Source organism: Amblyraja radiata, chromosome 29 (assembly GCF_010909765.2).
Source record: "Amblyraja radiata isolate CabotCenter1 chromosome 29, sAmbRad1.1.pri, whole genome shotgun sequence".
NCBI classification, from domain to species: domain Eukaryota; kingdom Metazoa; phylum Chordata; class Chondrichthyes; order Rajiformes; family Rajidae; genus Amblyraja; species Amblyraja radiata.
In genome coordinates, this window is record NC_045984.1 from 4190100 (window position 1) to 4262188 (window position 72089).

A 72089-nucleotide genomic window follows, 5' to 3' on the forward strand; every position below is an offset into this window, starting at 1 on the left:
ACCCGAGAACCGGGTTCGATCCTGACTACGGAGCAGGTGGAACTTGTGTAGACGGAACAAGTTGGTCAGTATGAGCAATTTGGGCCGAAGGGCCTGTTTCCATGCTGTAGGACTCTATGAATTTGAAGATTAGGAAGAACATTTAGGGACATATAACAAGACAAAGGAATAGATGGTGGCGCAGCAGTAGAGCTATTGCCTTACAGCGCCAGAGACCCGGGTTCAACTCTGCACAGAGTTTGTACATTCTTCCCATGAACTGTGTGGATTTCTCCAAGATCTTTGGGTTCCTCCCCACAAAGACATACAGGTCTCTAGGTTAATTGACTTGGTATAAATGTAAAATTGTCCCTAGTGTGTGTAGGTTGGTGTTAATGTGTGGAGATCGCTGGTCGGCACAGATTGGGTGGGCTGAAGGGCCTGTATCTGCGCTGCATCTCTAAACTAAACTAAATCAAGGTGAGTTCATTGCACATTCTAATGCACCGCCCGGCTTACAGGCTTTGCTACTGAAAGCGCTCTTGACTGCAAAATCCCCTTCAGTGTGTGGCTTGGACCGCTGCACACGAGAGCAGCTCTACCGCTGAAATTAATGGCTGGAGCAATAGGTCGTCCAATTTGTACTTAGTCTTGGCGCGGATGAAAGCATAACATTTATCTCTGTGTTGATTTCTGTTTGAAAGACAGTATGACAGGAACGGGGGCGTGGGCGTTTTACAGCCTGCGCTTTCGTGTTACATTTTACATGGTCTGACTTGACTTCAAAGACCTGCGAGAGCAGACTGATTTATAACAGGGGGGTTTTTCCGCCTTTTCTTTATCAGCCGGGAGAGAAGGACTGGCATTTACATGAGCACCTTTCATGACCACAGGATCATTCCCGCTGGGGTTGCTGCATTGGAAACGTGCAAACAATCAGACCTGGGTGGACCCTCGACAAAGTCTCCACACCCTTCCTGTAATGGGACCATCAGAAACGGGCTGGCATGGTGGAGCTGCTGCCTTACAGCGCCAGAGACACAAATTTGCCCTGACCATGGGTGCTGTCTGTGCGGAGTTTGCACGTTCTCCCCGTGACTGCGTGGGATTTCACCGGGAGCTCTGTTTTCCTAATGCACTGCAGAGACGTACAGGTTTATAGGTTAATTGGTTTGGTATCATTGTAAATTGTCCCTAGTGTGTGTCGTCTAGAGTTAGTGTACAGGGATTGCTCAGTGGGCCGAAGGGCCTGTTTCCGTGCTGTTTCTCTAACCTTAAACTAAACTTAACTACATGCAATACTCCAAATGCTGCCAAACCAAAGTCCTTAATGGCAGCTTACAGCCCAGTGGTATGATTATGGATTTCTCTAACTTCAGGTAACCCCGGCATTCCCTCTCATACCATCCCTCCCCACCCAAGTCACACCATCTTCTCGTTTTCACAGCTGACAATGGCCTGTTTCCTTTATCACCGTCACTTCTCTTTCATTCATTGTTCTATATCTCTCCACATTATCATCTATTTTTTCCAATGTTCTATAGATTCAGGATCAGTTCCTGTGGATTGGAGGGTAGCTAATGTTATCCTGTTAATTCTGGTCAAATTGGAGATGCCAGGACACTCAAATTGAGTAAAGGCTTCTGGGATGCTAGGTCATTTGGTCATTTAAATGTGCCTTCTGCAGAAATGGGACAAGCTGCAGAATGGTGCCAGTTTGTCTAGAGCCCAGATAAGAGTTGCAGGGAAAGAATGGGACATCTGCAGGTTCTTACAATTAGGTGTAAATTGCATGAAACGGATTGGTTGAATGCAAACCAAACATACACATTGTAAATATTGTTGCAAAGCTTTACTTTGCTAGATGTTGATTGGGTTAAGTGTTGAGCCTTGTCTGGGTTTCTTGAACATCTAGGCACATGTTGCATAATTCATCTCTGTTAACATGTCTCTAGAAACTTCGTCAGATACATTGTATTAGTCACTGTATTATTGGGTTAGGGAAATGTCTATCATATACTGTGTTGATCGATATCTGTTATTGGACTGTAAAGAGAGCACCCCCATATGGTTCGGCCCCTCAAGGTTCGGGGACCTATAAAAGGTAGCTCCAACGAGGTCCTGTGTCGATCTTCTGGGAGAACACTTAGGACTGCGTGACCTTTTCGAGTGTCTCTGCTTGCACGAGGCTAGAGGGGCTTGGCCAGGCAGATGCAAGAATCGAGCCCGTGGTGGGTAGGTATAGTAGTGGGGAACTTTGATTGTGTTTTCACAAAATAAAGTTTAGATGCGCAAGTGCTTGACTCAGTATTTTATTGACTGAAACTAGACTGGGCGGAAGCTTAGAACGAGCTATTTACAATCCCACTTTTAAAGAAAGTCGGGAGATGGAAAACAGGGAATTATAGACCAGTTAGCCTGTGGGGGGGAAGATGCTGGAGTCAACTATAAAAGATGAAATAGCCGCACATTTGGATAGCAGTAGCAGGATCGGTCCGAGCCAGCATGGATTTATGAAGGAGAAATAATGCTTGACTAATCTTTTTGCGGATGTAACTAGGGAAATGGACAAGGGAGACCCCGTGGATGTAGTGTACCAGGACTTTCAGAAAGCCTTGGATAAGGTCCCATATGGAAGATTAGTGGGCAAAATTAGAGCACATGGTACTGGGGGTAGGGTGCTGATATGGATAGAGAAGTGGTTGGCATAGGAAAGAAAGAGTAGGGATTAACGGGTCCCTTTCAGAATGGCAGGCAGTGACTAGTGGGGTACCGCAAGGCTCAATGCTGGGACCGCAGCTATTTACAATATACATTAATGATTTAGATGAAGGAATTAAAAGTAACATTAGCAAATTTGCAGATGACAGAAAGCTGGGTGGCAGTATGAACGGTTATGAGGATGCAGGGTGATTTGGACAGGTTGGGTGAATGGGCAGATGCATGGCAGATGCAGTCTAATGTGGAAAAATGTGAGGTTATCCACTTTGGTGGCAAAAACAGCAAGGCAGATTACTATCTAAATATAGTCAGGTTGGGAAAAAGTGGAAGTACAACGGGATCTGGGAGTCCTTGTTCATCAGTCACTGAATGTAAGCATGCAGGTACAGCAGGCAGTGAAGATAGCGAATGGCGTGTTGGCCTTCATAACAAGAGGAGTTGAGTGTAGGAGCAAAGCAGTCCTTCCGCAGTTGTACAGGGCCCTAGTGAGACCACACCTGGAGTATTGTGTGCAGTTTTGGTCTCCAAATTTGAGGATGGACATTCTTGCTATTGAGGGTGTGTAGCGTTGGTTCACCAGGTTAATTCCCAGGATGGCGGGACTGTCATATGTTGATAGAATGGAGTGGCTGGGTTTGTACACTCTGGATGAGAGGGATGAGAGGGTATCTTATTGAAACATGTAAGAGTAATCAGGGTTTGGACACGCTAGAGGCAGGAAACATGTTCCCGATGTTGGGGGAGTCCAGAACCAAGGACCACAGTTAAAGAATAAGGGGTAAACCATTTGGAACGGAGATGGGGACAAACTTTTTCACACAGAGAGTTGTGAGTCTGTGGAATTCTCTGCCTCTGAAGGTGGTGGAGGCCGTTTCTCTGGATGCTTTCTAGAGAGAGTTAGATAGAGCTCTTAAAGATAGCAGAGTCAGGGGATATGGGGAGAAGGCATGAACGGGGTACTGATTGTGGATGAACAGCCATGATCACATTGAATGGCGATGCTGGCTCGAAGGGCTGAATGGCCTATTCCTGCACCTATTGTCTATCTATATCTATATCTCTCCTTTTCCTTTCCCATGACTTTCAGTCTGAAGAAGGGTCTCGACCCCGAAACGTCACCCATTCCTTCTCTCCACAGATGCTGCCTGTCCCGTTGAGATACTCCAGCTTTCTGTATCTATCGTTAGCCATAGTACACCGAGAGAGTATGCAGAGTCGACAGATTTGGCACCAATTTCAAGTTCCAGTTGTAAACACTGCCCAGTCCATCACCGGCTCTGACCTCCCCACCATCGAAGGGATCTATTGTAGTCGCTGCCTCAAAAGGGCAGCCAACATCATCAAAAACCCACACCATCCTGGCCACACACTCATACACCACTGTCATTGGGAAGAAGGTACAGGAGCCTGAAAATTGTAACGTCCAGGTTCAGGAACAGCTTCTTCCCTGCAGCCATCAAGCTATTTTACTTTGGAGTCACGTGAGTGACTACGTGAAGACCCCGCCAGCAGGCATGCGCGATATATCGTCTCACGCATTGCAACAGCGATGGGCGGGGGAAGTGCTCTCCCGCGGTAACGTTTAAAAACGGGGCCTTACAGGTAAGTTCTCTTATTCTGAGGTCGTTTTTCTTGCCCTTGTGATTTGTGTTACAGCAACTATGGACAAGGGGAAGAAGACAAAGAGGGTCGCGTCCCGTGTGACTGCGGTGGACCGTGAAAGTTCCGGCAGTGGGGGGCGACCAACGGCACCTGGACCGCAGTCTCTGCGGTCCACAGTCACCGACTTCAATCCTGCTCAGCTGAGTCCAGCGCCGCGATCTGCACAGCCCGAACCAGCGCAGCGGGTTGGAGGCAAGGCGAAGCAGTTGTCAGTCCGGCCGATAGACTCGGATGAGATGCCCGAGAGCAGTGGAGGTGACCGTCTATCCCGCATGGAGCGGTTGATGGAGCAAATGCTCCAACGTGACTTGCTCCGGGAGATGGAGCAAGCTCACTATGGGAGTCGCACTCCCACAACAGCACCGTATCCGGCGCTGTCCAATGCATCTCCCTCGACAGAGGGGAGTATTGGGGGCCAGGGCTGGGCTGTTCTTGAAGAGGGGATCATGGCTGAAGATACCGGCAGTGTGCTGGGGGTGGTACTGAAATGACGGACAATCAGCAGGACACACTGGCATCACTTTGTAATACCATGTACGAAATAAATTGCTTAAGAAAAAACGCAATCAAACCTGCTCTCAACCCCTAATTCGCAGGGTTGTGTAAAACAGCTACAACACAACCGCAGATACTACTGTTTGGGGGAAACTTGTCTAAACAAGTAAAATAACTTGATGAAGAATCTAAAGCCGTTGGGCTCATGAGGGCGTCCGCAGGAACGAACAAGACCACACACCCCAGTCGGCAGCACCCCTATGCATCCACCAGCAGGCATCGACACCACGATGCTGGTGAAAGCATGAGGGCCGCGCAGCAACCACAAAGATCTTTTTTAGGCCAAGGCCCAGAGCGGCCCTCATGAAAAATGCGCCAACCCCACACTCCGGCACCTCGACCGCTGAAGAGGCAGAAGCCGAAGAAATGAACGTACCACCGGTAACCATGGAGGTAGGTGGGTCTGGTTCCTTCCAGAACATAAAAGGTGTAGGTCCTGTACTAACAGGGGGAACGTTACACTTGTTTTGGGAAGCATGGAGGACTATTACATCTGATAAATATATACTACAAAGTATTCAGGGATATCAAATTGATTTCATCCAAAAAGGTATGCCACCAGTTCAACATGTACCTAACCGGGAGTTTGTACTCTCACAACAAGAAAAGTTGGAAGGACATGCAGAACTGGTGAGGTTACATGCTAAAGGAGTTATAGAGAGGTCGGCACATGACTCTCTGGAATTTGTATCCAACATTTTTACGAAAACCAAGAAAGATGGTAGATGTTGCATCATCATTGACTTAACTAGACTGAATACTTTTGTAAATTATATTCATTTCAAAATGGAAACATTTGTTACTGCCAAACAATTAGTTTCCGAGGGATACTTCATGGCATGCATCGATCTAAAAAATGCATACTATTCAGTAACCATACATAAGGATCATCGTCGATACCTAAAATTTAACTGGATGGGGCAACAATGGCAGTATAAAGCATTGCCTAATGAGTTAACATCAGCCCCAAGACTATTTACCGAGATATTGAAACCGGCCTTGGCAATACTTAGGAAACAAAAACATATTGTTATGGCATATCTTGATGATATTTTGATTGTGGGGAAAACCCTGGAATTAGCTAAATCAGCGGTTTTAGCTACCAAACATTTGTTTGAAACACTGGGGTTTATCATCCATCCCGATAAATCTAAGTTGACACCATCCACAACTATGGACTATCTGGGATTCACAATTAACTCTATCCACATGTCTGTAACATTGCCAAAGAACAAAGCAGCAGACTTGGTGGAAGCCTGCAACAAATTGATTGTTGCTAATCAACCATCTATTCGACAGGTGGCAAGAGTAATTGGGAAACTAATAGCAGCATTTCCAGCTACTCAGTTTGGACCTTTGCATTACCAAAATCTACAAAGGGCAAAAGTGCAAGCGCTAAAACAACATGCAGGTCATTTTGATCGACCTATGCAATTACCAGCCAAAGCAATTTTGGAGTTACAATGGTGGAAGGAAAATATTTGGCATAGTTCCAGCCCCATCGTTATCAGTAACCCATCATTCACATTACAAACGGATGCCAGCACTCATGGCTGGGGAGCAACTAACACTATGTCCAGTACTGGTGGTAGATGGAACATACAAGAATCATCATTACTACAAACACTGGGTATAAATTATTTAGAAATGTTGGGTGCGTTTTAGAAACATAGAAACATAGAAATTAGGTGCAGGAGTAGGCCATTCGGCCCTTCGAGCCTGCACCGCCATTCAATATGATCATGGCTGATCATCCAACTCAGTATCCCGTACCTGCCTTCTCTCCATACCCTCTGATCCCCTTAGCCACAAGGGCCACATCTAACTCCCTCTTAAATATAGCCAATGAACTGGCCTCGACTACCCTCTGTGGCAGGGAGTTCCAGAGATTCACCACTCTCTGTGTGAAAAAAGTTCTTCTCATCTCAGTTTTAAAGGATTTCCCCCTTATCCTTAAGCTGTGACCCCTTGTCCTGGACTTCCCCAACATCGGGAGCAATCTTCCTGCATCTAGCCTGTCCAACCTCTTAAGAATTTTGTAAGTTTCTATAAGATCCCCTCTCAATCTCCTAAATTCTAGAGAGTATAAACCAAGTCTATCCAGTCTTTCTTCATAAGACAGTCCTGACATCCCAGGAATCAGTCTGGTGAACCTTCTCTGCACTCCCTCTATGGCAATAATGTCCTTCCTCAGATTTGGAGACCAAAACTGTATGCAATACTCCAGGTGTGGTCTCACCAAGACCCTGTACAACTGCAGTAGAACCTCCCTGCTCCTATACTCAAATCCTTTTGCTATGAAAGCTAACATACCATTCGCTTTCTTCACTGCCTGCTGCACCTGCATGCCCACTTTCAATGACTGGTGTACCATGACACCCAGGTCTCGCTGCATCTCCCCTTTTCCTAGTCGGCCACCATTTAGATAATAGTCTGCTTTCCTGTTTTTGCCACCAAAATGGATAACCTCACATTTATCCACATTATACTGCATCTGCCAAACATTTGCCCACTCACCCAGCCTATCCAAGTCACCTTGCAGTCTCCTAGCATCCTCCTCACAGCTAACACTGCCCCCCAGCTTAGTGTCATCCGCAAACTTGGAGATATTGCCTTCAATTCCCTCATCCAGATCATTAATATATATTGTAAATAGCTGGGGTCCCAGCACTGAGCCTTGCGGTACCCCACTAGTCACTGCCTGCCATTGTGAAAAGGACCCGTTTACTCCTACTCTTTGCTTCCTGTTTGCCAGCCAGTTCTCTATCCACATCAATACTGAACCCCCAATGCCGTGTGCTTTAAGTTTGTAAACTAATCTCTTATGTGGGACCTTGTCGAAAGCCTTCTGGAAGTCCAGATACACCACATCCACTGGTTCTCCCCTATCCACGCTACTAGTTACATCCTCGAAAAATTCTATAAGATTCGTCAGACATGATTTACCTTTTGTAAATCCATGCTGACTTTGTCCAATGATTTCACCACTTTCCAAATGTGCAGCTATCCCATCTTTAATAACTGATTCTAGCAGTTTCCCCACTACCGATGTTAGACTAACTGGTCTGTAATTCCCCGTTTTCTCTCTCCCTCCCTTCTTAAAAAGTGGGGTTACGTTTGCTACCCGCCAATCCTCAGGAACTACTCCAGAATCTAAAGAGTTTTGAAAGATTATTACTAATGCATCCACTATTTCTGGAGCTACTTCCTTAAGTACTCTGGGATGCAGCCTATCTGGCCCTGGGGATTTATCGGCCTTTAATCCATTTAATTTACCCAACACCACTTCCCAGCTAACCTGGATTTCACTCAATTCCTCCAACTCCTTTGACCCGCGATCCCCTGCTATTTCCGGCAGATTATTTATGTCTTCCTTAGTGAAGACGGAACCAAAGTAGTTATTCAATTGGTCCGCCATATCCTTGTTCCCCATGATCAACTCACCTGTTTCTGACTGCAAGGGACCTACATTTGTTTTAACTAATCTCTTTCTTTTCACATATCTATAAAAACTTTTGCAGTCAGTTTTTATGTTCCCTGCTAGTTTTCTTTCATAATCTATTTTTCCTTTCCTAATTAAGCCCTTTGTCCTCCTCTGCTGGTCTCTGAATTTCTCCCAGTCCTCCGGTATGCTGCTTTTTCTGGCTAATTTGTACGCATCATCCTTCGCTTTGATACTATCCCTGATTTCCCTTGTTATCCACGGATGCACTACCTTCCCTGATTTATTCTTTTGCCAAACTGGGATGAACAATTTTTGTAGTTCATCCATGCAGTCTTTAAATGTCTTCCATTGCATATCCACCGTCAACCCTTTTAGAATTAATTGCCAGTCAATCTTGGCCAATTCACGTCTCATACCCTCAAAGTTACCTTTCTTTAAGTTCAGAACCATTGTTTCTGAATTAACAATGTCACTCTCCATCCTAATGAAGAACTCAACCATATTATGGTCACTCTTGCCCAAGGGGGCACGTACAACAAGACTGCTAACTAACCCTTCCTCATTACTCAATACCCAGTCTAAAATAGCCTGCTCTCTCGTTGGTTCCTCTACATGTTGATTTAGATAACTATCCCGCATACATTCCAAAAAATCCTCTTCCTCAGCACCCCTGCCAATTTGATTCACCCAATCTATATGTAGAATGGGCTAAAAGCTTACTGTTCAGCTATGCACCATCTGCATGTCCGTCTACAAATTGATAATACCACGGTGGTGGCATATATTAATCATATGGGTGGAATAAAATCGATATTGTGTGACAATCTGCCCAATACAATCTGGCAATGGTGTGTCGACAGACATATTTGGCTATCAGCAACATACCTACCAGGTAAGCTCAATACAGTGGCAGACACCAGGTCACGGAAATTTAATGACAACACCGAATGGATGTTGAACCACAAAGTATTTTTGTATTGTATTGTATTGTATTCAAATTTATTGTCATTGTCTCAATTAGAGACAACAAAATGAATTTCCCTTTACAGTCAGTATCATAAAAATAAATAAATAATAAATAATAAAACATATTAAAAATAAAATAGAATTTAAAAAAAAGCACAAACACAGAAAGTCCACGACACAACATAACACAATGGCACCAAGGTGAGGAAGGCACCATAGTCCAGCCAGCCTCCCCTCCGATCTTCCCAGATGTTCACCCGTGGTCGGGGCCTTCCGAGCACCCGCAGTCGCCACCCCGGGCGGCCCGATGCTCAGGCCCTCTCGCCGGGCTGATGGAACGCCGACGCCGAACCCCGACGGTGAAAATCCTCCTCAGCGGCCCGGACTTCCCGATCAGCCACCTCCCACCGGAGTCCGCAGCTCCCGAGTCCGCAGGCCGAGCCGGGCAGAGTCGCAGGACCCCACGATGTTTGTCAGCGCCGCCCGCGTTGGGAGCTCCGCGAACCACAGCTCCAGGATGTCGGTGCCGCAGGCCCAGCACTCCGGGCTCCAGACGGCGATCCCCGGTAAGACATCGCCAGCCCCGCGATGTATCAGCGCTGTCCCGCCGCTGCTGGAGCTCTGGTCGGTCCAGGCAGGAAAGGCCGCGCCAATCCAGTAGGTAGGCCGCTGGGGGGGGGGGGGGGGGGGGCGAGGACGCGACTCGAATAATAGTCGCATCCTCTCCAGGAAGCGACTGAAGGACGGTATCCCCCGCACCGTACCCTCTTCCCCCACATTAAAACATTAAAAAAAACATAAAAAACACACTTCAACATAAAAAAAACACGAAAAAACAAAAAGATACTGGGCTGAAGGTGGAGGCAGCTGGCACCAGCGCCACCGGAAGTACAACATTTGCTGATATTAGTATGCGATATGGTACACCTGATATCGATCTCTTAGCATCTAGACTCAATCACCAGTTGCCAACATATGTCGCTTGGGAACCAGACCCTGGGGCAGCAGCGATGGACGCTTTTTCGTTAAATTGGGGAAAATTGTTTTTCTATGCTTTTCCCCCATTCTGCCTCATCAGTCGGGTCGTACGCAAAATACAAATGGACTTAGCTTCAGGTATTTTGGTAGTACCCGATTGGCCTACTCAGCCATGGTTCCCCTGTGGTCCTCGACATGGTCTCTGAACCGTATATGACCATCACTAAAAGACCAGATCTTTTGATCCATCCTGTTACGGGCGAGAGTCATCCGTGCCATGACAGGATCAATCTGTTGGCTTGCAGAATCTGAAAAGACCTTTGCTGGATCTGGGACTGACGGACAGGACCATGAACATGATCACGGCGGCCTATCGAGAGTCAACTAAGAAGCAGTACCTCTCCAGCATTAGGAAATGGGAATTGTACTGCTCAAGGACTGGTGTAGCATACAATACAGCTACAGTCACCGATGTCCTGGAATTCCTATCCAGACTTCATTTTGATGAAGGACTGAGCTACAGTGCTATCAATAGTGCTAGGAGCGCTCTGTCAGCATTCCTGTGGCAGGCCCCAGGACAGCATTCCATGGGATCCCACCCTCTAGTTGCCAAACTCGTAGTGTTATTAACTTATGTTGAGTAACCTCCAAGTAATATTACTTGAGGGGTATTAACAACACCAACCCTCCAAGACCGAGGTACTCCCAGATCTGGGACGTCAGTGTTGTACTCACATTGCTAAGGGGTTGGTCACCAGCAATGTCTCTGTCCCGGGAACAGCTCACATTAAAAACAGTAATGCTGATGGCATTGGTCTCAGCTCAAAGGGTCCAGTCCCTACACAAACTAAGACTAGACAATATGAAGGTATCAACAGACAAGATAATCTTCTGGATCCTGGAGTTGGTCAAACAAAGTAGACCAGAAACATCGGGACTGAATTTGGAATTCCGGGCATACCCATCTGACACCCGTCTGTGTGTTATGACACACCTACTGCTGTACCTTAAGACTACAAAAACCTTAAGAGGAAGTGAATTGGCGCTATGGGTCAGCTTTAAACAGCCTCATGGCCGGGTGTCAGCACAGACCATCTCTAGATGGCTCAGACAGGTTCTGGGAGCTGCTGAGGTGGACACTGACATTTTAATATCTCATTCCACCAGGGCAGCAGCAACATCAACATAAGGTGCCAATGGACCATATCCTGGCAACAGCAGGATGGTCTAGGGAGAAGACCTTCCAACTATTTTATAACAAGCCGATCGCCAAACCTGCGGTGTTTGCAGAAAGTATTTTAAGTTCTGCAATATAATTTAGCTCGAGGAAGCATTATTTTCTTTATTAAAATAAATCGTTATTGTTTCAAATTTTGATTCATGTCTGAATACGATAACATACTTCCTCCCTTGGATGACTTCGGCAATGAGTGAAGCATGGATTTGTTCCACGGCATGAAATCACAGATCTTTAAAATCTTCACGTAGTCACTCACGTGACTCCGAAGTAAAATAGTAAGATTAAACGAGAATTTACCAGTTTGATCTTTATTTTATGAGGAGTTACGTCGAGGGAATACGTGCCCTCCACGCCCACCCATCATAAAGGTCAACTGGTATCCTAGTTCTTTTTATCTCACTATGTTTATTTCACTTACTATTACTGTGATTTCACACCGCTGCTTTGAAGAATGTTGTGCATGCGTGCTGGCGGGGTCTTCACGTAATCCCTCGCCGTAACTCCTCATAAAATAAAGATCAAACTTCAAACTGGTAAGTTCTCGTTTAATCTTACTATTAAACACGACAGCCTCCGTATGAACTAAAATAGACATTATTATTATTATTATTATTATTATTATTGCACTGTTATTGTTTGTTCTTTTTATCCTGAGTTTTTGTTTTATTATTTATTATGTTTACATATTCCGTCGTGCTGCAGCAAGTAAGAATTTCATATGACAATAAAACACTCTTGACTCTTGTCTCTTGTTAAGTCCTCCATCACTCCGTGCCGCTGTGGGCCGCGTACGGTCCATGTGCTCAGCCTCTTGGAGCAGCGCCTGTTCTAGCCGAACCCCAGGCTGCTGCTAGGCCTTCAGTGGCACTGCACTCCCTCCCCTACCAACCCTCCATCCCAACTCTGACTCCCTCATCTCCGGTTCAGGGGCCGTAGGTCGGCGGGTTCCCTCTTATTTAATATTCTGAATTTAAAAATATTTGTTTCAATTTGTATTATGGTGGTGGGTTTGTTTGTATTGTTTTGTATTGTATATATCATTTTTATAAATAATTGAAATAACATCTGGCTTTCATTGCAATGCTAATTTTGGGAGGTTGCTCAACATAAATTTGCCACTGTATCTCCAATGTACCAACTGTGACAACACCTCTGAAATAGATTCAAGATTCAAGATTCAAGAGAGTTTATTGTCATGTGTCCCAGATAGGACAATGAAATTCTTGCTTTGCTTCAGCACAACAGAATATAGTAGGCATAAATAAATACAGAACAGATCAGTGTGTCCATATACCATTGAATATATATATACACACACATAAATAAGCGGATAAAGTGCAATGGGCTAATAATGTTCAGAGTTTTATTTGAGTTGAGTTTAATAGCCTGATGGCTGTGGGGAAGCAGCTATTCCTGAACCTGGATGTTGCAGATTTCAGATTTGCAGAATACCTTGTTCACCTTGGGAAGCCTGTGTAGAAATGCAAATCCTGCGTAGAAATGCAAATCCTGCTTCTTTTAAGGGGATAGACACAAAATGCTGGAGTAACTCAGCGGGACGGGCAAATTGGAGGAACAGCACCTCATATTTCACTTGGGCAACTTACACCCCGGCAGTACAATATTGACATCTCCAACTTCAAGTAACGATTGCTTTCCGTCTCTCTCCATTCCTCCCCCTTCCCAGTTCTCTGACCAGTCCTACTGTCTCTGACTACATTTTATCTCTGTTTGCTTTGTTGTTACCTTCTCCCAGCTAACAATGATCTATTCTACATGATCCTTGATCTACATTCCCTTTATCCTATTTTCACACCTTACACTTCCTTATCTATGTATCTCCCTCTCCCCTGACATCAGTCTGAAGAAGTGGCTCGACCCGAAATGTCACCCATTCCTTCTTGTCAGGGATGTGGCCTATCCCGCTCAGTTACTCCAGCATTTTGTGTCTATCTTCGATTTAAACCAGCATCTGCAGTTCCTTCCTACACAGAACTTCTGGCTATCATTGCAATGCTATTTTTGAGAGGTTGCTCAACAGATATTTGCCACTGGATCTCCAATATGGCAACTGTGACAACACCTCTGAAATACCTTGTTCATCTTGGGAAGCCTGCTTGGAAATGCAAATCCTGCTTTGTTTAAGTGGAAAGACGCAAAATGCTGAAGTATCTCAACGGGTCAGGCAGCATCTCTGGAGAAAAGGAACGGGTGATGTTTCAGGTCGAAACCCTTCATCAGACCGAGAGTCAGGGAGGGAGACCCTGGAGGTATGGGAAGGTACAGGACAAATCAGAGCCGGCACCGATGGCCAAGGAAAGGTGGAGCCCACAATGGTCCATTGGTGGCTGGGAACAAGGTGATAGCAAAAGACTACAAGTGGTGAAATTAGCAAGAAGACTGGGGTGGGGAGTGACGGAGAGAGAGAGGGGATGCAAGGGTTACTTATAGAGGTCAATATTCTTACACATTCATTGTAAGCTACCCAAGCAAAATATGAGGTGCTGTTCCTCGTTCATTGAAGGGGATACTGGGTGATGGATAATAAGCTGCTACATGGTGGGCAAGTCTCCTGTGAAGAACAAGGGCTAGCATTGGCCCGATGGACCGATTGGCCTGTTTCCCAGCTGCCAAGCCTGCGAGGTGTCAGGTTAAATAAACAGTCTTCATAAAAACGGATTAAAAATTAAAGTCATCCCATGATTTAAAAAGCAAGTTTAAAAAGGTCAAGGTTGGACAATTTGACAGGTTTATGCTGTGGGGTGGCCCTGTCGATGAGTAACACTTCACAGCAACTCTCGACCATAATTTCCCCTTCTTAATATGTATTGTGATAGCTCACAACCCAATGATATGAACATTAAATTCTCAAATATTAGAGAGAGTCAGGAAAGAGTCAAGAGAGTTTTATTGTCATGTGTCCCAGATAAAACAAAGAAATTCTTACTTGCAGCAGCGCTACAGAATATGTAAACATAGTACACTGTAAACAATATAATAAATGAGAATAAAAGTTCAGTGTGTGTATACCTGCACATGCACACGCATAGGTACACATTAAAAACCACCAATAATATTAGATATTCTCGGGCAGATGGGGCTCGTCAGCCTGGGAAGGCAGTCCATCTAGGAGAGGGAAAACTCTGATTTAAAACCTCCACTGCCTTGTGGCCATATCCAGTCATGGAAAAGGCTCCTGGAGTAAACCTCAAGAAAATCCGGAGTCGGAGCCCCTAAGGCAGTTCGTCGTTGTTTACGACCTCGCTCTGGCAGCTCCTGCGACGGCGCTGGTGCCAAAACTGTAACGGCCCTGCTGTTCCTTTGGATCGATCAGCGACGTGGAGAGGGGGGACGTGCTGCATGGGCAACAGCCTGTCCTCCATATGACATCGCCCAGGCTTGCATCCAACCACACATTACCTGCAAACTAGGATGCATCACCCATGGTCAGTCATAACCGAAGGGGGCCTACTACTAATATGAGATAATAATATTAGATGACTAATGATACCTCCCCATCTCTTTTTTCTCCCCCGTCTCTTTCCTGTCCTCCATCTGGAGGACATCTGGGGCACACCCATCTGGAGAGCACCCATTTCTCCTACTATCTTGCTCCCCTTTTCCACTTCCCTCCATCCCCTTCCACCAATAGTGTTCGTGTGCGTGGATCGCTGGTCGGTGCGGACTCGGTGGGCCGAAAGGACTGTTTCCGCACTGTATCTCAAAACTAAACTATATTAACATTGGTGAGACCAAGCGCAGGCTTGGCGATCGCTTCGCCCAACACCTCCGCACAGTTCGCAATAACCAACCTGTTCTCCCGGTGGCTCAAATCCCCATCCCATTCCGAATCCGACCTTTCTGTCCTGGGCCTCCTCCATGGCCACAGTGAGTCCCACCGCAAATTGGAGGAGCAGCACCTCCTATTTCGTTTGGGTAGTTTACACCCCAGTGGTTTGAACACCTTCCCCTCCCCTTCCCAGCTCTCCCACAGCCCACTTTCTCCACCTCTTCCTTTCTTCTTCCCGCCCCCTCCCCACCCCCACATCAGTCTGAAGAAGGGTCTTGACCCAAAACGTCACCTATTCCTTCGCTCCATAGATGCTGCCTCACCCGCTGAGTTTCTCCAGCAATTTTGTCTACCTTCGATTTTTCCAGCATCAGCTGTTCTCTCTTAACCACTTTTTAAGAAAGGAGGGAGAGAGAAAATGAGGAATTATAGACCAGTTTGCCCGACATCAGTAGTGGGGGAAATTCTTGAGCCGAAGAAAGCAAATGGCATGTTGGCCTTCACAGTGAGAGGATTTGAGTATAGGAGCCAGGAGGTCCTACTGCAGTTGTACAGGGCCCTGGTGAGACCGCACCAGGAGTATTGTGTGCAATTTTGGTCTTCAAATTTGAGGAAGGACATTCTTGCTATTGAGGGAGTGCAGCATAGGTTCACCAGGTTAACTCCCGGGATGGTGGGACTGTCATATGATGAAAGAATGGGCCGACTGGGCTTGTTTTCACTGGAATTTAGAAGGATGAGAGGATATCTTATAGATCTTAAGGGAATGGACAAACTCGATGCAGGTAAAATGTTCCCGATATTGGGGGAGTCCAGAAGCAGGGGTCACTGTTTAAGAATAAGGGGTAGGGCATTTAGGACTGAGAAGGAGAAAACCTTTTTCACCCAGAGAGTTGTGAATCTGTGGAATTCGCTGCCACAGAAAGCAGTGGAGACCAATTCAATGGATGTTTTCAAGAGAGTTAGGTATAGCTCTTACGGCTAACGGGATATGGGGAGAAAGCAGGAACGGGGTACTGATTTTGGATGATCAGCCAGGATCATGTTGAATAGCGGTGCTGGCCCACTCTTGCACCTATTTTCTATGTATAGTTGCGGTCTGACCATTAAAAGGCCTCAGCATGGCATTCCTATTCTGGGACATCCTCTCTCCCAGGGGTCTTTCAGAGCTCTGCTTGTCTAAAACAACTGCGTTTAATTTGCATTGCATAGCTGACACGGGTTTGCTGCAATTAATTGGCAAGCCTAATAAAAGATAGATATTGGAGACAACCCTTGAATGAGAACGAGGACAACAGGCTTTCAAATCTGCAGCCCTGGTTAACAATTGGCGAGAGTTCCCCCCCAGTTACATTACTTAATGACGCCCTTAATAAGGAATATACACCAGACTACTGCCCCGAGCTGACCCGCTACCTGCATTACTGAGACGTGCGATAAATCTAGTCGGGACTCTTTGAGCAGTAAGTAAATGGGCCAGACCTGACCCGCCAATGAACCAGGGAAAGTAGTGTTTCCGAGGTCACATTGAGGTTTTCCACTTAAGAGCCCAGCTCTCTCAATCTGTGGGATGTCGCTACCTGTGAGAAAAGTAATAAGCACCGTGTGGTTATTCATGCAGCATTTTATTATTTTCAAAAAAGAGCGTTAGCTCTTTCACAATTGTTCTTTTCAATGGCCATTGTAGCCCTGGATGACTTTGCTCTGGGTGGCCCTTTACTAATGACTTCCCAGGTCGGCGAGACCGGGCTCAGCGTAAATGTGACGTGCGGTGAATAATGCAGCGATTATTTAGCAATTACTCATGCACTCACTTCAATCATTCCCAAAGTAATGGACTATAAATTTTATAGCTGAATAACCATTATTAATTGAGTTCCCTTTCGCTTGCTGTTTTCTGCCACTTTCTGAAATAATTTCAGAGGAGCCCTGTGACCTTACATCAGTTATTTTGCGTGCATCAATTAGTTAATGTTACATTTGACAGGCAGAACAGAGGTAGGAGGGGAATGTAAAGTGCGGCTTGGATCTCTGGTCCCAGGCTAATACACAAGGGTGAAGTCGCAGGCAGGCTGTCTGGCTGATCACAGGTTAACTATTCACTTAATGGGTTGAGGGTTTCAAGGGTCTGAGCTACAGGGAGAGGTTGAGTCATGAAGTGATACGGTGTGGAAACAGGCCCTTCGGCCCAACTTGCCCACACCGGCCAACATGTCCCACCTACACTAGTCTCACCTGCCAGAATTTGGTCCATGTCCCTCCAAACCTGTCCTATCCATGTAATTCCTTGGAGCACAGGAGGATGAGGGGTGATCTTATAAAGGTGTACAAAATCATGAGAGGGATAGATTGGATAGACGCACAGAGTCTCCAGCCCAGAGTAGAGTTATAGAGTGATACAGTGTGGAAACAGGCCCTTCGGCCCAACTCGCCCACACCGGCCAACAATGTCCCATCTACCCACTTGCCTGCGCTTAAACGATGGGATAGTCCCAGCCTCAACTACCTCCCCTGGCAGCTTGTTTCTTGTGTGTGAAAAGGTTACCCTTCGGATTCCTATTAAATCTTTTCCCCTTCACCTTGAACCTATGTCCTCTGGTCATCAATTCCCCTACTCTGGGTAAAAGACTCTGTGCATTTACACGATCTATTCCTCTAATGATTTTGTACACCTCTATAAGATCTCCCCTCATCCTCCTACGCTCCATGGAATAGAGACCCAGCCTACTCAACCTCTCCCTATAACACACCCTCTAGTCCTGGCAACATCCTCGTAAATCTTTTCTGAACCCTTTCAAGCTCGACAATATCTTTCCTATAACAGGTGCCCAGAACTGAACACAAAATTCTAAATGCAGTCCCACCAACATCTTATACAACTGCAACATGACCTCCCAACCTCTATACTCAATACTATGACTGATGAAGGCCAAAGTGCCAAAAGCCTTTTTGACCACCTTATCTACCTGCGACTCGACCTTCAAGGAACAATGCACTTGTACTCCTAGATTCTTCTGCTCTGCAACACTACCCAGAGGCCTACCATTTACTGTGTAGGTCCTGCCCTTGTTCGACGTCCCAAAATGTAACACCTCACATTTCTCTGTATTAAATTCCATCAACCATCCCATCGACCATAGTGTGAAGATAGATACAAAAATGCTGCAGTAACTCAGCTGGACAGGCTGCTCCTCTGGAGAGAAGGAATGGGTGGCCCTTCTTCAGCTAAAGAAACTGACACGTCACCCATTCCTTCTCTCCAGAGATGCTGCCTGTCCCGCTGAGTTACTCCAGCATTTTGTGTCTATCTTCGGTGTAAACTAGCATGTGCAGTTCCTTCCTACACATAGAACTAGTGTGAATGGGTCATCGCGGGCTCAGTGGGCCGAGTGGCCTTTTTCCGTGGTGTCTCTTTCAATCACTTAATCAATCGAAGATTTTTGATTGCCCTTGGTCCAGCCATCTGCCTGTCAAATCCACCCCCTTACCTGCATCCACCTATCATTTGCCAAACTTTGTAAGAAGGAACCACAGATGCTGGTTTAAACCAAAGGTAGACACAACAAGCTGGAGTAACTCAGCGGGTCAGGCAGCATCTCTGGAGAAAAGGAATAGGTGATGTTTCGGGTCCAAACCCTTCTTTAGACTGAGAGTCAGGGGAAAGGGAAAACGAGAGATATAGATGGTGATGTAGAGAGATATAGAACAAATTAATTAAAGATATGCAAAATGTAATGATGATCAAGGAAAGGTGGAGCCCACAATGATCCATTGTTGGCTGTGGACTAGGTGATAACGAGTTACTCCAGCTCTTTTAATCTTTTTGTCAAACTTTGTCTGGCCCCACCTCACTTCCAGCTTACTTCCCCCCCTCCCCCCACTACAATCAGTCTGACGAAGGGTTCTGATCCGAAACATCACCGATCCTTGTTCTCCAGAGATGCTGCCTGACCCCCTAAGTCACTCCAGCACTTTGATATACACTTTGAAAGATATACAAAGTGTCCCCATTCTTCTCACTACTACATCGGGTAGTGGATACAAAAGCCTGAGCTCCCACATCACCAGGTTCAGGAACATCAGGGCGCCACGGAGGCGTGGCGGTAGAGTTGCTGCCTTACAGCGCTTACGCGCCAGAGTCCCGAGTTCGATCCTGACTGTCTGTACGGAGTTTGTACTTTCTCCCCATGACCTATGTGGGTTTCCTCTGAGATCTTCGGTTTCCTCCCACACTCAATGTGTGCAAATGTAAATTGTCCCCAGTGTGTGTAGGATAGTGTTAATGTGCGGGGATCCTTGGTCGGTGCGGACTCGATGGGCCAAAGGGCCTGTTTCTGCGCTGCATCACTAAACCAAACTAAACTAAAAACAGCTACTTTCCTGCAACTATCAGGTTCTCGAACCAACATGCACAACCCTAATCCTACCTCATAAAGCATAGAGAAGTACAGCATAGGAGTAGGCCCTTCAGCTCACAATGTTCATGCCTAATATGTCTTTAGTCTTTTGGGATGCAACATGGAAACAGGCCCTTTGGCCCACCAAGTCCACACAACCAGCGATCACCCCGTACACTAGCACTATCCTACACATTAGGGACAATTATCCAATTAACAAAAGCCAGTCAACCTACAAACCTGTACGTCTTTGGAGTGTGGGAGGAAACCGGAGCACCCGGAGAAAACCCACGCAGTCACAGGGAGAACGTACAAACTCCGTACAGACAGCACCCGCAGTTAGGATTAAACCCGGGTCTCTGGTGCTGTAAGGCAACAACTCTGCCACAGTGCCACCGTGCTGCCTACAATAGGATATGAAGTTAAACTAACCTGCATTTTAGTGCTGGCAGCCAAGGTTGAACTCTCACCCCTATAGAACATAGAACAGTATAGCACAGGAACGGGCCCTTTGACCAACAATATTCATTCCAAACATGATGTTAAGTTAAACTGATCTCATCTGCCTGTATATGATTCTGATCTCTTTATTCCCTGCACATCCATTTATTCTTTATTCCCTGCACTTATCCAGAAGCCTCTTAAATCCCACTATTAAACTGCAACATCAGTAACAGAACACCATGGAACGCACAAGTTTCTTGTTTCTTCTCAGTCTTCTTTCTATTTACTCTTGCAGGATTTTACGTGAAATATCATGCGCACTCCACGTATAATGTATATTTTTGTGTGTTGTCTAATTCTCTATGTCTGTGAAGCTGCTGCAAACAAGTTTTTCATTGTACTTGCACCTTGCTGTAGTGCAGATGACAGTAAACTCAACTCAACTTGAATGGAGAATCTTTATTGGGAATTTTGAGTAAGAATGATAGTTGGTCTTTATGTTACATAGAAACATAGAAAATAGGTGCAGGAGTAGGCCATTTGGCCCTTCGAGCCAGCACTGCCATTCAATAGGATCATGGCTGATCATCCTAAATCAGTACCCCGTTCCTACTTTCTCCCCATATTCCTTGAAGCCATTAGCCCAAAGAGCTATATCGAACTCTCTCTTGAAAACATCCAGTGAACTGGCCTCCACTGCCTTCTGTGGAAGAGAATTTCGCAGATGCACAACTCTCTGAGTGAAAACTTTTTTCCTTATCTCAGTCCTAACTGGCCTACCCTTTATTCTTAAACTGTATCTAGCCTGTCCAATTCCTCAAGAATTTTACATGTTATAGAGTTCTACATGTTATAGACTCACAGAGTATGGAAAAAGGCCCTTCGGTCCAACTTGCCCATGCCAACAAAGATGCCCCATCTACACTAGATCCACCTGCCTGCATTTGGCCCATATCCAACCAAACCTTTCCTATCAATGTGTCAGTCCAAATGTTTTTTAAATGTTGTTATAGTTTCGCAGGTTGTTCCGCATTCCCATCACCCTCTGTGTGAAAAAGTTGCCCCTCAGCTTCCTATTAAATCTATCCCCTCTCACCTTAAACCTATGTCCCCTAGTTCTTGATTCCCCTATTCCAGGTAAGAGTCTCTGCACATCTACCCTATCAATTCCCTTGATGAATTTACACACCTCTCCAAGGAAAAGACGCCTAGCCTGCTCAACCTCTCCCTATAATCAGACTGTCAAGTCCTGGCAACATCCTTATAAATCTTCTCTGCTCTCCTTGCACCTCTAACAGCGAGACCAAAAGCGGAACATTGGAGAATTGGCAATGAAGAAGAAGGGAGCAAAGCAGAATAGTGGGAACTATAGGCCGCTTAGTCTGACTTCAGACTACTTGTCTAATTGCAGGTTGCAGAATACTTAGAAGTTCATGATAAAATTTGGCCTATAAAAAGTCAGCATGGTTTTGTGAAAGGGAGATCTTGCCTGGAATTCTTTGAAGAAATAAATAGCAGGACAGGCAAAGGAGAGTCAGTGGAGGTTGGTTACCTAGATTTTCAGAAAGTCTTTGATAAGGTGCCACACGTGAGGCTGCTAGGGAAGATGAGAGCCCACCGGATCAAAGGGCAGATACTAGCATGGAAAGCTGGATGGCAGAAGACAAAGAGTGGCAACAAAAGGGGGCTTTTTCTGGTTGGCTGCCAGTGACTAGTGGAGTTCGGCAGGGCTCGGTGCTGGTGCCGCTACTCTTCACGTTGTATATTAATGATTTGTACCAGAGGATTGAAGGTTTTGTGGCAAACTTTGCAGGTGATACAAAAATATGTAGAGGGGCAGGTAGTGTAGAGAAAGCAGGGACTCTGTAGAAAGGCCTGGATAGGTTGGGAGAGTGAGCAGAGAAGTGGCAGATGGAATATAGTGTAGCAAAGTGTAAAATCGTGCAATTTGGTTGTAGGAATAAAGGTGTAGACTATTTTCCAAATGGGGAGAGAATCCAGAAATTGGTGCAAATAGACTTGGAAATGCTGGTGCAGGATTCCCCAAAAGTTAATTTGCACGTTGAATCAGTAGTAAGGAAGGCCAACACAATGCTAACATTTATTTCAAGAGGACTAGGATACAAAAACATGGCTGTAATGTTCTTCATTTTGTGTTCATCTTGTTACAAATGTTGACCTCGCTGTCATCGTCCATTCTGAAAAGGGCGCAAGCTTCTGGCGACAATCAGTGGAAGCCATCACTTGTCACAGTAGATGACGATGGTAGCAGAATTAGCTCAGGATATTTTGTTTAATTTATTTATTTATTTATTTTTTTAATGAGAAGGAAGTAAGCAAGACAAGAAAAAGAAAACAATGGAAAGGGGAAAAAGTGGAAAAATAGATGGTAGAGAGTAGAAAAACATGAAGTGTGTATATAAAAAAGAAAATAAAAAAAAAGAAAAAGTGGAAAATAGAAATAGAAGAGAAGGCCCCTTAAAAGAGAATTTTTCAAATCTGTATTCGGAGATGTAGATCTATCCACGTCATGAACTGAAATCAGCAATCCTTATGGTACCGCTGCATCACATGATTCCAAAAAGTCGATGAAAGGAGACCAACTCCTTAAGAATTGGTCATATTTATCTATTAGTCGGAGTCTCATTTCTTCAAGGCGTGCTATGTCCATCATATTCCTAATCCACATTTTAACAGTCGGTATGGTTGTATTTTTCCAAAATTTAAGTATCAATTTCTTTCCAATTATTAACCCATAATTAAAAAAAACATTTTGGTCTTTATTTAAATTGGTATCATCTCCTATTATTCCAAATATAATCCATTCCATTTTGGGTTCTATTCTTGACTTGAAGAGCTTTGTAAATATATCAAATATATCACTCCAAAATTTATTCAACTTTGTACATCCTACAAATGAATGTGTTATATTAGCGTTTTGAAACAGACATTTATCGCATCTGGGAGAGGCGTTTGGATAAAATTTATTCAACCTCGTTTTTGAATTTGAATTGAATTAAATTATGTCTTGCATTAATAGAACAGTTATGTGTATTCATCAAATACTTTTCCCATCTATCCTTCGAGATCTTTATCATTAGCTCATGTTCCCAATCTTCCCTTAGTGCTTCTGTTGAGGGTGATTCTCTATTTAATATATTATTATAAAAGTATGATATTAATTTTTGTGAATCAGCCTTAATATTCATTGCTTCTTCTAAAGGGTCTAAAAATATAGTTTGAAATCTATGAGTATATTTCTTCATAAAGTCACATACCTGTATATATTTAAAATATTGATTATCCTTCAATTTAAATTTTAATTTTAAATGTTGAAATGATAACAGTTTGCCCAATTCATACATATCCCCTACTTTCCTAATCCCCAGTCTATCCCATTGTTGATATGTGTTGTCGATGAGAGAAGGTTTGAATGCGGGGTTGTTCAATAGTGGGGTTAGTACTGATAAATTATTTAATTTCAAGGATACTTTTATTTGTTTCCAAATTCTTATTATATTGTGAATAATTGGGTTCTTCTTATATATCATACTATTCAATTTTATCGGTGAGAGCAGGATCGTTCCTATATCGTGCGGAAAAAGAAAAGAAGAAGAAAAAAAAAAAAAAAGAATTAGCTCAGGATACTTCCAGTTTCCAGCCCTGCGACATGGATGTTTCTGCCATGGGGCCTCTATGATGTTGAGTCTCTATAAGCTGCTGGTCAGGCCACGTTTGGATTATTGTGAGCAATATTGGGCACCTTATCTAAGGAAGGATATGTTGGCTCTGGAGAGGGTCTAGAGGAGGTTCACAAGAATGAGTGGGCTAACATAAGATGAGTGTTTTATGGCACTGGACCTGTACTCGCTGGAGTTTAGAAGGATGAGGGGTACCCTCATTGAAACTTGAAAGAGTGAAATGCTCGGATAGAGTGGATGTGGAGAGGATGTTTCCACACGTGGGAGAGTCTATGATCAGAGGTCACAGCCTCAGAATTAAAGGACGTTATTTTAGGAAGGAGATGAGGAGGAATTTCTTTAGTCAGAGGGTGGTGAATCTGCGGAATTCTTTACCACAGAAGGCTGTCTAGGCTAAGTCAATGGACTTTTTTAAGGCAGAGATAGATAGATTCTTGATTAATAATGGTGTCAAGGGTTATGGGGAGAAGGCAGGAGAATGGGGTTAAGAGGGTGAGATAGATCACCCATGATTAAATGGTGGAGTAGATTAGACTTCCGAATGGCCTAATTCTGCTCCTATCATTTATGACCTTATGACCTTATGAACACAATACTCCAAATATGGCCTCATCAACATCTTGCACAAAAATGTTGCTTAAGATGCTTGAGAGAAGCCCACTTGACCATTTTGACCTTCATCAGTCAGTATTGAGTATAGAAGTTGGTGGGGTCATCTTACAGTTATATAAGACATTGGCGAGACCACATTTAGAGCATTGTGTTCAGTTTTGGGAACCATGTTATTGGAAAGATATTGTCGAGTTGGAAAGGTTGCAGAGAAGATATACGATGATGTTGCCAGGGCTCAAGGGCCTGAGCTATAGGGAGCAGGCTGGGACTCTATTCCTTAGAGTGCAGGAGGATGAGGGGTGTTCTAATAGAAGTGTACAAAATCATGAGAGGAATAGATCTGGTAGACACACAGAGTCGCTTGCCCAGAGTTGGAGAATCAAGAACCAGAGAACACATGTTTAAGGTCAGGTGGGAAAGATTTAATAGGGACTTTAGGGGTAATGTTTTTCCACAAAGGATGTGGGTGTTTGGAATGAGCTGCTGGAGGAGGTAGTTGAGGCAGGTACTATTGCAATGTTTAAAAAACATTTAGACAGGTACATGGATGGGACAGGTTTAGAGGGCTATGGATCAAATGCAGGCAGGTGGGACTAGTGTAGATAGGACATGTTGGTCGGTTTGGGCAGGTTGTGCTGATGGACCTGTTTTCACGGTGTAAGAATCTGTGACTCTCTGACCAGGCCAATATATGTCCCTTACTTCATGAGCAATTGCCACTTCCACCTCAGTAGCTGGAGTCGATTGGGTATTTTATTCAAGATTTCAGTACTTCAACAGAACTGTGTGCTCATGTCTTTGCGATGAGACTTTTATTTCCATTTCTAAAGGGAATTGGATAGAAGGAAATAATTTTCAGGGTCTTGGTGAAATCGTGGGGCAATGGGAGGAGCAGGATTGCTGGCACTAACTCTATGTACTGAATGTTTTGTTTTAATGTGTCTTTATCATTTCATTAGCCAGATCTGGAAAGGGTGCAGAGAAGATTAAAGGGCCTGTCCCATTTTCACGACCTAATTCACAACCTTTTTTACTCGTGGATTTTTCATCATGCTAGAAAAAATGCCCCGACCTACTTGATGCCACGAGTACCTACGACTAGCATCACGGCCTGCTACGACCTACCTACGACCTCATACGACCTTGTGACGACCATGCTGCGAGTATGAGTCAAGGGCAAACTCGGCAGATGTCATGAATTAGGTTGTGAAAGTGGGACAGGCCCTTTAGAAGGATTTATGAGAACTCAAGGGCCTGAGCTATAGGGAGAGGTTGAGCAGGCTAGGACTTCATTCCTTGGAGCGCAGGAGGATGAGGGGTGACCTTAAAGCTGTGTATAAGATCACGAGAGCAATAGATAGGGAAACTAAACAGAACCTTTTATCCAGATTAGGGGAATCGAGACCCAGAGAACACAGGTTTAAGGTGAGAGGGGAAAGATTTAGTAGGAAACTGAGGGGCAACTTTTTTACATAAAGGTTGTTCGGTATATGGAATGTGTTTCCTGAAGGAGGTAGTTACGGCAGGTACTATCATAATGTTTCAAAAAACATTTGAACAGGTACATGGATTGGATAGGTTTAGAGGGATATGCCCAAATGCAGGCAAGTGGGACTTATGTAGCTAGGGATTGCTGGACAGCATGGACGAGTTGGGCCAAAGGGCCTGTTTCCACACTGCATGACTCTGTGACTCTATGATTCTATCTGAACCGGCAAGGGCCAATAAAATGAGATCCAGAGCAAAAGGTTCCAACGGCTATACGCAGTTATAATCCATACATTTTCCATACAATTTCATAAAGATGGTGCCCCTTTAAATGGAGAATAAGAGTCGAACTTGGGTCACGCAAGCAGTCGCAATGTAAGAGGTGAGGCTTTTGGAAGCAAGGAAGCAGAAATCAATAAATAAGTGCCTTGTAGTCCTCATGATATTATTGACAAACTAAAGTGGTTTCTCATGATTCCAGACAGGAAGGTAGTGAAGCTTGAAGGTTATATGTAGAATAGGAAGGTAGATTTAACAGTCTTAGCACAGGTTTGGCTAAATCCTGACACGAGGCCTGAAAGAAGCAGAGTTAAAAATAGCCACTGAAGGAATAAGTTAAACTTTTGGTCACGCACGTGAAACTTTATCCATTTGGGGTGAAATATTAAGGTAAAAAAGAAGGGAATTAATAATTGCAAATGGTCAAGAGAGAAAGGGCAGAAAAATCAATAGGGATTCACTTATGTGAATGTTAAATCAGCAGTGGAGAAAGGAAGATGCGTATTACGAACGGTGGCGCAGCGGTAGAGTTGCTGCCTTACAGCACCAGAGACCCGGGTTCAATCCTGACTACAAGTGCTGTCTGTATGGAGTTTGTACGTTCTTCCCGTGACCTGCATGAGTTCTCTCCGGGAACTCTGGTTTCCTCCCACATTCCAAAGACGTACAGGTTTGGAGGTGAATCGGCTTCGGTAAAATTGTAAATTGTCCCTAGTGTGTGTAGGATAATGTTAGTGTGCTGGGGATCGCTGGTCGGCGCGGACTGTGGGCTGAAGGGCCTATTTCTGCGTTGTATCTCTAAACAAAACAAAACTATTGATAAAAATACATATCTTGATGCTCCTGAACACGTCATCAGTGATGTAACCTGGGGTCATTGGGTGTTTCGGGTTTTTCAACATCAGACACCCTCACCCAGGCGACCCGGCTGTGGTTGATCAGACCACGACTTGTGTTCAGGTGGCATTCGCTCCTCCCCATGGACCTTTTCTCCTGATCCAGAGCCATCTCGAGGCCTTCTCCGCTGCCTCTGTGGAGTTCTTGATGGCCCTTCTCCTCTCCATTCCGTTGATGCCCAGTGCACTCAAGGCTTTGTAGAGCGATTGCCCTGCAAAACCTCTGCAGCCAACCTTTGACTTGCCATTTGCAGCACACCAATAAAAATAAGACACAACATTAAAGAATTTAACAATAAACATAAAAACATCCCCCCACAATGGTTCCCACTGTGAGGGAAGGCACAAGTCCAGTCCTAACCCCTGTTCACCTATAGTCGGGCCTATTTGAGGCCTCCGCAGTCTGATGCTATGGCAGCCCGATGCTTCAGGCACTCTCGCCGGATGATGGAACTCCAGCATTGACAGAACACTCTCAGCAGCTTGGAGAGTCTGGAACGGCCGCTTCCTCCCCGGAGACCCCCGGAGTCCTCGGGCCGCGCTGGTCGGAGCTCCAACACTGGCGATCTCGGCGAAAGATCCTAAGAGAAACTAAACTAAAATGAAGGAATCATATTAACAATATGTGGCAGGAGGGAGGTTAGAGCGCATTTTACACAAGCAAGGGGTGGTGGTAATGTGTACTGGAGAGTTCACGTTTACCACGCTGGAAACCCTCGCATTACCTGTGATTGGACTTTCTTGGCTTTATCTTGCACCAAATGTTATTCACGTTATTCCCTTGTATGAAGAACCGAAGATAGACACAAAAAGCTGGAGTAACTCAGCGGGTCAGCATCTCTGGGGAAAATAAATAGTTGACGTTTCGGGTCGAGACCCTTCTTCAGATCATCTGAAGAAGGGTCTCAACCTGAAATGTCACCCATTCCTTCTCTCCAGAGCTCTTTGTGTCTATTCCCTTATCGTGTATCTGTACACTGTGGCCGACTCGATTGTAATCATGTATTGTATTTCCTCTGACTGGTTAGCGCGCAACAAATGCTTTTCACTGTACCTCAGAACACGTGACAATAAACTAAACACAAACTCAAACTCTTCTGCAGGTGGGGATTGATGCTGGGTTAGGTACTCTGGGTTCTAAATCTGATAATGAAGAAGAGATGAATGTTGTGGATCTTGAAGTGGGAAGATTGTGAGTTCATGTAGAAATAAGGAACTAAGGGTGACGGCAGGTTGGGAGATGGTGGGAAAAACGGGATCACACCGGGACAAGTTGAGTCAGTTGTCATCTTATTGAATGACAATACTTGTTCAAGGGACCAATTGGGGGGGGGGGGGGGGGGGAGAGTTCCTTTCACAGCATGTGGGGAGTCTGGCCAGGGGTAAAGTTGTGGGGAGCGCATTGGCACGTTTGCTGCACAGACCTTCACTTGTTACATGCGCTGCGGATGAAAGGCACGGAGAATTATGCCGACCTAAGAGATCGATCCCCTAGGTAGGCATAATTCTCCCATGCCTTTACTATTTATATTTAATAATTACCATTTTTTAATTTTAGTCAGGGTGGGCAGTGCCTACATTGCCTACCCTGATGGCACGTGCCTGCTTCAAGGTATCTCCTCATACCTCGAGGTGATTTCACACCTCCCCATCCAAACTAGGCTGCTCCTCCAGTATAGTACTGAGGGAATGTTGGAGGTATGCTTCTCCCCTTATCCCCTTCTACCATCAGGCAAAAGGTATACAGGAAGATAGGCACAAAATGCTGGAGCAACTCAGCGGGACAGGAGGCATCTCTGTTTAGAAGGAAGGGGTGACGTTTTTGATCAAGACTCTTCTTCAGTAAACCAGCATCTGCAGTTCCATCCTAGGCACAAGGTATTGATGTGTGAAAACGCACACCTCCACATTCAGGGACAGTTTCTTCCCAGCTGTTGTCAGGCAACTGAGCCATCCTACCAACAACTAGACAGCAGTCATGAGCTACTATCTACCTCATTGGAGACCCTCGGACTATCTTTGATTGGACTTTACAAGACTTATCTTGCACCAAACATCATTCATGTTATTCTCTTTATTATACGATACGATAGAACTTTATCCCAGGAGGGAAATTGATCTGCCAACAGTCATAAAAACAAAAAATACACAAAGCACAAAATACATAGATACAAAGATACGCGGACAATAGGTGCAGGAGGAGGCCATTCGGCCCTTTGCGCCAGCACCACCATTCAATGTGATCATGGCTGATCATCCACAATCAGTACCTCGTTCCTGCTTTCTCCCCATATCCCTTGATTCCGCTAGCCCTAAGAGCTAAATCTAACTCTCTTTTGAATGAATCCAGTGAATCGGCCTCCACTGCCTTCTGAGGCAGAGAATTACACAAATTCACAACTCTCTGTGAAAAAGTTTTTCCTCTTCTCAGTTCTAAATTGCCTACCCCTTATTCTCAAACTGTGGCCCCTGGTTCTGGACTCCCCCAACATCAGGAACATGTTTCCTGCATCTAGCTTGTCCAATCCCTTAATAATTTGATATCCCTTAATAATTACTCTCGCCTGATCGCCACTCACCCACCTCTTGTTGATCCCCACGCCGTCCTCTCGCTAACCCTCACCTCTCCCCATCCTCCCTGGTCCCCACTCCTATCCCTCCTCTCTGGGGGATGTGCAGTTTGGGGAGTTCAGTCTCAGTCTCAGTCTACCCCACGACAGAAGGGGGAGGAGTTGTACAGTTTGATAGCCACAGGGAAGAAGGATCTCCTGTGGCGTTCTGTGCTGCATCTTGGTGGAACCAGTCTGTTGCTGAAGGTGCTCCTCAGGTTGACCAGTGTGTCATGGAGGGGGTGAGCTGTATTGTCCAAGATGCTCCACAGGTTGAGGAGCATCATGTATGACGAGAAAATAAACTCAAACCCAAACTCATCTAGTCCCGCAAATTGACATAAGGTATCCATGAAATTCTCCAAAATCTCTCCGACACCAATCCTCAACCAATATCCTTGCTAAAATCCAGTAGGAAGGAATTGCAGATGTGGGTATAAACCGGAGATAGACACAAAATGCTGGAGTAAATCAGTAGGACAAACAGTATCTCTGGAGATAAGGAATGGGTGATGTTTCGGGGCCAAACCCTTCTTTAGACTAAGAGTCAGGGGAAAGGGAAACAAGAGATATAGACGGTGATATAGAGAGATATAGAACAAATGAATGAAAGATGTGCAAAAAAGTAACGATGATCAAGAAAAAGTGGAGCCCACAATGGTCCATTGTTGGCTGTGGGCTCGGTGATAATGAGTTATGCAGACCTTTAAACTCAACAGGACGACTGTGAAACTAGTACGATGACTAAGGTGGGGGAGGGACAGAGAGAGAGGGGATGCAAGAGTTACAGTACTTGAAGTTGGCTGTTTAGTCCTTCGCTCAGTCTGCCTGGGCCTACCTGATCTCTTGTTTGCCAAACATTTTGATTCCCTTTCCCATTCCCAACGTGACCTTTCTGTCCTGGGCCGTCTCCATTGTCAGAGTGAGGCCAAACGCAAACTGGGGGAACAGCACCCCATATTTCGCTTGGGCAGCTTACAACCCCAGCGGTATGAACATTGATTTATCTAACTTCGTAACCCTTGCATCCCCTCTCTCAACATCCCTCCCCCACCCGTTGTTGTCATAGCTTCAAAGTTGCCTTGTTGAGCCTCATTCTCTAACTGGTTTTCACCCTAGTCCACAGCTAACAATGGCCTGTTTCCTTTATAATAGTAAGATTAAACGAGAACTTACCAGTTTGAAGTTTGATCTGTATTTTATGAGGAGTTACGATGAGGGATTACGTGAAGAACCCGCTCAGTGCGCAGGCGCGGCATACTTCCAAGCAGCGGTGTGGAATCACAGATAGACAGTTATTTTGAAGTAAACATAGTAAAGATAAGGAGACATCAATTTATTAGTTTGATCCATATAATGAGGGTGGGAGCGGAGGGCACGTAATCCCTCATCGTAACTCCTCATAAAATACAGATCAAACTTCAAACTGGTAAGTTCTCGTTTAATCTTACTATTTTACTTCGGAGTCACGTGAGTGACTACGTGAAGATTTCAAAGCTCTGTGATTTCAAACCGTGTAACAGTTTCATTTCACTCACTGCCGAAGTTCTTGAGGGAGGAAGTGTTATCGTAATGAACCAATGAGTCTATTTGTAGAAAAACACAATGGTATTTTTTTTTTTAAACAATAACAACAAAGAATTAAGTTGCTCCCCTGGGCTTAAATTAAATATTTGCAGTTCGTAATTCTTTACTGCAAATAAACCAGGTTTTGCCAACGGCTTATTATAAAATTTCTGAACGGTCTTTTCCCTTCCCACCATCCTGCTGTAGCCAGGATGTGGTGTATAGGCATGTCCATTCTTTAGCCGTCGACATGGATGCTGCCCTGGTGGAATAAAATTTGTACATGTTAGTGTTTATCCCAGCAGTTTCTAGCACCTGCTTGAGCCATCTCGCAATGGTTTGGCTCGTACCCCACCATAAGGTTTTTGTGACTGACCCACAAGGCTTTTCATCTCCCTCGAATATTCTGGTTGTGTCTATGTAGGATAGTAGGTAGGTCATGGCACATAACCGTGGTTCTGGTGGGTAAGCCACGACTGGATTAGGTGTTCCTGGTCTGCTCTGTTTGACCAGTCGCTGGATAACGACAGATCTGGTCTGGAGCTGTGATCATGTTGTCCAGTCGCAATAGGTGTAGTGACTGGACCCTCTGAGCGGATACAAGTGCCATCAACCTAAGCGTCTTTAGTGTAGCTTGCTCGAGGCCGGGGGATCTGGCTGGTGGCCATTCCCTGAGATATGTCAGGACCACACTGATATCCCAAATATGGGTATACATGGGCTTAGGGCTTGATATTGTAAATGCCCTTCATCAGTTTTACCACCAGTGGATGGGATCCCATCGCCTGTTGTCCTGCCGCTGGTTTGAGATAAGCAGCAAGAGCACTCTGCGCTGTGTTGATGGCACTGTAACTGATCCCTACATCGTGGTGTAGATGGCCAGGAACTCCAGTATGTTGGTGGCTGTAGCTGTTGCGTATGTTGTCCATGTTTCCTGGCAGTACTTCCCCTTTTTTCTGGTTAGGTACTGCCTCTTGGTGGATGTTCGAAGGGATGCCGACATGGTGGTGATGGTTTGTTTGGACAATCCCAGTTCCAGGTAAGGTCTGTTCAAACTTGCAACCCTGGCGTTTAATTTTCTCATGGCATGGGTGTTTAGCTTACCTGGTAGGTAAGTAGCTGATAGCCAAATATGTCTTTCGACATACCATTGCCAAATCATGTTGACCAATTTGTCGCATGATAATGATTTTATGCCACCCATATGGTTAATATAAGCCATCACCGTAGTATTTATCAATTTGTAACCGAACATGCAAGTGCTGCATATTAGATACATATGCTTTTAAACCATAAAAGGCGCCCAACATCTCTAGATAGTTAATGCCCAGTGTAAGTAGTAATGATGACTCTAGTTTAGTCCATCTACCACTTGTGCTGGATATGGAGTTAGTCGCTCCCCAGCCTTGAACACTGGCATCTGTTTGAATAACTAAAGTAGGGTTAGTGATAAAGATAGGGCTGAAACTATGCCAAACGTTTTCTGCCCACCACTGTAGCTCTGATATTGCTTCAGTGGGTAAGTTCATGACACGATCATAGTGACCTGTATGTCATTTTATTGCCCGTACCTTTGCTCTCTGTAAAATTTTTTGATAGTGCAAAGGTCCGAATTGTGTAGCCGGAAATGCTGCTACCATTTCCCCAATTACTCTTGCTACTTGTCGAATAGTTGGTCGCTCGTTGACCATTAATTTGTTGCATGATTGTGCTAATTCAACCATTTTTGCCTTTGGCAAGGTAACAGTCATATGGACTGAGTTAATTGTGAAGCCCAGGTAGTCCATGATAGTGGATGGCTTCAACTTAGATTTATCTGGATGTAGGACGAACCCCAGAGTTTCGAGGAGCTGTTTTGTAGCTGATACTGCTGCCACAGCCAATTCCATCGTTTTCCCTACTATGAGAATATCCTCCAGATATGCCATGACAATATGTTTTCTTAGTATTGCCATGGCTGGGTTCAATATTTTGGTGAATAATCTTGGGCTGAAGTTCGCCCATAGGGCAATGCTTTGTACCATCCAGATAAATTTTAGGTATCTGCGATGATCCTTGTATATGGGTACTAGATAGTAAGCATCTTTAAGATAAATGCTTGCCATGAAGTGTCCTTTGGAATTCAGTTGTTTGGCAGTAACATATGTCTCCATTTTGAAATGTATATACTTAACAAATTTGTTTAGTGATGTTAAGTCAATGATGATGCGACAGACACCATCTTTTTTGGTTTTAGTGAATATATTCGATACAATTTCCAAAGGTTCATGTTTGGTCTTTTCGATGACCCCCTTTGTGATAAGTCTCACCAGTTCAGCTTGTCCCTCACGTTCTCTTTGACGGAGGGAGAAATACCCTTTGGGGCCATTGTTGAACTGGCGGCGTTTTTTCTGACATGAATTGTATTTTATATCCTGTAATGTTGTTGAGTATATACTTGTCACTCGTGACCATACCCCATGCTTCTTTAAACAAGTGTAATCTCCCCCCTGTTAATAAAGCACCCTTATTCTCTATATGCTGGTAGGGACCAGACCCACCTACCTCCATGGTTATTGGCGATTCTGTTTCTTCATTTTCCTGAAGATTTTGTTCTGACGTGCTGGCGATGTTGGGGGGAGGCGCATTTTCCAGAGGGTCCGCTGCGGGCCCTGATCTGAAAGATCTTTGGGGATAATGTGCGGACCCCAAGCGTTCACCAGTCCCATATTGCGGACGTCGACTGGTGGATGCCGTGGGGTGCTGCCACTTGGGTATCGGAGGTCTTGGTTTGCTCGTCCCGGGGCCTGCCCTCATTAGGCCGAAGGTTTTTGATGCTTCCTGCATCTCCTTCAGTTTTTATTGAAATCTTTCCCAAATGGCAGCGCGTCCGTCTCCGCAGCTGGGGCTTTACACAAGCCAGCAAATTTGGGATTGAGGGCAGGTCTTATGTTTCCCTCCAGAGATTGTTGATCTCAAATTGTGTGGTACACATTAATGCCAGCACATCCTGCTGGCAGGTATCCATCTCCGTGGTCTCCACGGAACGAGCAAAGGCTGTGATGGCTGACGTCAGGAGCCTTAGGATCCGCTGTAGCTTGAGTTCTTGGGTCTGGACTTTGAGGGCCTCACCGTTTTCTGGTGCTGTGTTGTTTCAGCACCTCAGTGAGCACCTTTTCCAGTAATGGTTGATGCTGGCCGCCATTCTTGGTTCCAGCGATGCTCCAGCCCGTGGGGTTGCTACAAGCGGTCCATCACACCCAACAGCTCTTCATGTTCCTGCACCCCTGGCATACTCCCGAATTCGTCCGCCTGCCCCTGTTCCAGACCAGCCCAGCCCTGGTCACCAATGCTAGCCTCCAGTAATGAGGGAGCAAAGGGCAGTGCATGAGGCACTGTGGAGGGGGTGCCTGACCTCCCTCCGCGAGAGCGCTCTTTCTGCGCATCTCGCTGGAGCTGCTCCAATTGCTGTTGGATGCAGCTCAGGCGGCTGTCTCTCCTCCATTTAGGTTGAGACATGTCCCCGTCCGACGAATCGGACGCCACCGGCCGGATGCCTGTTCGGATGGCTAGACATCCAGCCCGCAGTTCAGGCACTAGCGGGACTGGGCTCGGCGCGGTGATGGGGATAGCGGAGCGCCCGGTTATTGTTCCTACCGCCTGTTGCTGCCCCCCTTGCAATGGAACGCTCCTCCGCTGGAGTCGAGCGGGGGACAGGTTCTTCTGGAGCTTTTGCCTTGTAGATGCGAGAGCGCCCCTCAAGCAGCGCGTCTCGCAGGCATCTGCTCCGTGAGCCGCTCCAGCGGCTCAGGCGGCTCTCTCTCCCCCCGTGCGGGTGGAGAGACGTCCCGTCCGACATCGGGAACACCTGCCGGATGCCTCTCGAGTGGCTATGCGTCCAGCCCGCTGCTTCAGGTACTAGCGGGCTGGCCTCGGCACGGTGTCGGGGAATTACGGAACACCGGGTAACGCTCCTACCGCCCGTTGCTGCCCCCCTCCCCAACGGGAAAACGGGGGACAGTTTTGTTCCAGAGCCTTTTTCTCTGCCTGTAAAACACAAGCAGAAAAAGGCTCACCTGTAAAAGAAAACCCGACCTCGGGATACTCACCTGACGGTCCGGTTCATGCTGTAACGAGAGTGCCTAGTTCCCGTTGCAAGCCGCTGTTGCACTGCTGGCGTAATGCCGCGCCTGCGCACTGAGCGGGTTCTTCACGTAGTCACTCACGTGACTCCGAAGTAAAATCCATACATTTGTTCTATATCTCTGTATATCACCATCTATATCTCTTGTTTCCCTCTCACCTGACTTTCAGTCTGAAGAAGGATCCTGACCCGAAATGTCACCTATTCCTTTTCTCCAGAGATAGAATTGATAGAATTTGATAGAATTTATTTGCCACACAACCAGGGTCGGTGGAATTTGGGTTGTCAGCAGCGATACAATGATAAAGAACACACAACCACAATAAAAATGTAACACAAACATCCACCACAGCATTCATCACTGTGGTGGAAGGCACAACATTTGGCCAGTCCTTGGCCAATGTTGCCTGACCTGATGAGTTACTCCATCATGTTCCGTCTTCCTTACTAAAATCAATGACCTGGCATTTATCACATTATTTTTGTGAGACCTTGCTGTGCATATATTGCCTGCTGCATTGCCTACATTGCAATAGTCACTACATGCCAAGAATGCATCAACATTGAGTTTTAGATGCATGAGGGGGGACCTCACTGAAACTTACCGAATAGTGAAATGCCCACATAGATTGGATGTGGAGAGGATGTGGAGAGCGGGAGAGTCTAGGACCAGAGGCCCTAGCCTTAGAACAAAAGGATGTACCCCTGGAAAGGAGATTTATTTATTTAGTCAGAGGGTGGTGAATCTGTGGAATATATTGTCACAGTCGGCCATGGAGGCCAAATCAATGGATATTTTTAAGGTGGAGATTGACAGATTCTTTATTAGCACGGGTGTCGGGGGTTATGGGGGGAAGGCAGGAGAATGGGGTTAAGAGGGAAAGATAGATCAGCCTGTGATTGAATGGGGGAGTAGACTTGATGGACCAATTGGCCTCATTCTGCTCCTTGAACTTATGACCTTATAAATGCTTCCTTGGATTTGAATCATTTTGGGGAATCCTGAGGGCTATTCAAGTGTGAGCCGTTATTCTTCCTAAAAGCAAAGCCAATACATAACCTCCCATTTATTTTCGTTTTTTTTGTTTTGTGTAGTTGCGTTTTTGGTTTTTAGGTTGTGTTTATGTGGGGGGGGGGGGGGGGGGGGGGGGTGAAACGGGGGTTGCTGTCTCTCCCTTGGGGGGAATACGACTTTTTCGTCGTATCCCCCCTCTCTGCCTCCGTCTGCGCTGAGGCCTAATGGCGGAGCTGGCGACCTCGGGACTCCGGAGGCAGCCTGTCAGGACTTGCCCTGGGCTCGCACCTGTGAGGACGGCCCAGCTCGGGGCTGGAACTGCGCTCCCGTGAGGACGGCCTGGCGAGGGGCCGAGACTCTCCCGCGAGGGGCTGTGGCACTCCCGTCGGAGCGGCCCAGCCCAAGGTGGAACGGCACTCCCGTCGGAGTGGCCCAGCCCGAGGGAGGAACGGCACTCTCGTCGGAGTGGCCCAGCCCGAGGGAGAACGGCACTCCCGTCGGAGTGGCCCAGCCCGAGGGAGAACGGCACTCCCGTCGGAGTGGCCCAGCCCGAGGGAGAACGGCACTCCCGTCGGAGTGGCCCAGCCCGAGGGAGAACGGCACTCCCGTCGGAGTGGCCCAGCTCGAGGGAGGAACGGCACTCACGTGAGGGCGATCCGGTTCGGGGCTGGAACGGTGCTCCGGTGGCTGGGATGGCGTTCTGGCGGCGGTGACCTGAGTCCTGGGTTCAGCCGCGGGTCAGCGGCTGCGTATGCTGGACTGGAGGGCGGCAGCTTCGACCACCCCGGGCCGCGGTGTTTGAGCCGGCCCGTTCGCGGGGTTCGGTGAGCCGCGGGACTGTTTGTACCATCGCCCGGTGGGGAATCGCCTCAGCGCAGAGGGAGAAGAGGAGGGAAGAGACAGTAACCCTAAGATTTTTTGCCTCCACCACAGTGAGGAGGTGCTTGGTGGACTCACTGTGGTGGATGTTAATTTGTGTGTTTACTGTTGTTTATTATTGTATGATGTATGTATGACTGCAGGCACGAAATTTTGTTCAGACCGTAAGGTCTGAATGACAATAAAGGGGTTCAATTCAATTCAATCAATCAATCAATTCAATCAATCAATCAATCAATCAATCATAGAAAATGTCTACTTCTTCAAAAACAAACAAAAAAAACACTAGAAAGCCAGATCTGGTAAGGAGATACCAAGAAATGTGTGGAGTTGACATTGATTAATTATGTACCACAAGGAATATTTTCTCTTATTACCATTAAAATACACGGCGGTGTTGTCCGTATTTTTCCTCCAGGTTTGAGCCCTTTTGTGACATGAAAGATCTGCTGTAATAACCATAAATCAATGTGTGTGCGATTTGTAAATGGGAGAATCTAAATCTCTCATCAACAGTTTCTCCGTGAAAGGTCACCGAGACCATTAATCATCTGCAAGCATCATTGACTACAAGCATAATCAATTAAAACAATCTGCAGGCCCAGCGCTGGCATTATGCTGGCAACATTATAATTACATCAAGACTTGTTGCCTCGCAGCACAAATATTCCACAGCCACTTAAGCTACCATCCCTTCCCCCAAATCCATTACCCAGTTGTACGGTGGTGTAGCGGTAGAGCTACTGCCTTACAGCGCCAGAGACCCAGGTACGATCCTGACTACGGTGTGCTGTCTGTACATAGTTTGTACATTCTCCCCGTGACCCGCGTGGGTTTTTTCCGAGATCATCGGTTTCCTCCCACACGTACAAGTTTGTTGGCTAATTGGCTTGGTATAAATGCAAATTGTCCCTAGTGTGCGTAGGATAGTGTCAGTGTGCGGGGATCGCTGGTCAGTGCAGACTTATTGGGCCGAAGAGCCTGTTTCCACGCTGTATCTCTAAACTAAACTGAACTACCCAATAAATCTTTCAGTCTGCTTCTAATGTTCCGAACCCAAGCCTCCACCATCACCAAATTATTCAAGGCATTCTTTACAAAGTTCACTCTGTAACTCAGTAACTCCCCCTCCCATTCCCATACTGACCTTTCTGTCCTGGAGTAATCCAGCGGGTCAGGCAGCATTCCTGGAGAAAAGGAAAAGGTGACGTTTCGGGTCAAGACCCTTCTTCAGACGCCTCCACTGTAGGATTGAGGCCGCACCCAAGTTGGCGGAACAGCAACTCATATCTTACTTTGGCAGTTTACAACCCAGTGGTATGAACGTTGATTTCTCTAATTTCCAGTAACTCCTGCATTCCCTCTCTACCACCCCCACCCCCAGGCCCCCCAATACCCCACCCTAGTTGTTCTACTAGTTCCACCATTTACATCATTATATCCCTTCGTTATCACCTCTTCCCCAGCCAACAATGGACCATCGTGGGCTCTGCCATTCCTTGGTCATCTTTTGCCGGCCCTGCTTGGTCTGGTCTAAACTCCAGTACCTTCCCCTCCACTTTCAGTCTGAAGAAACGTCCTGCCCCAAAACGTGACCCATCCTTTTTCTCTAGAGCTGCTGCCTGACCCGCTGAGTTACTCCACCACGTTGTGTCTAGCTTCAGCAAGTCATAACGCAGCTTCAGAGTACTTGGGTTGGGTCGCATTTGGAATATTGCTTGCGATTCTGTTTGCCTCAATACTCAAAGGCTTTGGAAAGGGTTCAGAGGAGATCTATCCAAGTGTTGGTAGACACAAAATGCTGGAGTAACTCAGCGGGACAGGCAGCATCTCTGGAGAGATGGAATGGGTGGCATTTCCGGTCGAGGCCCTTCTTCAGACTGATATCAGGGGAGTGGGCGGGACAGAAATAGAATGCAGTCAGAGACAGTAAGGAGACTGGGAAGGGGGAGGGGATGGAGAGAGAGGGAAAGCAAGATATTTGAAGTTAGAGAAGTCAATGTCTGGGGTGTAAGCTACCCAAGCGAAATATAAGGTGCTGTTCCTCCAATTTGTGCTGGGCCTCACTATGACAATGGAGGAGGCCCAGGACAGAAAGGTCAGATTGGGAATGGGAGGGGGAGTTAAAATGCTAAGCAACCAGGAGATCAGGGAGGTTAAGGCGGACTGAGCGGAGGTGTTCAGCAAAATGATCGCCGAGCCTGCGCTTGATCTCGCCGATATACAAATGATGTCTGGATTGGTGGGTTTTAGTTACAAGGAGAGATTGGATTGTTTTCTCTGCTATGCCGAAGGTTGCGGAGAGACCTGACGGAACTATATAAAATCCCGCTGAGCTCCTCCAGCTTTTTGTTCCTATCTTCGATTAAACGAGTATCTGCAGTCCCTTCCTACATAGAACTACATAAAAGTATGGGAGGCTTGGATAGGGTAGACTGTTTATTCTAGGAGGCAAAAATCAAATGTTAGTGGGCATAGCTTCAACCATATTTTCATTTTCAAACCACATTAAGGGTACTTACTCACTGTTGTGTGGACATGTGTTCAGTGTTATTCACAGCTCAGAGAAACGTGACCCTCTGCCTTCCTCCAGCTTGCAGACTAATTGAGGCACACCACTTCCTGGTTTTATAGTCCATCCCCCTGCCGCCAGCGGGGGCAGCAGAGAGAATGGGGAATTTTGTAAAATCATTAATATCTCTGTCATTTTTCATCGACTGGAAAAATCCTCGGCACACATGTGGCGGAGGGGGGCTCTGAGCGAGGTGGCCAAAAATTACGGCCGTAGGTGGTGGCGTTCTCTCGAAAATCGCAGCACAGATGGCCAAAACCGGTCAAGAACAGACTTTTAGAAATATGGATATGCACTATATCTGTTCATTTATTGTGTGTTTATGGTCTATGGTCTATAAACACACTGAACTTTTATCTTCCGTTTTGTACTATGTTTACATATTGTGTTGCAGCAAGTAAGAATTTAATTGTCCTATCTGGACACATGACAATAAAATTCTCTTGACTCTTGGCTCCATCCAAGACCGCAAGTAATTGCCGCACTTTCCACGTCCCAGCCTCCGTTGGCCATAAAGGCCCGTTACTGCCATCACCTCCAATCGGATCATCCAGTGAACCGTCGCCTCTCTCCTCGCCCGGCCACCTTCAGCCTTCATGCCCCGGGGGTGCGTCCTGCAGCTGACCTCGAGGGCATGGAAGGGGAGACCTCCCCCCCCCTGGTTCTTCTTGCCGGCCCTTTGTCCTTGCATCGCCGAATCCCACCACCCTCCTCTCCGGTCTCCGGTCCTCAGGATGGTGAGGAAGTGAAGTTGGTTGAGCAAGTCTTCTTCATGGAGCTGCTCCCAAAACATAAACCTCACAGGCTTTCTAATGCCCTAGTGGCAGTTAAACAGTACTACACCAACCTTCAGCACTAAACACCACAGTCATTTAGCCCGGAAAGGCACAAAGTGCTGGGGTAACTCAGCGGGTCGGGCAGCATCTCTGGAGAACATGGATAGGTGACGTTCATGTCGAGACCCTTCTTCAGACTGATCAGACTGATTGTGTGTGCCGGGGGGGGGGGGGGGGGGGGGTGGATGAGAGGAGGGGCAGGACAAAAGGTGGCAGGCAGATAACAAATGGATGCAGGTGAGGTGGGGTGGCTGGGCAGAGGCCAGAGATGAGACAAAATAGAAGGTGTGAGACAAATGGATTAAAAGTTGCGAATTGTGAAGCCAGAGGAAGAAATATAAGTGGAGAGGGAAAAAATAGGTGTGAGTCCTGGGTGGGGCACATGGGAAGGAATTCTTGATTAGTTCGGGTGTCAGAGGTTATGTGGAGATGGCAGGAGAATGGGGTTAGGAGGGAGAGATAGATCAGCCGTGATTGAATGGCGGAGTAGACGTGATGGGCCGAATGGCCTTATTATACTATCCCGTTTGACCTTATGAATTGGGGAGAGAATAAAGGGGGAGGGGGGGAGGAAGGGGAGGGGGCTTGTTAGAGGTTTCCTAAAATTGGGAAATTCGATGTTCATGCCATTGAGTTGTGAGCTACACAAGCCCTGCTTGACATATTTAGCTCACCCATTTCTAAATTGATTTTGCTTTATCAGTTAAAATCATCCCAAAATCCAGAAGTCACTTAACATGCTCAGTTTACAATCAATAGCACACATATATCAGTTGCTCTCTATGGATTTATCATGGTAACTCCCAACACTTTGCAGATGATTAATCTACTGAGATGTGGCCGCTTTCGACCTTAAGAAACATTCCCATTTACAGAACAAGATCCCATATAGTCGGAAGATAATAAATGGATAGTCATAGTCATATAGCGCAGAAACAGGCCTTCTGGCCCAACTTGCCCACACCGACCAACATGCCCCATCTACATTAGTCCCACCTGCCTGTGTTTGGCCCGTATCCTTCTACACCTATTCTATCCATGTATCTATCCAAATTATTTTTAGACCTTGTTATAGTATCTGCCTCAACTATCTCCTCTGGTAGCTCATTCCATATACCTACTGCCCTTTGTGTAAAAAAGTTAACCCTCAGGTTACTATTAAATATTTTCTCCCCTCATCTTAAACCTATGTCCTCTGGTGAGTTTAGTTTATAGTGTGGAAACAGACACTTCGGCCCACTGAGTCTGCGCTGACCAACGATCACCCGTACACTTGTTCTATCCTACACATACAGGAATGATTTTGCAGAAGCCAATTAACCTACGAACCTGCACGACATTGGATTATGGGAGGAAACCGGCGCACCCAGAGAAAACCCACAAGGTCACAGGGAGAGCCTACAAAAACGCATACAGACAGCACCCGTAGTCAGGATCGCACCTGGGTCTCTGGTGGCGTGAGGCAGCAACTCTACAGCTGTTCCACCAAGCCACCTTGAGATCCAAGTTGATCTGAGACGCAATATTTCCAACAATCAGTCAATAATCCATTTGCTCACTGACGCTAAGCAGCAATTGACATGTAAAGTGTCACCACAGCTACAATGAACACAACTTCATTTCCAGTATGAGGTGGTGAGTTCAAAGCCCACTCCCGGCATTTGAACATTGCATCCCCATCTATTCCTCCCATGGACTTAAACACCTCTATACGATCACCCCTCATCCTCCTGCTCTCGATGGAGTAAAGTCCTAGGCTACTGGATTTTTATCTGGGCCCTTATCACAAGCTGTAGTGAGCATCATCAGCTTAGCCCCATACATTTCACTGGGATCCCCAATCTTCATTAATAGAGTCATAGAGCGATACCGTGTGGAAACAGGCCCTTCGGCCCAACTTGCCCACACCGACCAACATGTCCCATCTACACTAGCCCCACCTGCCTGTGTTTGATCCATATCCCTCTTAACTTGTCCTATCCATGTAGATGTTGAATTGCTTCTTAAACATTACGATAGTCCCAGCCTCAACTACCTCCTCCGGCAGCTCGTTCCATACACCCACCACCCTGTGTGTGAAAATGTTACCCATCAGATTCCAATCATGTCGTTTCCCCTTCCCCTTAGATCTATGCTGTCTGGTTCTCGATTCCTCTACTCTGGACAAGTGACTCCACCCGATCTATTCCTCTCATGATTTTATACAGTTATTAATGAGCTAAATGATCATTTTTTTTTTCTCCCTTTTATTTTAATTAATATTAATAGTTTTAATTAACTTACATAAATTGAATGTTTTCAAATGAAGTTATTATTCTTTGATTATTTAAATTATTTAAGTGCTTCAACTGTTCCTACATTTCCCTGATCATCAGTGGAAAGATCTTCTGTCCATGTGAGCTAATTGATCTGGTCTGTCTGTCTGTCTGTCAAGGTGAGGGGTGGGTGGGGGATAGGGGAGGGGGGGGGGGAGCCTCTGTGACTCAATGGACCACTCTGCCTCACAGAATACACACAGCAACAGAGCTTAGGAAGCTGAACGGCAACCTCAGTACCGTAAGACATTGGAGCAGAAGGGGCAGCTTGGGTCAACGGTAGAATTGCTGCATTTTGGGAGCAGTTGTTATTGGGTAAGTCCACGTCTGACATGTGGGAGCCATTTAAAGGCCAGCTGATCAGAGTTTAGGACTCCCATATTCCAATCTGGATAAAAGATAAGGATGTCAAGGTAAGGGAAGGCCAGATAGATGAAGACCAGAGACCAGTCTGAAGAAAGAATCCGACCCTAAACCTCACCCATCCTTTTTCTCCAAAGATGCTGCCCGACCCGCCGAGTTACTCCAGCACTTGGTGCCCGTAAAAAAAGGTTTTAAATTTGGTTTTAATAGAAAAGGGGAGCGTATGTAAGGTTTAGAAAAATGAAATCAGGCGAGGATTTTGAGGAATGTGGAACAAGCAGGAACAAACTCTCATCGGCAATTATAAGGGCCAAAATGGACAAATGTCATGTCATTGGCGAGTAAGGAAAATCCCAAGGCTTTTTACACATGCATTAACACAAGGGGGTAACCAGGCAGAAGGTAGGTCCGCTCAAGGATAAAGAAGGAGTTGGAGGAAACAGGTGAGGTGTAGATAGACACAAAGTACAGGAGTAACTCAGCGGCTCAGGCAGCATCTCTGGAGAAAACGAATGGGTGACGTTTTGGGTCGGGACCCTTCTTCAGAGTAAAAGCAGAGTGGAGGGGACTGGAGGTAAGGAAAACCTTTCCGGCTGAAGAAGGGCCCCGACCCGAAATGTCACCCATCCTTTTTCTCCAGAGGAGCTGCCTGAGCCGCTGCGTTACTCCAGCACTTTGTGTCTATCTTCGGCATAAACGACATTCTGCAGTTCCTGTCCACATACTTTGCCTCTGTCTTCTATTCCCGCCTTAGCTTTGTTTGCAGTTTGCCAAATTGCCCTGAATCCCATGCGCCCTAACCTTTTGAACCTATCTCCCATCTGCGATCTTGGTAAAGGCTTTATTGAAGTCCATGCAACCCACTGCTACTGCCCTGCCCTCATTGATATACTTGGTTACCTCTTCAAACAATTCAATCTGATCAACTGCCAGAGGAGGTAGTTGAGGCTGGGACTCTCCCAACATTTAAGAAACAGTTAGACAGGCACATGGATAGGACAGGTTTGGAGGGATATGGGCCAAACGTGGGCAGGTGAGACTTGTGTTGCTGGGACATGTTGGCCGGTGTGGTGCATGTTGAGCAGAAGGGTCAGTTTCTACACTGTATCATTCTATAATCTCCTGAAATGCAGTCTGACCCACTGAGTTAATCCAGCTTTTTGTGTCTATCGCTCTGTGACAATATTAGTCAGACAGAATTAGCCCTTGACAAAGGCATATTGACTGCCTCTGATTAGACTCTGATTAGTAATCCGGTCCCTCACCATTTTCTCCATTAACTTCAGAGAAGATTTACAACAATGTTGCTAGGACTCGAGTGCCTGAGCTACAGGGAGAGGTTGAGCTGGCTGGGTCTCTTTTCCCTGGAACGCAGGAGGATGAGGGGTGGTCTTATAGTGCCGTACAAAATCATGAGAGGAATAGATCGGGTAGACACACAGAGTCTCTTGCTCGGAATGGGGATATCGGGAACCAGAGGGCATAGGTTTAAGGTGAAGGGGGAAATATTTTATAGGAATCTGAGGGGTAACTTTTTCATGTAAAGGCTGTCGGGTGTATGGAACGAGCTGCTGGAGGAGGAAGTTGAGGCAGGGATGATCGCAACGTTTAAGAACCAATTAGACAGGTACATGGATAGGATAGGTTTAGAGGGATATGGGCCAAACGCTGGCAGGTGGGCCTCGTGTAGATGGGGCATGTTAGTCAGACTGGGCAAGTTTGGTTCAGTTCAGTATAGTTTATTGTCACGTGTACTGAGGTACAGTGAAAAGGGATGAAGGGCCTGTTTCCACACTGTAAGACTCTATGACTCTCTGATTTCCTTCCTACTGCCTTGGATATGGGTTCTGAAAGAAGAAATACTCCCTTCATAGACCAGGCAGTGAGGAACAGCATCTGTTTCTGCTCCTGGTCGTGCTGGAAGGTATCACGTGGACAGCCATAAGCTTTTTCGACAGCTCATACCATCCACCACCTCGCCACGACTTTCTCCCTGTTAAATAAAGGGCCCTCAGTGAGCCTTTTGGGCTCAAACAAGGAGAGGGGAGGAACACTTGGGAGACTCAACAAGAAGCAGCCAGCGTCCAAGTGAAACCATATCCCCGTGTCAATCAGTGCCTTCCGGAGAAAGAAGGGGAACAAAACCAGAGAGGGGGAAAATAAATCCCAGATAAAATCACGAGCACTCAGCTCTTGGCTCAATCCTTGCTTCATTACGAGGTTGAGCTCGTTTTTAAATGACTGCGGAAAGGAAAACGGCACGCCTGCATTGTAAATCCGGCTGAGGCTTTTATATTTGGAGGGTAATTTTCCAAAGTTAATGCTCCCAATTCAAGGAAAAAAACACATCTGACTTCCCGCTTAGTCTCCATGGTTGACGTGCACTCCACTGCACATGTGATTCCCATTGTCCTATTTGTCTAACCTCGGCTCGAAGGTTCTTGCTCTGTAATAGGAGCAGCCTCTGGGGACCGGTTGATTCCTTGATTGCAGGTTTTTGGGTCGATGTGACCCAGTTTATGGATCGAGCTGCTTACCAGGGCCGTGTAACAGATGGTGCCCTAATGGTAGCTGCCTGCTCCACTGACGGAAGCACAGTTTGGGAGGCAGGGGTGGAGGGGTCCGAAAGGGAAACCTCAGCGGCTCGGAAACATTTCCGGAAGGAATTTGAGAAAATGGCTGAGCGTTTTCACAGATCTTGCTCCCCTTTCTCCTGCACTGCACAATGGAACTACACATCTCTGTCAGGAGCTGCTCCAGTTAAGTTCAGTTTAGTTTGGAAACTTGGCCATCGGCCCACCGAGTCTGTGCCAACCAGCGATCACCCCTTACACTTGTTCAACCCTCCACAATTTACAGATGCTAATTAACCTGCAAACCTGCACGTATTTGGAGTGTGGGAGGAAACCGGAGCACCCGGGGGAAGCCCACGCGGTCACAGGGAGAACGTACAAACTCCGCACAGACAGCACCCGAGGTCAGGATTGGACCTGGGTCTCTAGCGCTGTCAGGCAGCAACTCTACCGCTGCGCCACCGTGCCGCCAGTAGGAGGCACTGCTCTAGAAAAGGTGAACTGACTACTTTCAACATCCATCATCTAATTTTGATAGAGAGTCCTCACTGAATTTTGAGTAATTAAATATACAAGTTGGGATCGTCTTCCTCGCTTGGACTGATTTAAAATCAGGTTGTGTCAATGGCCACACGAAAATTGGGTGGCACGGTGGTGCAGCGGCAGCATTGCTGTACCAAGGGGTACTGATTTTGGATGTTCAGCCATGATCATATTGAATGGCGGTGCTGGCTCGAAGGGCCGAATGGCTAGTTTCTATGTTTCTATGTTACGGTGGTGCAGCGGTGGAGTTGCTGCCTTACAGCGAATTTAGTGCCGGAGACCCGGGTTCGATCCCGATTACGGGTGCTGTCTGTACGGAATTTGTACGTTCTCCCCGTGACCTGCATGGGCTTTCTCCGAGATCTTCGGTTTCCTCCCACATTCCAAAGACGTACAGGTTTGTTGGTTAATTGGCTTGGTAAATGTAAAAAAAATGTCCATAGTGTGTGTAGGATAGTGTTAATGTGCGGGGATCGCTGGTCGGCACGGACCCGGTGGGCCGAAGGGCCTGTTTCCGCGCTGTATCTCTAAACTAAACTAAACTAAACCATTTACCTTCTTTGTTTAAGAAGGAACTGCAGATGCTGGAAAATCGAAGGTTGACAAACGTGCTGGAGATACTCAGCGGGTGCAGCAGCATCTATGGAGCGAAGGAAATAGGCAACGTTTCGGGGCGAAACGTTGCCTATTTCCTTCGCTCCATAGATGCTGCTGCACCCGCTGAGTTTCTCCAGCACTTTTGTCTACCATATGCCTTCTTTAACGCTCTATTTACTTGCATTGACACTTTGAGGGAGTTATGGACTTGGACTCCAAGATCCTCATGTTCATCACTGCCGCAAGGCGGTTGTCATTAGTTATACATTTTCCCTTTTGGCCATTAGTACTCAGTTGTTTGTGGGATGTTATTATGTACAAAGTGGCTGCTATGTGTTAGACATTACAATCGGAACTCATTCTTAAAAACAGAGCCTTTTGACAATTTAAGGCCGTAAACTCTCTCTAAAGGCAAGTCTTTGTGTTTGTGCATCTATTTAGCAGTGTCTCCCTTTATCTAAAAAATAATTAATGTCTAGGTGGAAGTATTTGCATAAGATAATTTTCATTTTTTTAATTAACTGCTTAAAAATGCCCTTCAGTGATTTTGTTCTTTATTTGTTATTTTCAAAATCAATTAAAAGGAACAAATCTTGGTTTTGAAATATTTAGAGTCATGCCTTATGGAAGCAAGCCCTTTGGCCCATCTTGTCCATGCCGACCGAAATATCCATCAAAGCTAGTCCCGTATGTTGATACCCGTATCACTCTAAACCTTTTCTATCCATGTCCCTATCCAGTGTTAAAAATGTAGAGAAATATTACTATGTTTTGATTGATTTAATATTTGCCTAAACGGGAAGGCCTGGTTTATTTAGCTGTCAAAATTTCCCAATTGCTTTGAAAGTAAGACTTGTTCTGTTAGAATCATAGAGTGGTACAGTGTGGAAACAGGCCCTTCAGCCCAACTTGCCCACACCGGCCAACATGTCCCATCTACACTAGTCCCACCTGCCTGCGTTTTGCCCATATCCCTCCAAACATGTCGTATACATGTTCCCTCAGGTTCCCCTACTCCTTAAACCTATGTCGTCTGGTCCTTGATTCCCCAACTCTGGGCAAGAGATTCAGTGCATCTACCCGATCTATTCCTCTCATGATTTTATACACCTCTATAAGATCACTCCTCATTCTCCTGCGCTCCAAGGAACAGAGTCCAGGCCTACTCAACCTCTCCCTATAGCTCAGACCCTCGAGTCCTGGCAACATTCTCGTAAATCTTCTCTGTAACCTTGACAACATCTTTCTTATAACATGGTGCCCAGAACTAAACACAATACTCTAAATGCGGCCTCACCAACGTCTTATATAACTGCACCATCACCTGCCCAACTTCTATACTCCATACTCTGACTGACCACAGCCAATGTGCTAAAGGCCTTTTTGACCATCCTATCTACCTGTGCCTCTACCTTCAAGGAACCATGCACCTGCACTCCTAGATCCCTCTGCTCTACAACACTCCCCAGAACCTTATCATTCACTGTGTAGGTCCTGCCCATGTTAGACTTCCCAAAATGAAACACCTCGCCTCATGTTTTGAATGATTTAATGTTAGTCTACTGGTTTTCAAAATTTATCTGTCTAAATTTCTCAACTGTTCTGAAAGCAAGACTTGTTCTGTTCTGTTCTTCCCACCTCCAGAAGCCTCCTCCAACATAAAACTCCATTTAAGCAAATCCAGATACTTTCAGTGTTTCAGTCTTGTGTTGTGATTATTGCATCTGAACAGCCTGGGAACTGCTCCCACTTGAACTGTAGGCAGAAAAGTGAGCATAAACTTTTCTAAGTATCTGAACATATCGCAGGAGGTAAATTTGATCAGTGTATGGATAGATGCGAACTTGTACTCAGACAATATTTAGAAGATGTGAAATAATGCTTTATAAAGAGCCGGGTCAGGCAGCATCCCTGGAGAAATGGATAGATGACATTTTCGGTCGGGACCCTTCATCAGACTGAGGAATCTATATCTTTTCATACCTCTACTTTCCCTCACCTCTGACTCTCAGTCTGATGAAGGGTCTCGACCCGAAAATTCACCTATTTCTTTTCTTCAGAGATGCTGCCTGACCCGCTGAGTTACTCCAGAATTTTGTGCCTTTCCTTCGTAAACCAGCATCTGTTTACAGTTCCTTGTTTCTACATAGAGCCATTCTTGGTATCACTGAGATTTTTCTTGTGTACTTTGAACTGATTTCATGAGAGTGGATTGGACTCAAGATTCAAAGCTAAAAGCCGTGGTGTAATGTGCTGGATAAAATACAGTGCAGTGCTCCCACTCTCTCTCGCCTACAGCGGCAGAGACCCGGGTTCGATCCTGACTGCAGGTGATGTCCGTGTGGAGTTTGTGCGTTCAGCCTGTGACTGCGTGGGTTTTCTCTGGGAGCTCAGGTTTTCTGTCCAGGTTTACAGGTTAATTGGTTTCAGTAAAATTGTAAAACAGTCCCTAATGTTGTGGATAACGTTAGTGTACAGAGTAACAGTGTTACATTGTTGGTCGGCGTGGACTCGGTGAACCGAAGGCCCTGTTTCTGCACTATGCTTCAAAACTAAACTAAACTAAACTGCCTCTAGAGTGTAGGATAGTGCAGGGTGATCGCTGGTTGGCGCAGACTGGGTGGGCCAAATGGCCTGTTCCTGTGTTATATCTCTAAAGTCCACAGTCTGAAGATGCTGCCTGACCCGTTGAGTTACCCCAGCACTTTGTGTCTCTCCTTGGTCGGGAGCCCAAATCATCTCTCTTTCTCTCTCCTGCATTAGTGTCAGAGGTATGGCATTACTCATGCCATCCAATTGTTCAGAGGTCATAGTCTCTGAATTAAAGGGCGCTCTTTTAGGAAGGAGGTGAGGAGGAACTTCTTTAGTCAGGGGGTAGTTAATCTGTGGAACTCATTGCCACGGAGGGCTGCGGAGGCCAAGTCAGTGGATATTTTTAAGGCAGAGATAGACAAATTCTTGATTAGAACTGATGTCCAGGGTTACAGGGAGATGGCAGGATTAGGAGGCAGAGATCAGCCATGATTGAATGTTGGAGTAGACTCGATGGGCCGAATGGCCTAATTCTACTCCTATAACTTGTGAATTCCCCCAGAGCACGTTAGACGGGCACGGAGAGAGTTGAGAAGAGACCGTCCTTTATTGCTGAAATCGGAACTTAAAATCCTTTAATGGAAAGCAGCTGATAAATTCAGCCCCCATTAGCCGATGGGAAATCAGGGAGAATTTATCAAAAGTGACAGCGATGTGACCTTTGGCAGCTGTTGCTTGTTGAGGATGGAGTCATGATGTGCCCGATTTAAGCTGGAAAACTGCTGAAGGCTGTCGGCGTGGTGACATGGACCCAGTACCGACACGATTCGGGTTTCTCCTGGTTGCGGAGAACGCTGAGCCCCGTCGATCTTCGATGGATGAAGTGGCCTCTCCTCTCCCCGCCGTTAATGAGAGCCACCTGCTTCACAGTGTGAAGAGCTGCCAGAGACTCTTTCACCATAGAATAACAATTAAAGAGGAAGAGCTCCCCACGCTAACGAGGAGGGAAGAGAGTGATGGATCTATTAGCTGTCTGCTGGCAGTCCCTCTCAATCTGAGGACGGAACGCTGCCGCAAGGGGGGACCGAACCGGCATGTTATGGATCTGAAGAGCGAAGATGTATTACCATATGTCAAAGTGTGTCGATAGAGCCAGGCTAATGGCTCCATCCCCTCCGGGATCAGATGATCCTGGGTTTCAACTCTGCAACAGCAACTTGAGCTTGTAACCGAGGACAGACCCTTCAATGCAACATTGTAGGAAGAGCAGCACAGTCAGAGATGCATACCTTCAGGAGAGGCAACACGGGCAAGGACTGTGTAGACAATAGACAATAGTCAACAGGTGCAGGAGTAGGCCATTCGGCTCTTCGAGCCAGCACCAACATTCAATATAATCATCCACAATCAGTACCCTGTTCTTGTCTTCTTCCCATATCCCCTGACTCTGCTATCTTTAAGAGCTCTATCTAACTCGCTCTTGAAAGCAACCAGAGAATTGGCCTCCACTGCCTTCTGAGGCAGAGAATTCCACAGATTCACAACCCTCATCTCCGCTCCAAATGGCTTACCCCTTATGCTTAAACTGGGGCCCCTGGTTCTGGACTCCCCCAACATCAAGAACACTGCCTCTAGCGTGTCCAAACCCTTAATGATCTTATATGTTTCATATAGGAGAAGGAACTGCAGTTGCTGGGTTATACCGAAGATAGACTCCAAAATGCTGGAGTACGTCTTTTTATTCTAAGACTATGGTCCAAGACTCTCCCACTAGTGGAAACATCCTCTCCTCATCCACTCTATCCAGGCTAAATTACTCCAGCATTTTGTGTCATTTCCGATCTATGTTTAATGTTCCATGTTAAGAGTCATGGAGCAACAGAGCATGGAAACAGCCCCTCCGACGTGCGCATGCTGACCGGCATACCCTATCTGCACTAGTCTTACCTACCTGTGTTTGACCCTTTGGCCCTAAAAGTTTCATATGCACATATCTGTCCAAATATTTTTTATCTGCTGTGATATCCCAGACTTTGTCTGAAGACTGATGCAGCTTTACCAATTCAGGAGTTGATGTTGACCACTACACCTCTATCTACTGTGAACATGCTGCCAAGATAGGCAAATCTTGTGGCGTTTTTAAGACTAATGCCGCTAATATGGTCTAGTGGTGGGATATCCAAGCCCGTAGTCCTCCCTACAGCCCTCTATGCCAGTGAGACGTGGAAAATCAATGTGAAGATGAAAAATAAATTGGATGCATGCCAACAACGCTGCTTGAGGAAGATCCTGAAGACCAGGTACAGAGACCACATCACAAACGAGGAGATCTACTGTGAAACTGCCAGGACATAGAGAAATGCAGGATGAGATTTGCAGGACATGTACTCAGAATGTCACCAGAACATGCACCTAAGATAGCAATGACATGGCAACCAGACGGAAGAAGGAAAAGAGGCCGACCAAAACTCACATGGAGGCGAACATTACAGAAGGATTTGGAAGCCCAGGAAACAAACCTATCGAGGGTGGAAGACGTCGCACATAACAAAACAGAATCTTGCTGTATACTTCTATCCTCTCTCATGAAGAATAGACTTGCATTCATATATTATCTGTACAAACTCTGGCCATCCTAAAGGGCTATAAAGTTTGTCTCTATAGCTGTCCCCGTTAGGATCTAAGAGGAGGGGGGATCCCTGTAATATCTGCCTTGCATTCCCTCCGTCCTCCAGGAAATGTCAACAACCTCAATAAAAACAGAAAGTGCTGAATATCATGAAGCATCAACTTTATTTCTCTCTGCCGAAGGCACCTGACCAACTGGTTATTTTCAGAATTATTATTTTTCAGGGTTCTAGCATTTTTTTCTGCATTGTGTATTAGTGTGTATAAGATCAGGAGACAAATAGATAGGGTCTTTTGTCCAGAGTAGGGGAATCAAAAACCAGAGGACGTTGGTTTAAGGTGAAGGGGGAAAGATATAATAGGAACCCAAAGGACAACTTTTTCACACAGTGGGTGTATGGAACAGGCTACCAGAGAAGAGGTTGAGGGTCGTACAATAACAACATTTAAAAGACATTTGGACAGGTACATGGATAGGAAAGGTTTGGAGGGTTACGGATGGATCATCTTATATTATGTTATATTCCGATTATATGTTATTCCGATTACTATGTAAGGTGTCCTTGAGATGTCTGAAAGGCGCCCATTAAATAAAATTTATTATTATTATTATCTTGGTCGGCATAAATGAATTGGACCGACGGGGCTGTTTCCCTGCTATATCATTGAGTTTACTTTAGTTTAGAGATACAGCACAGAAACAGGCTTTACAGCCCACTGAGTCCACAACGACCAGCGATCATCCCACACACTAACACTATCCTTCACATTAAGGTTCAAAGATTCAATGGTTATTTATTGGTCACATACACCATAGGTGTAGTGAAATGCTTGTTGCCAATGCAGCACATAAAAAGAAAGAATACAGACAAAACAATAATAAAGAGATTTAAACATAAAAAAACATCCCCCCACAATGCTTCCCATTATGAGGGAAGGCACAAAGTCCAGTCTCCATCCCATGTCCACCCAGTCGGGCCTATTGAGGCCTCCGCAGTCGCCTTTACGGAGGCCCGATGTTCCAGGCCGTTCTCGCCGGATGATGGTGCTCCGGCGTCGGGAGAACCCTCTCAGCGACTTGGGACACCTGGAACGGCCGCTTCTTTACTGGAGACCGTGGCTTCCGAAGCCGGCAGGCCGCGCTGGATGGAGCTCCACCACTGGTGATCCCGGCGAGAGATCCCAGGCTCCCGATGTAAAGTTCAGGGCCGCCGCCCGCGGCTGGCCGCTCCATAGTCCCGCAGCTCCGCGATGTTTCATCGGCGGTCTTCAGCTCACCGGAGCTCCAGCGCGGCGACTCGGGCAAGGCATCGCCCGCTCCACGATAACGCTCCAGCGCTGCGCCGCCGCCGAAGCCGAGGTTCTGGGCAGTCACCTCAGGAAACACCGCTCCAGACCCGCTGGTAGGCCGCTAGGACGGGTCGAAGGTGCAGCCCGGAGAAAAGCCGCCTCTCCGACTAAGTAGGGACCCTGAAAAGCAATTTCATCCTACCCCCCCCCCCCACCACCACCCCCCACATAAAAAAGACTAGAACTCCAAAAACAAAACACTAAAACACACTAAAGAGGTAAAAAACGGACAGCTGCAGGCTGGGCAGCCATACCCATACAGGACGGCAATGATGGCATTAGGGACTGTTTTTACAATTTTACAGAAGCCAATTAACCTACAAACCTGCACGTCTTTGGAGTGTGGGAGGAAACCGGAGCACCCGGAGAAAACCCACGCGGTCACGAGGAGAAGTTACAAACTCCGTACAGATGGCACCCGTAGTCAGGATCAAACCCGGGTCTCTGGAGCTGTGAGGCAGCAACTCTACCGCTGCGCCACCATGCTGCCCCGATTCTGTGTCGATTCTGTAACTGTAAAAATTCGACACTGAGAAAAGTTCTTGAATGGACATCTCCACAACATGAACATATTTGCAATGTGCTTTTCCACGTTTTTATTCCTTAGTTGCACTTTATTTCGGAGTATTTTAAAAACGACAGCACAAGGGAATTGGCCTCCAGGGAGGTTCCTCTGTCTGAAGATGCAGAAGTACATGTAAATAAACAACAAAACATTATTCTCAAGGCAATGGGGTTAACTGGGAATCTCTATTGAGGTTAACTCCGCTCTCTCACACTATCAGGCTGACGAGCTTCCTACTAAAGAAGACACAAAGTGCTGGAGTAACTCAGCAGCTCAGGAAACATCTCTGGAGAACATGGATCGGTGACGTTTTGGGTTGGGACTGATTGTGGGGGGGGGGGGAGGGGGGGGAGGGTCAACCTATGACTGGCATGTCATAGGTTGAAGATAGACACAAAATGCTGAAGTAACTTGCCTAAAGGACCTGTCCCACTTAGGCGATTTTTTAGGCAACTACAGGCGACTAGGCTGTCGCCACATGGTCGCCGGGTGTCGCCTGTATGGTCATGAGTCGTCTCCTCAGTCGCCCAAAGAGTCGTAGCGTCTTTCTGGTCGCCGCTGGATTTTCAACATGTTGAACATTTTTCGGAGACAGTCGGCGACTGTGGGTTTGAGGCCAATGAGCGTAGCTTGACTTCTCCTGGCGTAGCTGCTGTCGTGGTTGTTGCCAGGTTAACGTAGGTTGTCGCCAGGTTAACGTAGGTTGTCGCCGGTGCTGACTTCGGTTTTTTGTTGTTGTTAAAGTAATGATTCTATTTCAAATGTTATGTCGAAGGGGGGTCCAGTCACCGTTTTTTAGCGACCTGCTACGACTATGACAGTCGCCTAAAAATAGCCTAAGTAGGACAGGCCCTTGAGGTATAGGTTTAGGATTATTATTGTCATGTGTACCAAGATACAGTGAAGAGCATGGTCTTGCATTTTGTCCAATTAACGCAGAGAACGTCATATATAAATACAAGCAAGCTAAATGCAAGCACTATAGGCGCGGCACGGTGGCGCAGCGGTAGAGTTGTTGCCTCACAGCGCCACAGACCTGGGTTTGATCCTGACTACGCGAGCTGTCTGTACGGAGTGTGTACGTTCTCCCGGGGAACTGCGTGGGTTTTCTCCAGGTGCCCCAGTTTCCTCCCACACTCCAAAGACGTACAGGTTTGTAGGTTAATTGGCTTGGTAAAATGTTAAATTGTCCCTAGTGTGTGTAGGACAGTGTTTGTATGCGGGGATTGCTGGTTGACTCGGACTCCATGGGCTGAAGGACCTGTTTCCACGCTGTATCTCTAAACTAAACTAACTCAGCGGCTCAGGCAGCAACACTGGAGAAAAAGAATAGGTGATGTCTTGAACCCTTCTTCAGACTGAAACTAGAGGGGGGAAGTTACTCTGGCCTATTCTTGCCTCCAGTTCATTTCCCCCCTCCCACTACTTTCAGTCCGAAGAAGGGTTCCGACCCAAAACGTCCACTGGCCTTCTCTCCAGAGATACTGCCTGACCCAGTGAGTTACTCCAGCATTTTGTGTCTGTCTATCTATATTCGGTGTAAACCAGCACCTGCAGTTCCTTCTTATGTGAAATGGGTTGATACACTTAAGGGGGTGGTGGGGGGGGGGGGGGGGGCGGATGGTTGGACAAAGGCCAGAGATGAAAGGACAGAAGGTATGGGACAAAAATATCGGTTGCAAATTGTGAAGGTAGACAAAGGAATGTAGGTGGAAGGGGAGGGGGAGGGGAGAAGTAGGCTCGAATCCAGATGGGGTACAAGGCGGGGGTGGGGGGGTGGGAGGGGGAGAGGGGGGGGGGGGGGGTGGAGAGAGAGGAGGGGGGTATATGTGGAAAGAAAGGAGAGGGGGAGGCATATGTAGTACCCTAAAACTAGATAATTCAATGTTCACACCATTGTGGTGTAAAGTACCCAAACGGAATATGAGGTGGTGTCCCTCTAGTTTGCGATGGCCTCACTCTGGCAATGGAGGAGGCCCGGGACAGAAAGGTCAGTGTGGGGATTGAGAAAAGGAGTTAAAATGGTTGGTGCACAAAAATGCTGGAGAAACTCAGCGGGTGCAGCAGCATATATGGAGCGAAGGAAATAGGCAACGTTTCGTCCCGAAACGATGCCTATTTCCTTCGCTCCATAGATGCTGCTGCACCCGCTGAGTTTCTCCAGCATTTTTGTGTACCTTCGATTTTCCAGCATCTGCAGTTCCTTCTTAAACGAGTTAAAATGGTTGGATTCCTACAAACTTTTCTTCCCCTGCTGATATGATCAAGCCTCACTTCTCAGTAGACACACACACACAGACGTCATGATCCGAAGTGCTCTTCGAAGCAAAATCTAAAGGTGAGACGTGGACTTTTTAACGGAAGATTGTCGCAGCTTGAGAGGGTGAAGACGGCTGTGGTGTTCACTTGATAATGTCACACTCAAAGAGGGGTTTGAAAGCGACAAATTATACAGAGTGGGCAAAAATCTTTGACAACCTTTAACTGTGAGACCCTTCCAATTAACTGCAGTATCCTGTCTCGAGGCACTAACGTGGTGTTAGTAATGGAGCTTCCGTCTTTAAGTCAGGAAGTTTTAAATTTAAACCTCGCATGCAGGATGTAATCTAGGCCAATCACTTCAGTACAGTACCAAGTGCTGTGCTATCAGAAGTGCCACCTTTCAGATGAAGATGTGTCGGAAGAAACTGCAGATGCTGGTTTAAACCGAAGATAGACACTAAAAGACACAACAGAATGGTCTCGACTCGAAACGTTACCCATTCCTTTTCTCCAGAGATGCTGCCTGTCGTATTGAGTTATGCCCCTGTCCCACTTAGGAAACCTGAACGGAAACCTCTGGAAACTTTGCGCCCCACCCAAGGTTTCCGTGCGGTTCCCGGAGGTTGCAGGTGGTTGCCGGAGGTTGCAGGTAGTGGAAGCAGGTAGGGAGACTGACAAAAACCTCCGGGAACCGCACGGAAACCTTGGGTGTGGCGTAAAGTCTCCAGAGGTTTCCGTTCAGGTTTCCTAAGTGGGACAGGGGCATAACTCAGTACGACAGGCAGCATCTCTGGAGAAAAGGAATGGGTAACGTTTCGGGTCGAGACCCTTCTTCAGCCGAGATATTAGACAAAAGGTTTGAAGTGAAAAAACTTTTTAAATTACACGCACTGTTTAAAATGGTATGTTGTATTGGCATGAACGTGACCCAGAATTATCAACAAGAAAAATAAATGGATTTTCTACGAATAAAAGCAGAAAGCAGGGTGGCACAGTGGTGTAGCGGTAGAGTTGCTGCCTTAAAGTGCCAGAGACACGAGTTCAATCCTGACTACGGGTGCTGTCTGTGTGGATTTAGTATGTTCTCCCTGTGACCCAAGTTCACAGGTTCATGAGCTGATATGTTATCAGAGCAGAATTAGGCCATTCAGCCCATCAACTCTACTCTGCCATTCAATCGTGGCCGATCTATCTTTCCCAATCAAACCCATTCTCCGGCCTCCTCCCCGTAACCCCTGACACCCGTACTAATCAAGAATCTATCTATCTCTGCCTTAAAAATATCCATTGACTTTGCCTCCACAGCCTTCTGTGGCAAAGAAGTCCACAGATTCACCACCCTCACCAGAAGTCATAGCCTCAGAATTAAAGGATGTTCTTTTAGGAAGGAGATGAGGATGAATTTCGCTAGTCAGAGGGTGGTGAATCTGTGGAATTCATTGCCACAGACGCCTCGGGGCCATCTTGGTTTCTTGGTCCTCCAAAATATTCCAAATGGAATTTAAACTGGAGGTGGTGAAGGGAGGGCTCCACCAGTCCTTGATCACCTTTTTCCGGTCAGCTTTGTTCTGGCCTTTTCTTACCTCCAGTTCTCTCCTCTCTATTTTCAGTCTGAAGAAGGGTACCAACCCAAAATGTCACCCATCCTTTTCCTCCAGAGGGCGGCATGGTGGTGCAGCGGCAGAGTTGCGGCCTCACAGAGCCAGATAACCAGGTTCAATACTGACTACGGGTGCCGTCTGCACACAGTTTGTGCATTCTTCCTGTGACCTCGTGGCTTTTCTCCGGGTGCTCCGGTTTCTTCCCATACCCCAAAGACGTACAGGTTTGAAGGTTAATTGATTTCCTACCGCACTCTAAAGACTGGTTTGTAGGTTAGTCGGCTTTGTAAAGATTGTAAATTGGCCCTGGTGTGTGTGAATGAGGTAGAATGAGGTCTTGAGGAGCTAAAATTCTCCAGGACCGCTATTAAGGGAGTTCAGCATAAGTTCCCAGGATGGCGGGACTGACATGTGAAAGAATGGGTGGAATGGGCTTGTATTCACTTGAATTTAGGATGAGAGGGCATGTTATAGAAACATATAAAATTCTTAAGGGATACAGGAAAAATGTTCCCCGATGTTGGGGGAGACCAGAACCAGGGGCCACAGTTCAAGAGTAACGGGGAAGGCCATTTATGACTGAAATGAGCAAAAAAACGTTTTCACACAGAGAGTTGTGAATGTGGAATTCTCTGCCACAGAAGGCAGTGGATGCTTTGAAGAGAGAGTTACATTTAGCTCTTGGGGCTAATGCAATCAAGGGATCTGAGGAAAAAGCAGGAATGGGGTGCTGATTTTAGATGATCAACCACGATCATGTTGAATGGCGGTGCTCGCTGGAAGGGCTGAATGGCCTACTCCTGCACCTATTGTCTATGTTTCTAGGACCGCTTCAAATGAGTGTAGAAGAATAAAAGTAAACCATGTGAATGACTCAGTGGAAATTGATGACTAGAACTTTGTCGTTACCTTATTCCTGAAGTCAGCTTTCTCACTTATGCTTTCTTCTTCTTCGTGTCCGGCCATCTTCTATGTCACGTCTTTGCAGTCGGTCAGTGACGGTTGACAGTCGGTGGTTGCAGAATTGGCTACTTCAGTCAGTCACTGTGGTACAGTTCCTGTCGTCAGCATTGCCCAGGATGCGCCACGTGGAGGCTTCTGCTTGCATCCCTTTGAGAAAACTAAAAATCTTTAATACCAATTCCAGAACAGGATGCTGTCTTTACGGAGTTTGTACGTTCTCCCTGTGACTGCGTGGGTTTTCTCCGGGTGCTCCGATTTTTCTCCGGGGGCACCGGTGCAGAGAATAAAGAGGGACCATTAGCAGGGGCGGAAATCGCTTTTAAAACATGGGGGGGGGAGGGGGGACACAATGAGTCCTAACATCTAGGACAGTGTTCGGCAAACTACAGCCCACGGATCCGGCCCCTAACCCAAAATCACCTGGCCCGCAGACCTTTTTTTTTCCCAATTAGTTTTCGCAACCTGGAAACTGCAGCCAGTCCTGGGGCACGCAGGCGACATGGGCGCTACAGCCAGTCCCGGGCTGCTAGATTCTAAGAGCTGGCGGCCTCCAACTGGAATCAACCTTGAGAGCTCCGGTCGCAGAGCCTGTGGACTTACCATCACGGAGCTGGCTGACCGGAGGCTGTGTTGGCGTTGCAGCTGCGACTCGACTTCGGAGGCTTCGGCTTTGCTGCAACATGTTTCACAAAACATGGGGGGGGGGGGGATTGCACCCCACCTCTCAAAACATGGAGGACAGACCCCCCCGCCCCCCCCAGAATTTCCGCCCATGCATTGGGGACTACATTGAAGACTTCGTAACTCTGTCGGCCATCTCTACGTGGCGGCTCTTTGCACACCTTGTGTATGGTGCGCAAAACAAAAAATGTCACCGCGACGTGTCTCATAATGATACTCGTGATAATAAAGTATTAATCAGAATAGATCAGACAATATAGGGCAGATTGGTTTCTGCAACAATGTCAGTTTTATAACTAGTTTATACCGCATTTCTTTGGCCGACTGAATTTAAATTCCCCAGCTACTGTGTTGAAATTCAGCCTCTCGAGTCCATGCCTCTGTAACAAAGTAAATTAACCCCTTTGATACCGTACCTAAGTGCCCCTGTCCTTATCTTAAATGGGTACACATTATTTCAACACTCTGATCATTTCATTTCCAATAATTTGCAATTAGGGTTGCCAACTGTCCTGTATTAGCCAGGACATCCCGTATATTGGGCTAAATTGGTTTGTCCCATACGGAACCGCCCTTGTCCCGTGTTTGACTGCTACAACTCGGGTTGAGGGGACTGCCGGGTCAGAGCACCGCGTCCGGCCCTGCCTCACCTGTCCCGACGTAGTGCAGCCCATGGAGTGCAGCAGCAGCGCCTCGCCCGTGGCCCCGTCGGTCGGCAGCCAGGCCAGCTGTCCGACCTTCGGACCTTCGCTTCATGAGTTGGATGGGGTGCCGGACTTTGCGCGCGATGTCGCCCGGGCCAAACCTCCTCAGCTGGCCCGCTGGCCGGCTGGGCTTTGTGTGCAGTCCAGCACCCGGGCCAACTCATCATTCACCCAACCATGGCCGAGTCAGTCAACGAATTGCCGTGGGGAATTTGTCCCGTATTTTGACCTTTTGTCCCTTATTTGGGAGTGAGAATGTTGGCAACCCTCTTTGCAGCAGACCTAATGTTCCCTCAAAGTGGAACAATCAGCTTAGTTCTAGTTGATGCCCATGCAAGGTGGCACCGTGGTAGAGTCCCTCACAGCTCCCGGGACCCGGGTTCGATCCTGACTACGGGTGCTGTCTGTACGGAGTTTGTACGTTCTCCCTGGGTTTCCTCCGGGTGCTCCGGTTTCCTCCCACACTCCAAAGACGTCCAGGCTTGTAGATTAATTGGCTTCAATAAAAATTGTACACAATGCCTATCGTGTAGGATAGTGTTAGTGTACGGGGCGATCGCTGGTCGGTAAGGACTCGGTGGGCCGAAGGGCCTATTTCCACTCTCTATCTCTAAAGTCTAAAGTCGATGGCAGCCTCGCCAACAGTCTGTCTGTCTTTTTGTCCTTTTTGTTATATTTAGCGTGTTTTCAAAGTTTGTGTTCATGTTCTCTGGTGGGAGTGAGGGGAAACCTTTTTTTCAATCTCTTACCTTGCCGGAGATGCGATTGTTTTCTGGATCACACCATCAACGGAAGGCTCGAGGCCCCCGACCCCGGGAGAACAAAGAAGGGAAGAGATTTAACTTTTTTTTCGCCTTCCATCACAGTGAGGAATGCGGAGGTGTCACTGTGGTGGATGTTTATGTTAAAATGTATTTTGTGTGTCTTGTTGCTTTTTAATATTTTGACTGTATGGCAAATCAAATTCCTCGTATGTTGCAAAACATACTTGACTAATAAAGTATAATTATGATAATGATTATTATTATGATTAAAGTCTAAAGTTTAAAATAAATTCTAAAGTCTAAATTGCCCATCTACGCTCATTAAGGTTCAAGCTGACAATTATATGTTCTCCTCCAGGTCATGCACCATCTGGCTGTAGAAATATATCGCAGGCTGTTCATCGACACTGGGCCCAAGTCCTTGAGTTCACATCCTAACAGCGCTGTGGGAATGAATGCCTTCTCCAGACACCTGCAGCAGTTCAAGCAGACGGATCAGCACCATCGTCTCAAGCACAATTAGGGGTGGACAAAGAATGCTCGGCTTGGCAGTGACATCCATGCCCCACGGACATAACATAAACTCAGTCTCTGCTTACAACCACCACCACTAGGTAGCAACCCCATCTGCCATTGCTATCCAGTTGCCTCATTGAAACATAAGGGAAGAGAGAGAGAGAGAGAGAGAGATAGAGAGATGGGAGAGGGAGAGAGAGAGAGATGGATGGTAAGTGAGAGAGAAAGAGAAAGAGAGAGAGAGAGAGAAAGGGATGGAGAAAGAGAGAGAGAGGGGGGAGAGGGAGCGAGAGAGAGAGAGAGAGGGAGAGGGAGAGAGAGAGGGGGGGAGAGAGAGAGAGGGAGAGAGAGAGAGAGAGGGAGAGGGAGAGAGAGGGAGATAGAGGGAGAGAGGATGGATGGAAAGTGAGAAAGAGGGAGAGAGAGACAGAGAGAGAAAGAGAGTGAGAGCGAGAGGGAGAGGGAGAGGGAGAAAGAGAGAGAGGGAGAAGGTGAGGGAGAGAGAGGGAGAAGGAGGGAGAGCGAGAGAAAGCGAGAAAGAGAGAGAGAGAGATGGGAGAGGGAGAGAGAGAGAGATGGATGGTAAGTGAATAGAAAGAGAAAGAGAGAGAGAGAGAGAGAGAGAGAGAGAGAAAGGGATGGAGAGAGAGAGAGTGAGGAGAAAGACAAAGAGAGTGACAGAGACAAAGAGAGATAAGGCAGACAGACAGACAGACAGACAGACAGACAGACAGACAGACAGACAGACAGACAGACAGACAGACAGACAGACAGACAGACATCAGAAAGTGAGGATTAGAGAGTGGAGAAAGTTAGAGAAGCTGTTGACTGGACCAGTTGGATTTGAACCTAGAACCTTGCAGTCTGCGGTAATTATTTCATAAGTGCGCCATCCGTTCTTCATTCATTAAATTTATGTCCGCTTCTGCCAGATGGAAAATGTAGCTCATTGCTCACTCGAAAAAAGGTCAGGAAAATACTGGGGTTCAATTTGTTTATTTCTAGTGGGGAATGGCCCATTCTACAAAAATATGGCTTTGCCATTATTCATTTTCAAACATAACCATTCATTCATTAATGAATGTGGTTAACTCCCGTCATCTTTTGGCCATCTGTTTCTTTGCTCTTACAAACCTCGCTGATACATTCCTGGCTGAGAGACAAGAGCCTCTGGAGATCATGCTGACCTAACCCTTGCCTCCTTCTGAAGCCTTTACCCCATGGCACGGTTTTCCTGAGGTCATTGGATTTTAACTCTTATTAACGAGGCACGAACATTGTTGGGAGAACGTGATGCTGCTTCTTCTTGTACATGTTTAGTTTAGTATAGAGGTGCAACGCAGGAACAGGCCCTTCGGCCCACCGAATCTGCAACAACCAGCGATCTCCGCACACTAGCACTATTCTACACACTAGGGACAATTTGCAATCTTTATTGAAGCCAATTAATCTACAAACCTGTTGGTTAGGTTTAGAGATACAGCGCGGAAACAGGCCCTTCGGCCCACAGAGTCCGCATCAACTAGCGAACACACCGCACACTGACACTACCCTACGCATTAGGACCAATTCACCACCTTTACCAGTTAGCCAAGAAGCCAATTGACCTACAAACCTGTACGTCTTTGGAATGTGGGAGGAAAACGATCCCGGAGAAAACCCACGCGGTCAAGGGGTAGAACGTACAAACTCCGTACAGACAAGCACCCGTGGCCTGGATCAAACCCAGGTCTCTGGCGCTGTAAGGCAGCAACTCTACCACTGCGCCACCGTGCCGCCCATTTCTTAGGAGGCTTTGATTATTGCTTCAATTGCAAGTCCCCTTAACAATCCAATGCCCTTTTGGAAAGTAAATGTAACTCCCGAGATTTCACCCTGAAACTTGTGTCAGCTGCAGGATGTTAGTTCGAGACCAGTGGTTTGTTTGGATATTCTCGGTCACGGCCAAACAAAGCTTTATCGTGTCACATGCATCAGGTGGCCACATCAAACTACCATCCGTACGTTTCCTGTTTAGGATTCTTGAGTTCATAGTTAATGCAACAAAAAGGAAAATCTGAAGGTTTATTATTGGCCTCCCAGATATACAAGTGAAAACTATAAGTCAAAATGATTAATCCCATGTTCATAGGACTTGAGGAACTGCCAAACTCAATCTGGCTTATTTATTCTTTCATAGGATGTAGGCTTCACTAGTTAGTGTAGAATTTATCGTCTGTCCCTAATTGCTTCCTGAACCAGTAGGTCAGTTCAGAGCATGGTTGGGAGTCACTTCGTGGGTAGACCTGCACTCATGTTTAAGTATGTAGGTTTGGGGCAGCACAGTGGCGCAGCGGTAGAGTTGCTACCTTCCTACGCTAGAGACCCGGGTACGATCCTAACTACTAAAGCTGTCCGTAAGGAATTTGCACGTTCTCCCTGCGACCTGCGTGGGTTTTCTCCAGGTGCTCCAGTTTCCTCCCACATTCCATAGACGTGCAGGTTTGTAGGTTAATTGGCTTCTGAAAAGATTGGCCCTCGTGTGTAGGATAGAACTTAGTGTACGGGTGATCGCTGGTCAGTGCAGAATTGTTGGGCCGAAGGGCCTGATTTCACGCTATATCTCTAAAAAAAACCTCCCAAGAATAACGATGGAATTTCAGCTTTAACATGTGAATTACTGAAGTGTTGATCGCCAAAGTATACAGTGAGTATATGTGTGGGGGTGTATACTCACCATGGACTCTGGAGAACAACACATAATGGCATCATATGGTGAGTATATATTAATTGATCAACACAGTGTACACTTACCATATACTCATATATTCAAATCCTGAATATACTTTCCATGTGTATTTGCCAGATTCCATCAATGACCATTCATGCTAAGTGCACCACATATTTAGTGGTAAATATACATAGAAGCAAAAAAGAATGGGTGGCACGGTGGTGCAACGGTAGTGTTGCTGCCTTAGAGCGCCACAGATCCAGGTTCGATCCTGACTACGGGTGCTGTCTGTACCAGGTTTGCACGCTCTTCCCGTGACCTGCGTAGGTTTTCTCCGGGAGCTCCAATTTCCTCCCACACTCCAAAGCCGTACAGGTTTGTAGGCTAATTGACTTGATAAGGTAAAGTAATTAAGTTTATTGGCCAAGTATTCACATACAATGAATTTGCCTTGGTGCTCCGCCCACAACATGACATACAATGACAGTTACGAATGACTCAGAAAACACTAAACATTAATAATAATAAAACATTAAAGATAAAATTGCAAAACTGTCCCTAGTCTGTAGTGCTAGTATACGAGGATCGCTGGTCGGCACGGGCTGAAGGGCCTGTTTCCGTGCTGTATCTCTTAACTAAACAAAACTAAACTAAATGAGTGAACTCCATTTCTATGGCAAATATATTCTATCGCAATGAATCGAAAACTTGTGAGTCAGGAAGGAAAAATACACAAAACTACACAGCGTGCAGCAGCAGCAGCAGTCATTCCACGGAAACTTGAATCATGGAGTTATGGGGCTTTCTCACGGGGCGACTTGACGCAAGATGTAACCAGAGTGAAGTGGTCGTGGTCTAGCACGATATCACACGATATAGATAAAGAGTTCCCACGGGTACTCGGCATTTCTGTTATTTGTGCGAGTGACTTGTCCGTCTCCCGAGCTTTCCCGTTAAATCTTGAATGAACATCGTGAACTGTGAATTGTTGTTAAATCATCACGTGGCACAAATGATGTCACTTTTTTTTTCACACACTATAAATATCCTCCCTTGGTTGAATTGGCTCATTTGGAGACATGCCTACACTAAGTAGTTTCGAGTACAGGATGGTGGTGTTTTTCATTGACGCGCTGTATGCAGCAGCCCTCTATGTGAATCGAGGACGCTTGCGTTAAGGCAGAAGGGTGAGATTAATTAAAAAGAGAATTAAGAGGAAGTCTCACTGGGTGAAGCCCATCTTTCAATGGAGACCTCTATTTGGACAAAATGATAAACTGCTTAATGTGCTGTGCGAAGAGGATAAAAGTGCATTCACAAACTTTGTCAGAATGTCACCCGAGCCTTGTAAATACAGATAGCCTTTTTTAAGACAAGCATTACAAGTGAAAATTGCCTGCCCTCATGCATAATTTATTTTATGGCTCTTGGAGACATGATTCCAACTTCAAACACAGAGCGTGTAAAAGCTGTCTGCGACTTTTTTACTTTGCAGCTGCAGGGCACAGACACAGTTATAAGAGAAGTTTAAGTTAACTGCAAAAACAGCACTTTTACATCAATAGCAATGTATGTTTTTAAATCATGGATAACATTAAATGGTTTTCCTGTTGATGTACTAATATATCGTTATATATACTCACATGAGCACCCGGGATACTCCGCAGCCTTCGTCTCCAGCAGGTTCCGTTTTTTCTCCCTGTTTCTGTAATCCTCTCTGGATTTATCGTAAAGAATTTCGTTGAATTGGTACCATTCTACAAGTTCCCCCTCTTGTTCCCTGGTGAAGTTATATGGCCTTACCTTCTGCCATCTTCCCTTTATATACACGTCTGTTGAGGCTATTCCTACAACGGCTACTGGGGAGGCAATCTGAAATCCACCTTGCTCACCCTCTCCCTGCTCCAAGGAGCCCACAGGCAGTGTTATCTGTGGCATCTCCTGTTGCCTCTCCACCTGTCACTCGGCAAGTGTTCCAGTGAAAAAGATTCTCCAACAATGACAATGAGGTGGGACGTCCTCGATGGACACATGTTCCATTGGCGATATTGAGACCACCTTTTTTACTCACCTTCTGTCCCCTCTGTCCAGCTTCCGGGTTCACCGTTCGCAGGAGTTCCCACGGTAAACGCAAGAGTTATTACGGATATCGCACTGGCCACTACGTCCATATAATGTTTCAATGTTCAACCACAAATGTACAAGTCACTCTTGGAGAAATTCAAGCTTGCTTGAATTTTCTCCCGAGTCAACAAGTTACACGAGTACCTGCCGTTAGCGCCACGGTGGTCCACGGTGGTCCACGAATGCCGTATGGTTATCGTACGAGGTTCCCACGATGTTCAACTCTGGTTACCTCTTGCGTCAAGTCGCCCCGTGAGAAAGCCCCATTACCCATCACGTCAGGCAGCATCTGTGGAGGCAGTTTTCCGTTGTCCCTTCCACAGAAATACAAACACCATTGACAGATTTTTAAGCAAATGCAGAGATGTGCAAAGGGATGCCCCGCCTCTTCCATTCCACATGTTCACAAGTTATAGGAGTAGAATTAGGCCATTCGGCCCATCAAGTTTACTCTGCCATTCAATCATGGCTGATCTCTGCCTCCTAATCCCATTTTCCTGCATTCTCCCCATAACCTTTGACACCCGTTCTAATCAAAAATCTGTCCATCTCTGCCTTAAAAATATCCACTGACCTTGCCTCCACAGCCCTCTGTGGCAATGAGTTCCACAGATTAACTACCCTCTGACTAAAGAAGTTCCTCCTCACCTCCATTCTAAAAGAGCACCCTTTAATTCTGAGGCTGTGCTCTCTGGTCCTAGACTCTCCCACTAGTGGAAACATCCTTTCCACATCCACTCTGTCTGTGCCTTTCATTATTCTGTGAGTTTCATTGAGGTCCCCCCTCAACCTTCTAAACTAATCCCTCTTCTCCTCACTCCTGTCGTGCAGAAGGTTCAGAAGTGCAACACCAGACTCTGGAACAGCTTCTTCCCCTCTGTTATCCGGCTTCTGAGCGGTTCTCCCATAAGCTAGGCTACTGTCCGATTCACCTCTACCTTATTGCAGACATTGGACTTTGTTTAGTTCAGGGATACTGGAAACAGGCCCTTCGGCCCACCGAGTCCATGCCAATCAATGATCACCCATACATTAGTTCTATCTTATAGACAATAGACAATAGGTGCAGGAGTTGGCTATTCGGCCCTTCGAGCCAGCACCGACTTTCAATATGATCATGGCTGATCATCCCCAATCAGTACCCCGTTCCTGCCTTCTCCCTGTGATGTTTGGTGGACTGTGTGGGGTGGGAGGACCTGTGGCTCCTCCTGTGCAGCAGGTGGCACTGCACAGGACAAAGGGAGATGTTTTGTATATAGTTTTTCCTGTCAGTAGACAGTGTGAGTGTGCAGCCAGTTTGAATTGTCTTGCTGCCTGCATTGAGTAATGTAATAAAGACTTCTGTTGTATCTTGAAGACTCTCAAGTTTTATGCAGACAAATACCAAGAACACAAAACTCCCCATATCCCCTGACTCCGCTATCTTTAAGAGCCCTATCTTAAGGGCTTGGACACGCTGGAGGCAGGACACATGTTCCCGATGTTGGGGGAGTCCAGAACCAGGGGCCACAGTTTAAGAATAAGGAGTAAGCCATTTAGAACGGAGACGAGGAAATACTTTTTCTCACAGAGAGTGGTGAGTCTGTGGAATTCTCTACCTCAGAGGGTGGTGGAGGCAGGTTCTCTGGATACTTTCAAGAGAGAGCTAGATAGGGCTCCTAAAAATAACGGAGTCAGGGGATATGGGGAGATGGCAGGAACTGATTGGGGATGATCAGCCATGCTGATCACGTTGTGCTGGCTCGAAGGGCCGAATGGCCTACTCCTGCACTTATTGTCTATTGTCTATTATCTTACTCTCTCTTGAAAGTATCCAGAGAACTGGCCTCCACCGTCCTCTGAGGCAGAGAATTCTACAGATTCACAACTCTCTGTGTGAAAAAGTCTTTCCTCATCTCCGTACTAAATGGCTTACCCCTTATCAACACACTAGGGACAATTTAAAGAGGTCAATTAACCTGCAATCCTGTAAGTCTTTGACGTGTTGGGGAAAACCAGAGCATCCGGAGAAAACCCACGTGATCACCGTGAGAACGTACAAACTCCGGACAGACAGCACCCGTAGTCAGGATGGAACCCGGGTCTCTGGCGCCATAAGGGCAGCAGCAATTCTGCCGCTGCACCGCCATGCCGCTAGGAACAGAAGGATTTTAGTCTGCACCGTAAAACTGCGTCGACGATCACTGCGGACCTCCACCCTGCACACGCCTTTCATGGTGAAACCTCGTTCTACTTCATAATTAGCAAATTCTGTTTCCGTGCTGCATCTCTAAGCCAAACTAAGGAAAAACTTTAAAACATTTTTAAAAATCTAATTTTCCTCTCCACTTTGTAGCGAGTGGCCAAAGGTTTGTATCTACACCCCCTGGTCCTTCATCCATCTGCTAATCAGAATAGCCGGTGTAATCTTGTCCACCTCTATCAAATCTCCCTTCAATCTTCTTTGCCCCCTAGGAGAACACCCCCAGCTTCTCCCGTCCAAGGTGGGAGCTGAAATCCCTCAACGCCCTCATCATTCTCATGAAAACCACTTCATCATGGCAGTGGCATGTGGTTACTTGGATTTCCGTGCTGTATCCTGTCCACAAAGGCTCAACGCAAGAAAACATGTGAAACAGTGGACCAAATTAGACTACAGACTTTGCCTTCACTCATTAAACTCACAAGTGCACGCTCCAGAAACTGATCTGTAAATTGTAACAACAGGGCGGCACGGTGGCGCAGCGGTACGGCTACTGCCTCACGGCGCCAGAGACGTGGGTTCGATCCCCGTGAGATTTCTCCAAAATCTTTGTTTTCCTCCCACACTCCAAATACGTACAGGTTTATAGATTAATTGGCTTGGTATAAATGTAAATTGTCCCCAGTGTGTGAAGGATAGTGCTAGTGTGCGGGTATCGCTTGTCGGCGCGGACTCGGTGGGCTGAAGGGCCTGTTTCTGCGCTGTATCTCTAAACTAAACAAAACTAAAGTAAATAATATTGACCAGAGTATCATTACTGGTGAAACAACTCCTCATATTCCGCTGGGTAGCCGATAACCCAATGGAATGAAAAATTATTCCTCCAAGTTCAAGTTCTACGCCCTCCTACCCTCTCTCTACTTTCCCAGCCCCTCTGCCCCTCCAGTCTAGTGCGCACAGATTTCTCCTGCCATCTCCCATCACTGTATTCACTTTGCTCCTTTCTCTTCCTCCCTGCACTGACAGCGGCACAGTGGTGCAGCGGTTAGAGTTGCTGCTTAACAGCGCCAGAGACCCGGGTTCGATCCTGACTACGGGTACTATATGTACAGAGTTTGTACGTTCTCCCCGTGACCCCATGGGTTTTCTCCGGGTGCTCTGGTTTCTTCCCACATTCCAAAGACGTGCAGGTTTGTAGGTTAATTGGCTTGGAATAATTGTAAATTGTCCCTCGTGTGCAGGATAAATGGCTTCGGTAAGTTGTAAAACTGTCCTTATTGTGTGTTGGTTGGAAGGACCGGCGTAAGCTCAGGCTCTTCTTGGACGAGCTGGAGAAGGACGCCAAGATCAAGAGCAGCGTCGTTCCTGTTGAGGATCGAGGGACCAGTGGAGCGTCCCTTGTAGCCAGGGTCCAGAGGGCAAGGAGCACCGCCACTTCACCTAGGGTCCGTAAGGGGAGGAGTGGTCCTGCTGGCAGCGACCGAAGGACTGGTGACGGGATCTAGGGAGTGGGCAGGGCTGAAGATGTCCTGGTTGGGTTGCTCCTAGGCCTGGCCAAGCTGGCCATCCGCGAGTCACGGCGCCAAGCGGAAGAAGACTTTGCCCGAGCCAGATGCTTGCCCCTTTACTGGGGTTGTACAGTAGTTATTAGAATAATTGTGACATGTGTGTTTGATGATTTTGTAACATGGTGGTGGGGATGTCACCACGGTCTGTTTTTTTTTTGGTTTTTGTATCGTGTTGAAATTAAATAAATTATATTTTAATTTTTTTAAATGAGTGTGTGTCGGTTAGTGCACGGGGTGATTGCTGCTCAACGCGGATTCAATGGGTCAAAACGCCTGTTTCCTCGCTGTATCTCTAAAGTCTAAAAGCAAAGTATAGTGATGTGTTGTGTAGGAAGGAACTGCAGATGCTGGTTCACATTGAAAGTAGCCACAAAATGCTGGAGTAACTCAAAGGGCCTGGCAGCATTTCTGGATAGAAGGAATCGGTGACTTTTTGGGTCATGAGTGTCAGGGGAGAGGGAGACTACAGAGGTATGGAAGGGTAAGGGGTGAAAACAAGACATCAAAGGGGACGAAGCTCAGGGAAAATGTAGATTAGATAATTGTTATCTAGGGGAGGTGACATCAATAGACAATAGACAATAGGTGTAGGAGTGCCATTTGGCCCTTCGAGCCAGCACCGCCATTCAATGTGATCATGGCTGATCATCCCCAATCAGTACCCCGTTCCTGCCTTCTCCCCATATCCCCTGACTCTGCTAATTTTAAGAGCCATATCTAGCTCTCTCTTGAAAGTATCCAGAGAACCGACCTCTGAGGCAGAGAATTCCACAGACTCACAACTCTCTGTGAGAAAAAGTGTTTCCTCGTCTCCGTTCTAAATGGCTTACCCCTTATTCTTAAACTGTGGCCCCTGGTTCTGGACTCCCCCTACATCAGGAACATGTTTCCTGCCTCTAGCGTGTCCAAACCCTCAATAAAATCCCCTCTCATCCTTCTAAACTCCAGAGTGTACAAGCCCAGCCACTCCATTCTCTCAGCATATGACAGTCTCGCCATCCCGGGAATTAACCTTGTAAACCTAGCGTACAAAGATAAAATTTAATCTCTAAAGGGCGGACTGGTCAGAGAACTAGGATGGGGGTGGGATGAAGAGAGAGGGAGAGGAAGGGTTGCTTGAAGATAGAGAAGTCAATATTCATTCCGGATGTTTTAGTGGCTCTTTTGTATTCATGACTTCTTGAAGAGATGAGCCTGCAGCCACAGCGACATGCCTGCTACCCAACGAATATCTAATGCACATCTTTAATTGCCTCTCAAGTGAGTGGCTTTCTGGGCCATTTCAAAGGGCAATAAAGACCCAACCATGTAGCAGCTATTCTGGAGTCATATAGAGGCCAATTTGTTTCAGAACTGAAAGTAATTTTCCCGAAGGCCATTAGTGAATAAAATGGTATTTTTACGATAATCTGGTTATTTTACAATTGCCGTTACTGATACTAGCTTTTTATGCTGTTTTTTATTTAATTGCTTAACTTTAAATTCTTCAGATGCAACAGAAGGATTTAAACATCTCAGATCAATAGTTCAGCCTTTTTGAAGCGAGTGTAATATTTATTCCATTATTTTACCACGATACGCAGTGGCGCAGCTGGTAGAGCTGCTGCCTCACAGTGCCACGGTTCAGTCCCGACCTCTGTTGCTGCCTGTGTGGAGTTTGCACGTTCTCCCTGTGACCACGCGGGTTTCCTCCGGGTGCTCCGGTTTCCTCCCACAGTGGTTATGAATGGCATAAGTGAGTGGAATAGCAGTAGAATTGATGGGCTGAATGGCCTAATTCTGCTCTTGGGAATCT